The sequence below is a fragment of the Miscanthus floridulus genome, chromosome 18, assembly GCF_019320115.1.
Source record: "Miscanthus floridulus cultivar M001 chromosome 18, ASM1932011v1, whole genome shotgun sequence".
Lineage (NCBI taxonomy): Eukaryota > Viridiplantae > Streptophyta > Magnoliopsida > Poales > Poaceae > Miscanthus > Miscanthus floridulus.
This window is the reverse complement of record NC_089597.1, coordinates 122,145,989-122,216,996: the sequence shown is the minus strand read 5'-3', so window position 1 is coordinate 122,216,996 and position 71,008 is coordinate 122,145,989. Positions and strand designations below refer to the sequence as shown.

Below are 71,008 nucleotides of genomic sequence, written 5' to 3'. Positions count from 1 at the left end.
TGACCCGAGCTTACTGGCTACCCTAGTTTCCCACCAGGTAGGCCGTGGCCGCCGACGACGCCGTGTTTCAAGCGTTTGAGACTTATGTTTCAAGTGATTCATCCGTGTGTTGCAAAAGTAAATCTGAGATGTTGTAAATGTTGCAATGACAATATACGCATGTTACGATCGTATGTTTCAAGTGTTTTATTTGTTTCAGACGTATGTTTCAAGCGTTTCATCTGGATGTTGCAAAAGTAGATCTTGGTGTTGCACATGTTGCAATGGTTACACACACATGTTTCAAGTATATCATGTGTCTTCAAACGTATGTTGTAAATGTCTCAACTGGGTTTCAAAGTAGATATGGTGTTGCACATGTTGCAATGCGCAACGGTGGCTGGCCACCACCTTCTTGTCTGCAAACTCCCTGACTAGTGCCACGGCCCTGTCTAGGTCACCAGTAGCTCCAGAGCCCGACCTCCTGGGACGACGCAGTTGAGGGGGATGGCTGCAGGTGTGGGAAGCGGAGGGAATGCGGGTGTCTTAATGGGAGGCGCGGAAGGGGCCGGCGGGGCATCCAAACGTAAGGCGTGGAGGGGCGCGGATTCCTGCATGTGCACGTGAAATGACCAGTAGACGTACCATAATCTATATCTCTTATAAAGATAAACCCCACTAGCAATTTATCTTGTCATGCAAAGTGTCCACATCAGTATCCAATAGAACATCTCACTAGCATATTCAAACTATCTTGCCATGCAAAGTGTCCACATCAGCATCCACTAACACATCCAACCAACACATGACATTATGTCTTCATTCAGGCTATTCAACCTTAGCAAACCACATCATTTACTAATATATATTTAGTTGTCCACATCAGAATGCTAAAAATCATCCATTAACATGTATTATGATATTCATTTAATCATATTAGTAAATATAAGTAGTATAATTTCACCCGCGATTCCCACGTCAAGGCACGGGGCATTCTTCTGGTTTATATAACGTTTGATAAGCTGGAACGATTGTAAGAGTTTTGTAATCACTAGCCTTAGAAAGGAGACGGATCGTTCATACCGTTGCTCTTGGATGTTGCAGGCTTGCAGCGTCGTGAAGGTGAACTCCTGGAGATGGAGCCCAGCAGGCCCACGCCCAATCTGCGCGCGATCGACTCCGTCGGATGCAAACGATGGGCCTGGCCCACGTTGTACCGCTCCTGCCCCCGAAACGGCCGATGGCCCCGCACACAGCCCAGGAGAGGATTTTGCATCCCTAAGCCCGCCGGCTCCGGCGAGGACAAACCGCCCGTTTCGAAACCAACCAACCTGCCGCGCCCGCGAGGCCGCGACGCTAGTCCGTCTCCATGTCCATGGCGCCGCACCTCGCCTCACGCCCGCGCCGTGGCGCGGCACGCCCATGATGCCGTCGCGCTGCCGGCATGGTTCACCTCGCCCGGCGCCACGGCCACTCGCCGGCGCGGCTCTCGGCCCCACAACCGCGCCCGCCGACGGACCTGCCGCTCCCGCTCCTCCCGCCGCCGTCGCTGGCCTCGCTGCTGCTCGCCGCCGTCGCGTCCTCGCCGTCCCTCCCGCACCTCCGCCACCTCCACGGCCTCCTCGTCCGCCTCCAGCCCTACCTCCCGCCGCCGTCCACCCCGTTCCTCCTCTCCCGCCTGCTCCGCCGCCTCGCCGCTCTCCCGCTCCCACCCACGCCCACGCAGCTCCGCTACGCGGTCGCCGTGTTCTCCTCCCTCTCGCCGCCGGACCCGTTCCTCGCGGCCGCGCTGCTCCGCTTCGTGCACCTCACGCAGCCGCCCCTCGAAACCTTCCGCGTCTTCTCCCGCCTCCGCCGCGCGCACGGCCGCGACCTCCCGTTCCTCCCGTTCGCCTTCTCCCCGCTGGCAAAGTCCGCCGCGGCCGCGCGCTCGCTGCCCGCCGCGGCCGGTGCGCACGCGGTATCGCTCCTGCTCGGAGGGTTCGATAAGCACCGGTTTGTTGGGAACTCGCTGATCGGTGCCTATGTCGCCTGCGGCGACGTTGGTGCCGCGCGTAAGGTGTTTGATGAAATGATGGTGAAGGATGTCATTTCGTGGACGAGCATTGTGGCGGCGTATTCTAGGATCCAGGATATGGGTTCGGCTGAGGAGGTGTTTGCGCTCTGCCCGGTTAAGGATATGGTGGCGTGGACGGCAATGGTGACGGGGTATGCACAGAATGCCATGCCAGTGAAGGCGCTAGAGGCATTTGAGCAGATGGCGGTGGCCGGCATGCCCATTGATGAAGTTTCACTCACCGGTGCTATCTCAGCCTGTGCTCAGCTCGGTGCGGTGAGGCGAGCCGCCTGGGTTCAGGAAATCGCAGAACGGAATGGTCTTGGGAGGAACGTGGTTGTCGGGTCAGGGTTGGTGGACATGTATGCCAAGTGTGGTCTCATCGACGAGGCACGCAGGGTTTTTGAAGGGATGCAAGAGAAGAATGTGTATACCTATAGCTCAATGATTGTTGGCCTAGCATCACACGGGAGGGCCAATGATGCAATTGCTTTGTTCAAGGACATGGTTAGGAGGGCAGATGTGGAACCCAACCATGTTACTTTCATTGGAGTATTGACAGCTTGCAGCCATGCGGGGATGGTAAAAGAAGGGCGCTACTACTTTGCGCAGATGAAGGACATGTATGGGATATTGCCTTCTGCAGACCACTACGCTTGTATGGTTGATTTGCTTGGTCGGGCTGGGTTGGTGATTGAAGCCCTTGACCTTGTGAAATCAATGACTGTGGAGCCTCATGGTGGTGTCTGGGGGGCACTGTTAGGGGCTTGCCGAATCCATGGAAATACTGAAGTCGCTAAGGTTGCAGCTGAACATCTTTTTAAGCTTGAGCCAGAGGGCATAGGGAACTACGTGTTGTTATCAAATACACTTGCATCAGCCGGAGAATGGGATGAAGTCTCAAAGGTTAGGAAGCTGATGAGAATTCGGGGGCTGAAAAAGGATCCTGCAGTGAGCTGGTTTGAAGGCCGTGATGGTTTTGTGCATCAGTTCTTTGCTGGTGATAATACACACCCATGGATGCTTGAAATAAAGAAAAGATTATTGGAGCTACGGGCAGAACTGAAGCTTGCAGGTTATGTGCCAATCCTTAGTTCAGTTGTTTATAATGTAAGCGAGGAAGAGAAAGAAAGGTTGTTAATGGGTCATAGTGAGAAGCTTGCTCTGTCATTTGGATTGCTCACACTTGAGCCTAGATCCTCAATTAGGATAGTAAAGAATCTAAGGATATGTGAGGACTGCCATTTGTTTATAAGATTGGTGTCAAAAGTTGAGCCCATCGAGATTATAGTCAGGGACAATATGAGATTTCATCACTTCAGAGATGGAGAATGCTCATGCGGTGGATTCTGGTGAATGCAGTATATGTATTATTTTATTGAGAAAAAATAAACATGTGAGAATAAACCTCCATCAATTAATAGTACCTTGTCCAACTTATTTATCTGACATGTTTTTGAATATAGGAAGGTCAACTCTGAACAGCAGAGCAAAGCTTGGAAAGCCGCTTATGAATTAAAAAAAACAGTTAAATAATGACAATCTTTGTTTGCAATGAAGAGCTGCGCAGGGCAGATCTAGTTGGCAATGCATGGGTAATGAGGAAGTGGATGTTTGATTGTAAAAATGGACATGCTGATTTTGAAAAATGATACTTAAAAGCATGGAGTTCACACAATACAAATGCAAATAGTAAAGCATCAATCATGGCGGGTCACTCAAAACTACTAAGTATATTATTGAATGTAACTATAATATTATTATTGCTGTAGGAGAACTGAAAGGGAATTTTCTTTTGGTTCTTTCAAATTCAATACTTACCTAATGTTTTTATCGCTTTTGTTCTGAAACTCAAAATTATGCACAAGACAAGCAAGAACTGAATTGTCACCAATCCTTTGCTTGGCATTACATTAGTGCAGTCCTACTGTCCGAGTCATAGCAAGTATTGGTACCTGTGAGAGACTACATTTTTGGCATACAGATCATTAGTGACTAAAGCAATGTTTTCAAGTCGTCCAGTCGAACCTAATCGCCATAGGACCGACCAGAAGACTAATCGCGATTAGTCGTCGACCAGAACGATTAGTCGAACCTAGTCGACCCCTGGTCGTCCTATATATCAGGATATATATACCTACTATATATATACCTATATATACTATATAGTATACACAATAAAGCAAGCATCAAGAGCATCTCTGTCTCCTACTGAGTTTAGGTGGTGACTTACTTGTGGGAGCAGCTCATCACGAAGAACGCCGACTGGAGGCGCACGGGGAAGACTGGAGGCGCGTGGAGCAGCAGCCGTCACGGACAGGAGAGGAGAAGAGAGAAAGAGCAGAGCAGCAGCAGCCAGGAGAGGAGAGGAGAGGAGAGCAGCAGCAGCCAGGAGAGGAGAAGAGAGCAGCAGCAGCCAGGAGAGGAGAGGAGAGCAGCAGCAGCCAGGAGAGGAGAGGAAAGCAACAGCAGCCAGGAGAAGAGAGAAAGAGCAGAGCAGCAGCAGCCAGGAGAGGAGAGGAGAGCAGCAGCAGCCAGGAGAGGAGAAGAGAGCAGCAGCAGAGCAGCAGCAGCCAGGAGAGGAGAGGAGAGCAGCAGCAGCCGTCACGCACAGGAGAGGAAAAGAGAGAAAGAGCAGAGGAGCAGCCTCCTGTATATATATTACAAACCCTAGTGGGCCAAATTAGCAGCCCAACTACTCACCTGGAAGCCCAGTCAGGCAAGCCCAAAGAAGGCAGTGTCCAGCCTGGTCGTGCAGCCCCCTGGTCGGACGACTAATCGTGATTAGTCGTCGACTAGTCGGACGACCAGGATTCTAATCGAGCTAATCGAGTCGAAGTCTCTAATCGAGGTCATGGTACCGACCAGACCGACTAATCGCGATTAATCGGACGACTTGTAAACATTGGACTAAAGAATTCTGATCAAAATCTGATGGAAGCATTTCTGGGCCTTGGTTTTTTGGTCGAGGTGCCATGGGAGTTATAAGTGCATTTTTCTTCAGATATGTATTTCCACAAATCCACATGCCATTTTTAATGGAGGCTTCAGCTTTCTCAGCATATGAAACTATGGTGTGCTGTCTTTTGCTTCTCGTGCCATCAAACTAAATGATCAGATGTTTACTAGCTTGCTCTCATCGATGCTGACCAGAAGGGTTTCTTTTCCTGCTTCCCGAGAATAGCTAGTGCGGTCTTTTTGGTGAATGTGAACTGGGGCCAATGCTTAGTTTGAGGTCAAGATCACTCTCTACAGCGGCATTCCAACTTTCATCTTCAGGTGATTTATGGTTCTCCCTGTGAAATCTTTCTTTGACTGTTGAGTTTTCTTCACTAAAGAGTCTGAGGCAGTTTACTGGCTTGCATTCATGAAGACTCAAATCTTCAGGTACTTGCTGGGGAGTTGAGTGTTGTGCATTACCAAGGCGAGTAGATTGATTTGTCCCTGAGGTAGAAGGACTACTCTTGAGATTCGACCTTGATCCCTGCACCATTTCATGAGTTTCTTCTGTTCTCGGTTGATAACTATGGTTATCGCATTCAGCCATCAATGATTTTTGTACATGATACAAACGATGCAGCTCATGCACCTGATGCAAAGAAGCAGTATCAGAGGCAAAAGTTCTTGTTGCATGAATGACAAGACAACTTAGGTCTGACTAACAACTGGTTGTCAACTTATCACTAGAAAGATGAAGGTTTAATGCAGCATAAGCAGTAGTATGCACTACAATATATTACAAAACTGGAGCAGTATGTTAACTTCTCGTCTATGTGTGCAAATATACCTCAGAAAATCTAAAGGCTCAGGAGTCAAGACCTATTAGGGTGCCTGATCTCCTTGCTTTCTTATGTTCTATATATTTGGTGAATCCTTAAGGATAACTAGAGTACAAGGCTACATACTACATACCTGCTGTCTGAAGACCTTATCATGCTCCATGATTGTTCTCCGAATTGAGTCCTTGTCCATTGGCTCTTCCAAGGTGCATAAAAGCTTTTGCTCACCAGCTTTCAGCAATAATTTGGTTATTTTCTGGATATTATCTCTACCTTTTATATATCTCGAGATGATTATTCCCTTTATCTCCAACAGGGTGGAGAGGATTCTGTGAATATGAAGCAAATCAATAGCCATACCTGAAACAGCCAGTTTGAAAGATCAGTACCATGTGTAGTACGCATCAGTTAGAGCCTGATAGATATGCCATAAAAATTATAACTGTAGCTTGAGTCAATTGCACTATGCTTACAAGTGAATGATGGATACTGAGATAACACTGAGCCAAGAATCAAACAAAGAGAAACTGAAGATTTACTCACCTGTATCCCTGATTCTCATGGTCCAGCTGCTTATCTCGCATTTTTCCTCTTCTTTGGTCACAGATCATAGCCACTGGCAATCTCCATATGTTAGCAGGGACACAGAATGGGAGGTGACTTGCTCAACTCTATCCTCAGCACCCATTACTCATTTCAGAGCCTAACTGCGGGAGAGTTCACTTTGTGGGTAGCTTCCACGCTCTCTCTCTCCTTGTGCTTATGAAGCAAACAACGTCCTTTTGTACTAGAAACAAGAGATGCCAACCAAAAGTGAAGAAAAGCTAGTAATGCAATGGCTGACAGGCTGTGTGAAGCTGAAGGGTAAGCAGGATATAAGGGCGGCAGTGCAAAAGGATGAGAAGCTGGAGATCGTTAGTTAGCAGGAGGTATGCTGCGTCGCTATTTGTTTATCAAACTAGAGGAAAGATCAGGAAAGTGCAGCCAGCAGCCAATTGGAGAGCCAAATCTGGTTGGTTTAATGAAACAACAGGCCAACCTAAAAACATGTGAAGCAGATATGCCACGCAGGTTTTGCCGGGATTAAAGATATCAGGATTTTTGGACTTGGGCAACCTCTCTCTATCCATCTGATAGATAAGCTAGGCCATACATATCTTCACATGCTTGTAGTTTGCAGTGGAGATCTGAAGATACCAGGGGCCCACAGCCATGAGTTATCCTAGGCTGTCCATCATCGTTGCAATCCCAACTCTGGGATCTGCCCACAGCCTCAGAAAAGTAAATTGCCGTTTAAGCTTCCATGTGCGTTGCAAATCCTTTACTTTGTGTGTCTGTGTGTTTTTTTAACCTGGACAGGTTGTTGCTCTACTGCCCCCCACTGCATGTTTCGTCACTGTCCCTGCCTTCCCAGTATTCTTGGACGACTGGATCTCAAAACCAAGATCTTGTTGATTCGTCCATCCCACCGACACAGGTACTAAACTAATACCTCTTCCTGATCTGAATCACACTTGAGTTGTTCAGTTGACTTGCTACACACCAGGCTGTTGATCCGTTCATGATTCGATGCAGTAGCCAGTACCTATGAAACTCCTGATGTGCATGATATTCTAAACGTTAATCGGGTTTGACTTTTTTTTTTGAGTTCCTGGATGCCCTTGATCAATCTTTCCCTGCCTTGTCAGGCAGCCTTGCCACATGAATGTTATCTAGAGCTTAACACGATTTTCTGTTGTGTGTGGTACACAAATAGGACAGTAGGAGTACAACATAGGATAAGGTTATGCCGCCCATCACCTGGCTTTCCAGGATTCCTTTGTCAACAACTAAAGATTTAATGCCGGGACCAATGATAGGCCTATATATGGTGCTTGCTATCTATCCCAACTCCAATACGCATTCACTTCTAGGGGGTTTCCTAGCTTCCCCGCAAAAGAAGGGATTTTGAAATCACAGTCCCTGTTCCCTGAAAAGGATAAGCACTTAGATAGCATCTTTAAACCCTTGACGTTCATTTTTTTCAATTTGGAAAAGCAAAAGTTCTATTTAGGTCGAGTCACAACTAAACACTAGTATACCTCATTGGTTAAAGTAGCATGTAGGCTTAGCGACCCCTCACCAGTGTGACATCAGTGCTGGTGCTCTTCCTCGTATTGATCCCTATATTTATCCGTTTGTTGAGTTCAAAGAATATATGATATCCGAAAACTAAATATCTTGTTTCGAAAGTTGGAAAGGAACTTTGCAGCGCCATGACCGTCCATGTACCACGCGAAAGCAAAAACCAGCAGCATGAGCTCATATACGCGGATAAGCTTGACAGGGATCAGATGGTTCATAGACATCAGACAGAACCAACTAGCTGCTCATAAAAGTTAGAAACGAATCATGTTTAAATTTCTTTGGCACTGTTTAGAAATCCTGTTACACATGGCAAAGATTTGCATGAATCTCAGAGCTAACCTGTATATTATGAAAGGAAAACAGAAATTGCAGGTACACATGGAAATGAGCATGTGCAGATGCCAAATCGCAGACTCTGATGCTACCGCATGGCAAAGATTTGCATGCATGTCAGAGCTAACCTGTATATTCTGAAAGAAAAACAGAAATTGCAGATACACATGGAAACGAGCATGTGCAGATGCCAAATCGCAGACTCTGATGCTACCGCTCTGAGATGGAATCAAACGCAGGCAGAGATCCCAAATGAGGAGGACCAGCCAGCAGCAGCAGCAGGAGCCAAATAATGTAAGCAACTATCAGTCACAGCAGCGCTCCCCTCCAAAGGCCGACAGGCTACCGGCCGTTAATCCTTTATTCCTTTTCATTGGCGTCGTGATCTGCACAGGTGATGTAGCCATGTATGCCTCTGCTCTTGGGCTAGAGCAAGAGCGCCATCAAACTGGCTGGCTCTGGGCTGTGGCTCGGCTCACATGGACCACACACCCACGCCGTGGCATGCAGTCCACGCTTGGTGAAAACATCTTTGGATGCACGTACCCATCAGCTGCTAGCCATGGCCATGGGATACTTGCAATTTGCAAACTCCGCTCTGGTTCCGGTCAGATCTATATATCTACTTGCAGATGCAGATCAGGCTAATTGTTCAGTGGAGTGCAGTTTTCGTGCGCTTTCTCGGTTCAAGTCTTTATCTTTTTGTTTATCTCATCAAGTGGATGGATTGCGAGTAGTGGTATGCATAGTAAGCGATTCCATTGCTGCATTGCGTCCCTTTGGGTGGCGTTTCTGTGGCTAGGATCAGTTGGGGGAGATATGTGCGCCCACATCGCTGATTTGGACAGACTTCTGACCTGAAAACCTGAAATGGACTCGCATTTTCACCCAGGTTCTGTTCTATCCATGTTGGTAGCGAAGACTTTTCTGCTTCCTTCCATATATGGTGCTGTGCTGTGGAAAAATAAATCCTACGCGGACATGTATTCCGAGGCAGGAAAAAAAATTTGAAGGTCCGTGCAGTACATGTGCCATTTTATTATTTTTTTCACCCAAGGAATTCCATATAGATTCATTGTACTTGCTAAAATTCATGTCCCTGAGTTTTAGTTTTCTTTAAAATTGCAGCTTTAGTTCGTTGTAATTTTGTAGGCATAATTTACAATTTTTTGTTTCGGAGAATAGAAAAAAACATCAGACAAAACCACAAATCTAACAAAATTTTATTTGTGTTGACAAAGACAATTAAAAATTTGCATTTGGTACTATAGTGAGACACGGGATGGAAGGGCAAAATGCTGAATAGAGCTGGCACTCTGGCAGGCATACTTTGGTCACCACAGTACTATCCTCAATGCCGACCTACCACCTCACCATGTCCCCCCTAGCGGTTTGGGCAAGAAAAAAGATAGACAAAATCCAAAGATCATTTCTTTGGAAGGGAGATGAGAATGCTAATGGAGGCCACTGCCTAGTAAATTGGCCGACCGTCTGCATGCCTAAGGACTTGGGGGGAATGGGGGTGCCGGACTTGGAGAGATTTGGGAGGGGTTGCGCCTCCGATGGCTGTGGCAGGAATGGACGGATGACTCCAAAACGTGGGTGGGAACGGAAGTACCATGTAAGGATATAGATCACCTCCTGTTCAATGCCTCCACCATGGTCACAATTGGCAATGGACACAAAGCCCTGTTCTGGCATCACGCTGGCTAGAAGGGGAAGCTCCCAGATATCTGGCTCCTAACCTGTTCAAGCTGGCACGCAGAAAAATAGGACGATCAGCCAAGAATTACACAATGGGAGTTGGATCAGATCGCTGCGGATGCGTATCACAACAACTGCACAAATCAGGGAGTTCATCGATCTGTGGATCAGATTACTAGATGTGCAGCTGCAGGAGGGCGTGCAGGACTCAATCACTTGAAAGTGGAGGGCTAGCGAAAATTACTCCACTCGTTCGGCTTATAGGATATAATTTCGATGTCCACATCCGAAATTTTAAGCAAATGCAAAGTCCACGCCAGGATCCTCATGCATGATAAAATCGTAACAGCAGATAATCCTCAGACGAGAGGATGGCCGCAACTGGAGCACTATGTCATGTGTAATGGACCCCTGGAGACAGGGGTGCATCTCTCCTTGCTGTGCCCTTTTGCTAGAGCAGTTTAGAACCAAGTTCTGTCCTGGGAAAATTTCAATGTGCAGCTACCGCATGCCGTATATGCTTTGCCAATTGGTGGGAGAAGGCGGCAAGCAAGGTGCCAAAACAGGACCGAAGGCGGTCCAATGGAATCCTCATTTACATTGTATAGAACTTGTGGAAGGAGAGGAATAGGAGGATCTTCGACAAAGCCCATAAAATGGTCCAGCAGGTGGCCTCCTTGAAAAAAGAGGATATAATGCAACGTTGCAGGACTGTGTCCTTTTATGGGTAAATCCACTTAAGGGTCGGGTATGTCTTTAATTTCCGGTCTTACGACCATAGTGTTGGCACCAAGGGTGCCTCCTGTACATAAAACTCTTACCCCTTACTTAATTGAGCAGCAGAGCTCCTGCCTTTTATTAAAAAAAAACTATAGTGAGACAAGGACAGAAACAAATATGTTATGACACAAAGATAAATAATAAATTATAAAAATAACAATTTAGTTGTACTAGTTGGTGGTAAAGAGTGTTGTCTGAAATCATCTTTAGTCATCTTAAATATTAGAGAAGGTATTTATATATACTACTTGGCGGCTGACGCACTAATTATATATGGTCTAGCCCTTGAATGCACGAGATAATGATGTCTCGGAATAATTTCCTCATGTTGCTGTCATGTCATGTTGGTTGGTGCTCGTCACAAAATGCTGTTTTCTGGCTTCCTGTTATGCATCAGTTGTGATTGTGTCGTATGCCCATACTGATTGTAGTTTGCATGGATGGGGACCTACTTCTCTTTAATAAATCAGTCTATGCCCATACTGGTTTAACACGTTCCGACGTAATCATCATCATCATTCAACCATCAAAATCTGCACATAGCACAGTCTACAGTTCAAGCCAATTGTCGGGGAGTTCAGCTGGCCTTTGGAGCCCAGAAAGGGCCAGTTGAATCGTTGAAAAACAGCCCAAAAAACCCTGTCTTTCTTTTGGTCAGGTTCGATCGTTAAGAGTGGACTGGGCTGGCAGTAATATTGGGCCCTAGTTGCTTTCTATAAAAGCAAGAGAAGATTAACCTCCGTCAAAAAAAGAAAGTAATAGTAGGCCATGGGCTCTGGACCGTAGATCTGCATGCTCAAAAGTTTCACCCCAACCAGGCCTCGGCGACGACGGCGAACCACAACATCCAGCCATCCAGGAAACGAATGAATCAGCATCGGATAACCAACTCCCCTCATCTCTTAAGCTCAAAAAAAAAAAAAAAAATCCCCTCATCTCTTGGCTGCCGAAAAAAGATCGGCAGAGACTGCAGCTCCCCCTCGCAGCGTTTTTTTTAAATTTTAACACTTTTTGAAAACTAATTTTAAATCTAACATGGTCGATTTTGTTTAACTAACACTTTTGGTCGCGCCTATTGCCCCGGTGCGATCAAATGCCTGTGCCGCGCCATGCATGGTGGCGCGACAGAGGGCTGACGTGGCGGCGACCGGAATCGCTGACCGCTGATGGGGCAGGGCCTGCCGCGCCACCGATCTTGGCGGCACTGCCGCGCCCTGATCCGTGGCACGACAGAGCCAAATAAAACCCCAGTCGCGTCCCGCGTCCGCCAGTGGCCGAGCAGCCACCGTTGCCCGAGCAACGCAGTTGAAAGGTCCTTGTGTGGTTTTGGTAATTGAGTGACAACCCTAGGTGGACTAATTGCGTTTATGTGAGATACACAGGCGATTAGTCCACAAGTACATGTGTGTGAGCAATAGATGTCGTGAAGGTGAAAATGGTTTGAAGATGTTGCAAAGCTCACACATGTGATGATGAAGGAGCTTTTGCACATGAGACATGACATTGAGTCATGTGATCAAGATGAAGAAGATCAAGACAAGACTTGGCTTGATGAACCGGTTGCAAGAGTGAAGGACAAGTCGGAGGCTTTGGAGCGATGGGCCGCGTGGCGGTGAAGCTTGAGCAAGACTTGGCGCCAATGGACGGAGGCAACGGTGAAAAGCAAGATCGATGAACCAATATGATCACGTGATGATATGAAGTGGATCATATCATTGTTAATCGTGTTGGTGCATGTGTTGCATCGACATTAGAGGAGATGGAATAAAATGCGCAAGGCAAAGGTATAACCTAGGGTATTTCATTTCACCGGTCATAGGTGTGTAGAGAAGTTCATGACCAGGTTTAGGATAGATGGCCATACTATCAAGAAGGGCAAACTTGTTTGTATATCGGTCATCTAGTGCCATTCGAGTGATCTAACTTTGCATCGTCGCTAGGATTGAGTGGCGTGGAAAGTTGAGTGGCTAATCCTTTGGAAAATAATTATGAAAATGCTAACACATATACACATGATGGTGTACACTTGGTGGTGTTGGCACATTTACAAAGGAGAAGAAGTTGGAGTTGATGTGGATCAACGTGGTGAAGGAACGGAGGCAAGGGTTTGAAACTCCACCGGTGCTCTATTCAGAGAAGATAGGGTCTCACAGAGTGGACCGGACTCTGGTCACGTGGTGACCGGACGCTAGGGTCCTACGTCCGGTCAGTGGTGGCCGAGAGCGTGCAGGCGTTGGTCTTCGACCAGACGCTGGCGCTGGAAGTGACCGGATGCTAGCAGGGTGCGTCCAGTCAGGCTAACGTACAGTGACGTTTGCGACACAGAAAAGTTGGAGAAGGACCGGACGCTGACGCTACGTCCGATCATGATCGACCGAACACGTCCGGTCGCGACTGGTACCTTACTAGAAACGACCGGACGCTGGGGTTACTATGTCCGGTCAGTTTGAGCAGCTACGTCCGATCATCACTTGACCATTGAGATCAAGTGACTAAGGTTGAATGGAGGTGACACGTGGTGAGCATCCATTGATCGGACGCTGAGGTTCTGCGTCCGGTCGATACGACCGGAGCGTTCGGTCATCCTGAGTTTTGCCTAGTGAAGGGGTAATGGCTAGTTTAGCCCGTGGGGCTATAAATAGAAGCGGTCTCGGCCTTGGGCCGGTAGCTGAGCACACTAGAACCTTGGTGGCTTGTGTAGTAGTGCTTGGGAGCCCTCCATCTCACATATGCTTGATAGTGATCATCCAATTGTGTGAGAGCGATTCTAGTACGATTGCATCATGAGGTTGCATCGAGTGGCACTAGGTGATCGAGTTACAAGCCGGTGGTGCTTGTTACTCTTGGAGGTTGCCACCTCCTATATGGCTTAGTGGTGGTCTCCGTTGAAGCCCACAATAAGCTTGTGCGGTGCTCCGGAGAAGAGCTTTGTGAGGGACATTGTGGTCGCCCCGCGGGAGCCACAAAGAGCAACTCTAGTTGAGCGTGTCATTGAGCTATCCTCACTTTTGGGGTAGGTTCTTGCAGTGCCCGACATGCGGGCTTGGCGGGTGATGCCAATTAGCCGCCGAACCACCAAGTGAGCGGTCAAGACAACAGGGACTAGCGTGTTGGCAAACACGTGAATCTCGGGAGAAAAATCACCGTGTCAACCTTGTTCTTTTCCGTTGGTTTGCATCCTCGTTACACAAGCTTGTAATTACTTTTATATACATTGTGTTTGTGTAGTTGCTCTTGTAATTAGTTAGCTTGTGTAGCTCATTAGTTACCTTCTTGCTTGTGTAGCATAGAAGTAGCTCCCTTGCGTGGCTAATTTAGTTTGTGTAATCTTGTTAATCACATTGCTTAGTTTGTGTAGCTAAGTATTTACACTCTCTAATTTGACATTGGTTGCCTTATTATTGAGCATTGCTAGTGAGCTTAGTTAGCTTTGTGCTTTTGTTTACTAGTTTGTGTAGGAGCTCCCTTGTTGCTTAAAGTACTAGTGGTATAGGTTTGTGTGACCTTGCTTTTAGAATTGGTTAGGTGAGCTCTAGCTAGCCTAGCACCTTTGTTGCTTAATTATTATCTTTGGAAGGTGTTAGAGAACATAGATAGAGGGGTGTAGTCTTGACTAGATCAATAGTTTTAATTCCACACTTATTTCAGTTAGCCAACGTGATTAATTTTAGAAAGGATTATTCACCCCCCTCTAGTCCACCATCTCGACCTTACAGCAGCAAGGCCGCCTAGCCGCCACGCCCATGTCCGACCGCGCCAGCCCGTCGCCGAGCCCGCTGGCCTCCGCGGCCACGTTCGCCCACGCCAGCCAGCTAGCCGCATCCGCCCATGCTAGCCAGCCCGCCGCCGAGCACGGTACGACCACCACGCCCGGACGCCGGCACGCTACCCCCCTCCGGCCAGGCACGGCGGCTGCCCGTCGAGGCCTGCGCCCACGCCTCCCGGCCCGGTCTAGTGCGCTGCAGCGAGGTACTCCCCTAATATAATTAGTATAGTTAATAAAGTTAGTAAAATTATTAAAGTATAGTTAGTATAGTTAGTTAGTTTAGTTAGTATAGGTAATATAGTAAGTTAGTATAGGTAGTAAAGTTAGGTAGTTTAGTTAGTACAGTTATTGAGTCTAGTTATACATTGGATTTAGTCTAATTAATTGTTGTAGTTAGCCTTATATAGATGTTAATATTAGATTAGTTAGTATAGTTATAGTTAAAATATGTATTAATATTACTATGGACATTACGTACGATGATTTCAACGACTTGATGAAGTTTCTTGAAATGCTTTTGTAGATGGATTGTTGTGTTAGAGTTTTGTATGAAGGAAGTGTTAGGAGAGAAGATGGTATGTTTGAGTATATGGAAGAAGAATTGGAATGGTTTAATGAACCTCCTAGCTTCAATGACCTTTGTGTTTGTTTGAATGCAAAGTTTGGCGGTGATTTCACACTGAAGGGGAGGTTTGATACTAGGAAGACAAGGGCACACTATGTCCTCATGCCCTTGCGTGACCCTGCTCACTGGTCCTACTACACTAGGGTTCTCTAAGATTCCAATGTGCCCATGGCTGGGGTGGTGGTGGAGAATGGGTACAAGATGCAGGGTGTTTAGGACGGCCCGTCCATTGATGGTTTTGGAGGCAATGACCAAGAATTAGGGGTCGAAGGGGAAGCAACTCAGGATAACATGGATTTGGACGGTCAGTTGATGCAGGAGCAGTTTCATAGGTTGTATAAGCAATGACTTCGATGTGAATGATTTCAAACAGAAAGAGGAGGAGCAGGAGGAGGAGGACAGTGAAAGCATCTAGGCTCCTAGTTGGGTTTCAGTGATTAATGACAATACATGATTATTGTGATAACGTGTGTTTTGCAGAGGTAATTAAGTTAGGTCACAATAATGGAGATTGATTGGGCAATCATGGTGGTCATGCCCCTATGATGGAAATCGTTTTGATTTTCAAAGGATGGACGATAAGGTTAAGGATGGACTAGTTCTAAGTGTCGTTTGGTGTTGAAGAGACACTTAGAGTAGTTTAGGACTTTGTTTTTCCTTTGACCATACTATTAAGGGGGGTATGGATGGGTAGCTTGACCTAGGTGAGTCTAGTGAGTTAGGTGTGATGCACACTTGCTAAACCTAGCACTAGGTAGCTCCTAAATAGCCCTTAGATCCATTGGAGCAAACTTCATTCATGTATGATCGAGAGTTGGAAGTGAATAGAGGGTCAAATACTGACCGGACGCTGGCTTCAGTGTGACCGGATGCTGGCACAGAGTCCGGTCAGTTCATTTGATCAAGGTGAAGTCGTCTGGAAGTGATCAGACGCTGAGGGCCAGTGTCCGGTCGACTCCAGCAAGGTTCCAGAGAGGTAAAATCACGACCGGACGCGTCCGGTCACCCTGCAAAGGCACATAACGATTTGTTTTTCAGCCCATGTTATAAATACTTCCTCCATTTGTGTGTGGGGGTACTTTTGCTCATTCCAACAGCTGAGAAACACCTTTGAGAGTGCCAAGAAGAGCAAGGTCCTAGTGAGGTGATTGAGATTTGAGAATCCCAAAGTGAGCCCTCATTAGTGAGATCAAGAGTAACAAAGTGTGCATCCACCCTTCTCATTAGGCTTGTCGTAGTCAAATGAGAGTTTGTGCTTATTACTCTTGGTGATCGCCATCACCTAGATGGCTTGGTGGTGATTGGGAGCTTGGTGATCATCTGACGGTGCTTGTGGATGACCCAACTCAAGTTGTGAGCGGTTGTGGGTAATTCACCACAACGGAGAGTCAAAAAATCAACCCGTAGAGAGCACTTGATCCTTACGCGGATCAAGGGAGAGGTACACCCTTGCACGGGTGCTCCAACGAGGACTAGTGGGGAGTGGCGATTCTCCGATACATCGACAAAACATCGCTGCGTTCCTCCTTCTCTCTTTACTTTGAGCAATTCAATTCTTATCATTTACATTCTTAGAATTGCCATGCTAGAGTAGGATTGAAACTTAGGTTGCAAGACACTTTATGCGATAGATCAATAGAAACACTTTCTAAGCATAAGTGGTGAAAGGATCAAGATGCCCAAGAGGGGGGGTGAATTGGGCTAATTCTAAACTTTCTTGCAATAATTAAATCCTACGGTTAGCCCAATTAACCCCTTGTGCCTAGAAAAAGTGTTTCTATTAATCTAACGCACAAAGGACTTACAACCTATGTTCTAAACTTACTCTAACATGACAATTCTATGAATATAAAAACAAGTATTGAATTGCTCAGAGTAAATGCTCAAAGTAAATAGAGAGAGAGGAACGCGACGATGTTTTGTCGAGGTATCGGAGAGTCGCCACTCCCCACTAGTCCTTATTGGAGCACCCACGCAAGGGTGTAGCTCCCCCTTGATCCGCGCAAGGATCAAGTGCTTTCTACGAGTTGATTCTTCGACACTCCGTCGTGACGAATCACCCAAAACCGCTCACAACTTGAGTTGGGCCACCCACAAGCTCTGCCGGGTGATCACTAAGCTCCCAATCACCACCAAGCCATCTAGGTGATGGCGATCACCAAGAGTAACAAGCACAAACTCTCACTTGACCACTCGAAGCCTAATGAGAACGGGGGATGCACACTTTGCTACTCTTGATTCACTAATGAGGCTACTCTCTTGGATTCTCAAATCTCAATCACCTCACTAGGATCTTGCTCTTCTTGGCACTCACAAACATGTTTCTTAGCTGTTGGAATGAGCAAAAGTGACTCCACATAGGAGTGGAGCTTCTATTTATAAGGTAGCCTAAAAAATAAACCGTTATGTGCCTCTGCGGGGTGACCGGATGCTCCGGTCATGTTGACTAGACGCTCTGGTCAGTTCAACCCGCACACCAGTGATTAAGTGTTGACCGAACACTGACAGGGTCTGGTCACCACTGACCAGATGCGTCTAGTCGCATTAAACCTTCACTAGAACCTTACTGTACTCGACCGGACACTGAACCCCCAGGGTCCAGTCAGTACTGACCGGATGTGTCCGGTCGCAGATATTCTCTTCTGGAACCTTACTGGAGTCAACCGGACGCTAGACCATAGCGTTCAGTCACTTGACCACTCCAGTGTCCAGTCACGCCAGACACAATCTCTTTGGCCAAATGAACTGACCGGACCCTACGGCCAGCGTTCGGTCACACTGGAGCCAGCGTCCGGTCAGTATTTGACCCTCCATTCACTTCCAACTCTTGATCATATGTGAATAAAGTTTGCTCCATTGGATCTTAGGCATATGTAGGAGCTACCTAGTACTAGTTTTAACAAGTGTGCACTACACCTAACTCCCTAGACTCATCTAGGTCAAGCTACCCATCCGTACCCCTCTTAATAGTATGGCCAAAGGAAAAACAAAGTCCTAAACTACTCTAAGTGTCACTCCAACTCCAATCGACACTTAGAACTAGTCATCCTTAACCTTGTCGTCCATCATTTGAAAACCAAAATGATTTCCATCGTAGGGGCATGACCACCTAGATTGCCCAAATGATCCCCATTACCATGACCTAACTTAATTGCCTCTGCAAAACACACGTTAGTCATAGTAATCTTGTATTGTCATTAATCACCAAAACCCAACTAGGGGCCTAGATGCTTTCAATCTCCCCCTTTTTGGTGATTGATAATAATACCACCTCGAGTATGTGAAAGAGTGAGGTTTTTGACATGCTTGATTCATATAAGCTTTTGTTAATAGGAACAAAATCGTTAGGCAAGCTTATATGACCCAAGCCAACACGATGTACTCAAAAGATATGTAATAAGCATGAGTACAGGTAATAAAGCTCATTTGCATCGGAGTATAAACGCGGAAGCAAAAGCAAATGAGCATAACACAAGTGATATGACATATCAATGAATACAAAGTAGATAGCACACATGTCATATATCACAATCACGTAGATATCACTATCACATAGATATAATAGTATGCATGAAAGTAAATACACGAATGCATAATAGTAATAGTGTATCACACAAATAAAACTCCAAATATATATAATAGACTAATAGCTAACTAGGCTCCCCCTAAAAGACGCTCCCCCTGAGTCTTCATACTCGAACCCTCTCCCCCTTTGGCGTCAAACACCAAAACCTAAGGGTCGGTCGGCGGGGCTATAGCGGACGAGCCGAGCGCTGAGGTACGTGGAGCAAGCTGAAACTGGGCGCCATCATCATCTGACCCTGAGCTCTAGACTGACTGACCCTCTATGGCTGGAAGTGTCACTAAAGCGGTCTAGGTCTGAGCTGGGGTAGGTGCTGCCTGTGCTGCTGCTAGTATATCTGTCGTAGGATCTGAAGATGCGATAGACAAAGGGAGCCTCTGAGTAGTCATGGCGATGGGAGCTGCTGTAGAAGGACCAGCAGCATGCATATGTGGCAGTGTAGGCATCCCTATCAACTCGCTGAAAGATGCTCCAAGACTCTTAGAGACTGACGTGTCAGATACAAATAGCGAGGGTGACTGATCTAGTGTGAAGCCCGTATAATATGGTGTGAACTACGGGGCTACCACTAGTGAGGATAACCACTGGGACACCTGTACTGTGGGAGAAGCAAATAGAGCTAGAGGCTATCCCTGACTCTAAAGCCCACTGGGCTATACTGCTGGAGTCATCGTAGTGGTGGTAGGCTGAGCAAGCTAGGGTGAAGGCTGTGACTGTGGAGCCCCAAGTGCTATTACTACATGCTGCATAAATCCCATAAGCTGCTGCTGCATGAGTAACTGCTGCTAATGCATCTGCTGCTACTACTGGAGGACCTACTGCTGTCGCTAGAACTTGTCCCGATGAGCCTAAAACTATGCAAAGTTGGCAGCAATCTCCTGAGCCTATCGTGCCTGATCCTACTACATCCACTCAAGAATAGCAATCAAAGCGGGGTCTGTCTGCGGTGCAGGTGGAGCTAAGCTAGAACTGCCGGCCTCTGCATCGTGTCTGCATGGAGGCATATGAGGAATATGTAGGTAGTCATCATCCGAACTATCACTAGACTTGCTCCTCTCCTCCTGAGCCTCAAGCAGATCCTCCTCAGTAGCGGCTATGCCTCTGATAATCTCGTCTTGCTGAGCTGTGGACTCTAGTACATCTGGACGATGGTGAGGCTGAGTGGGTGCCTGTGGTGTGCTATGCCTGATCCTCTATGCCATGTTATAAGCTAGAAACTCTGTGGTGCCATCTCTGTACTCTGCAACCATCTTAGGTGTCCAAACATGCACAACCTTGAGCATAAGAAATGTGATCCAATGTACATATGGAAGCTGCCTACAACCCTTGAAGCCCTCAGCTATCGTGTCCTCCATCTTAGACAGAAGAAGATCCCAAATATCAAACATTATCTACTGCATCAGGGCATTGAGAAGCCAAAGCTGGAGGCGAGTCAAGCCCTCTCTGTATCCCATCCTAGGAAGTAGTGTCCTCTTGATGATAGCCTCTAGAACTCTAGCTGTAGGAGTAAGGTCACTAGGGTTCCTCCTCGACCCCTCACCAAAGGGCTCCTTGAAGCAATGGTGCACAAGATCTGTAGGGGGCACCAAACCACCATGAGGACGCCTGGGAGGCTCTTGTTGTCCATAACATACCTCATGTAACCTAATAGGCTGCTCCTATAGCCTCAATATCTCCCTAGCCCTCTGACTCATCATCCTGTAGTCTCTGCCTTTGAATGCAAAGTGTATAAAGTTATGCTGCGGGTCAATGTAGAGCGAAGCATAGAACTGCCGAACCCAAGATGGTACATACAATCCTATCTGGCCAATTAGATCTGTCAGCCCTAGCAGATATACAAGGTAGGGGCAAATGTGCTCTCTAGCTACTGCGACTATAGCCTCTATACTGTAGACTCTTTGAGATCTAAAGACTGCTCCACTGTTTAGGTAGGCATTATAGAAATCCTCCTGCAGTGGCGTGTAGAAACCCTTTGCTGCTCTCTCGTCTCTCCTAGGTGGAAACCACACATCAAACTCCACGAAGCGAAGCTACTGAACCTGCTTGGCCATGGCGGCCCTCAAGTCAAGGTGGATCACTGGAGGCAGACCCTGTGGATAAGGTGGTGGACGTGATCCCCTCCGCTGTGTCGGTGGCCTCGATGACACTAGAACTCGAGTATGACCAGAGTGGTGTAGCAGCGGCTGGGGTGCCTACTCAGTCTCCTTGGCCTCCTCAGCTTGCTGGCCCTCCTCACCCTCCTGAGGCTACTGTCCCTCCTATGTCTCCTGAGCTAGCTGAGGCACTGCTGGCGGTGACTCCTGCTATGACTCCCCCTGAGGCTAAGGATCCACAATGGGAAGATGTTGTCCTATCATCATGATAGTCCTAGATGGACTACCATGAAGACGCTCAATCTCCTTAAGTCTGCCCTGCGCGTCTGGTGCCAGATGATCTGCAATGACAACTCCACTACGGGCACCTCCTCTCTTGGCATGCTCTATGGCCTCAGCAACTATTGCTGCTCTCGCTGTCTCTGCATCAGGGTACTTGCGCTTCTTTGATACAACCTGCTTCATCGCCTTGCCTTTAGGTCCTACAGGTTGGTGAGGCGGGGGCCTCCGATCATCATCTCCTAGACCACCACCAATGTTCTTGGTGCGAGCTATCTGATCTAACTAGAACCACTACCACTAACAAGATCAACTGTCCACTGACACTTTTGAGGCTTGGCCTCAATCCGTACTCGCGAGCTTGGCTCCGAGTTGACTGTCAACTGCCACTGACACCTCAACGGCACCGACTCACTGCATGATGGAATAGAAGGATATACAAGTAAATACAATATATCTAATAGATGCGAAACCCTATGAGAACAAGCAATATAGGTACAAAATTGAATCGACTGGCTTGCTACCTGACGAACCGATGATCCAAAGAAAAGGAGAGAAGCGACACGTGGGGGAACACCAGGACCGCTAGGGTTAGGGTTTGTGATGAATTGATAGCCCTGGGTGCAACTAAAGTCAAAGCTCTAAAGCAAATTGGGTTAGGTCATGATGGCATTGGAGTAAGGGCTTACCGGCGTGGAGCAATGGATGAGAGCTAGCAGCGAATCTTGGCAGCGAGGGCTAATGGTGGAGCTAGGACACCAGAGCTTGGCATGGCTGGAGCTAGTACTGGGGTGCTTGCCGAAGAGCAGCGGGCACGACGGTGACTCTAGATAGGGCGCTGTGTGGGAGCACGACATGGCAACATGAGAATTAGTGGTGCAAGGGCATGCTAGCACGAGTGATTACGGCGGTGATGCTTGGGCGTGGCGGTGCGAGGAGCTCGGCGTGGGCTAGCAGCGGCGTGCGTGCTGGCGGCTAGAGACGGCGGCTGTGGTGACTCACGGTAGCTAGGGCATGGCGGATGCGAGACAAAAAGATAGCGCATGGTTAAATAGGGTGCCCCCAAGTCAAAAAAGGAAACAAAGATAAGAGTCCTAATGCCGCACAAAATCTACTGACCGGACGCTACCACCCAGCGTCCGGTCGATTCTAGAGAGGTCCAATTCCTCTAGAATCATGACCAGACACGTCCGGTGGTCCATGATCGGACGTAGCCAGAGTCCAGTCAACTTAGCCTTCATCTCCTTCACACGACTGGACGCTAAGACGCCTTCTGATCGGATGCTAAAAGACAGAGTCCGGTCACTCCTTCGCAGCGAGTTCACCTCCTGTGAACTGACTGGGCGCTGGACAGTAGAGTCTGGTGTAGTGTCCGGTCACTCTTTTCTAGTAAATCTTCAATGTTCCTCTACGCTGCCTGTTCCCAATTAAGTCCCAATTTGAATAAGATCCAAATAAACACTAATTGGGACTGATGTGAGTGACCTCTCTCAAACCCTCAAGTTTTTCAAAGTATTTTGCCTTAGGCAATAATTCTTTTTGTGAAAATAGGCAACAAAAGGGCAACTAGAACAAAACGACAAAACAACATTCATGCACATGCAATACTTGTAAGTAAATCTAGTTGCTTGTCAAGTTTGATCCAAGGTTAAGCTTCTTCACACGCTTTTTGGCGGTTATCTTAACCATGTTAGATAAGCCCTATATGCATTACCAAAGATTAAACATATTGTATATTACAATGAATACAAGGGACAACACAAGCTCATCTTTTAGTGAAGTTACTAAAATCCAGTACATTGAGCTCATTCCGCAATCTACAAAATGTAGCCTCATCTAGCGGTTTAGTGAAGATATCCGCTAATTGATCTTCGGTTCTTACACCTTCTAGTGATATATCATTTTTAGCAACATGATCTCTTAGAAAGTGATGGCAGATATCTATGTGCTTGGTGCGAGAGTGTTGAACTGAATTATTTGTAAGTTTTACCGCACTTTCATTGTCGCACAAAAGAGGTACCTTTTCTAGAACTACACCATAGTCTAGCAAAGTTTGTTTCATGTATAATATTTGTGCACAACAAGCACCCGTGGCAATGTATTCCGCTTCGGCGGTGGACAAAGCCACACTATTTTGCTTCTTGGAGGACCAAGACACAAGTGATCTACCAAGCAAATGGCACCCTCCAGATGTGCTTTTTCTATCAACTTTGCAACCAGCATAATCCAAATCGGAATAGCCAACTAATTCAAATATAGCTCCTTTGGGATACCAAAGGCCAATGCTTGGTGTGTGCTTAAGATACCTAAGGATTCTTTTTACGGTAATTAAATATGTTTCCTTAGGATTAGCTTGAAATCTAGCACACATACACACACTAAACATGATGTTGGGCCTAGATGCGGTTAAATATGACAAGCAACCAATCATGGAATGGTAGAGAGTTTAATCAACCGGGTTACCTCCCTCATCTAGGTCGAGATGTCCATTGGTAGGCATTGGTGTCTTGATTGGCTTACATTCATCCATCTTGAATCTCTTGAGAAGATCTTTTGTGTATTTCTCTTGAGAGATGAAGATGCCTTCTTTCATTTGCTTGACTTGAAAACCAAGAAAGAATGTAAACTCACCAATCATGGACATCTCGAACTCCTTCGACATCAATTCACCAAATTCTTTGCATGAGTCTTCATTTGATGATCCAAAGATGATATCATCAACATATACTTGACAAATGAAGATATGCCCATCAAGCTTCTTGGTGAATAGTGTGGCGTCGACCTTCCCAATGGTGAAGCTCTTCTCAATGAGAAAGTCCCAAAGGTGCTCATACCAAGCTCTTGGGGCTTGCTTAAGCCCATATAGTGCCTTAGACAACCTATAAATATGATTAGGATATCTAGGGTCTTCAAACCCAGGAGGTTGATCAACATAGACTAGTTCATTAATAAAGCTATTTAAAATGCACTTTTCACATCCATTTGATATAGTTTCATTTCATGATGTGATGCATATGCAAGTAGGATACGGATGGCTTCTAATCTTGCAATCAGTACAAAGGTCTCTCCAAAATCTAAACCTTCAACTTGGGAGAACCCCTTTGCAACTAGTCTTGCCTTATTCCTCACAACGACACCTTAATCATCTTGCTTGTTACGGAACACCCACTTTATTCCAATGACTCTTGCACCTTTTGGTAGCTCTTTAAGAGTCCAAACTTCATTGCGAGTGAAGTTGTTCAACTCTTCATGCATGGCATTGATCCAATCCTTATCTTTAAGAGCTTCTTCTACCTTGGTAGGCTCATAGCAAGAGACAAAAGAGTGATGAGCAATAAATGAAGCAAGTTTTTGAGATCGAGTCATTACACCCTTCGATAGACTCCCTATGATAAGATCTTGTGGATGATCTTGTAGGAGAGGTGTATTTCTTCTATTGACCACTTGAGGAGGAGGTTGTGGAGCATCAACATCTTGTGCTTGTACCACCATTTGCTCATGAGAGATATAAGTATCTTCATTTTCTACTCTCCCATCTTTTTCACCATCTTGTGGCACACTTGATAAAGAAGGTTGATCAATGACTTGTACATCATCTTCATCATCTTTTGGCTTGATGTCTCCCACTGGAATATTCTTCATAGCCTCCCTCAATGGTTCATCACCTACATCATCAAGATTCTCATGTGCTCCTTGGAAGCCGTTAGATTCATCAAATTCCACATCATATGTTTCTTCAACCAAGCCAGTGGCATGATTAAATACTCTATATGCTTTGGACTTTGATGAGTAACCAACAAGAAAACCAATATCACAACATCTTTGGAACTTCCCTAGGTGTTGCTGCTTCTTGTAGATGTAGCATTTGCAGCCAAACACCCTAAAGAAGGAGATGTCCGGCTTCTTCCTATTGAGCAACTCATAAGGTGTCTTGCTAAGGAACTTTTGAAGTAATAGGTGATTTGATGCATAGCATGCGGTGTTGATTGCTTCCGCACATAGAGCTTCGGGGGTGTTGTAGTCATCTAGCATTGTCCTTGCAAGAGTGATCAAAGTCCGGTTCTTTCTCTCAACTATACCATTTTGTTGAGGAGTATAAGTTGCGGAGACTTCATGTTTGATTCCAACTTCATCACAATAAGCTTCAATGTTTGTGTTGTCAAATTCTTTTCCATTGTCACTTCTTATCTTCTTGAGCTTCACTTCAAATTCATTTTGAGCTCTCTTAGCAAACTTCTTGAAGTAAGATGCAACTTTGGATTTATCATGAAGGAAAAATACCCATGTATACCTTGAATAGTCATCAACAATCACAAGACAATAGAGATTCCCTCCCAAACTCTTGTATGTTGTTGGTCCAAATAAATCCATGTGTAGGAGTTCTAGCACTCTTGTGGTTGACATAAAAGCTTTTGTTGGATGGGTATTTACAACTTGCTTGCCGGCTTGATATGCACTACAAAGCTTATCGTTTTCAAACTTCACATCCTTCAATCCTCTCACCAAGTCATTCTTCATAAGCTTCTTGAGTGAGCTCATCCCAACATGAGCAAGTCTTCTATGCCATAGCTACCCAAGTGTTGTTTTGGTAAATAGGCAAGTTTTCAAATTTGCATCTTCGGAGGTGAAGTCCACTAGATATAAGTTGTTGTATCTAAATCCATTGAATATCACTTGATTATCATCTATCTTGGATACAACAACCTCCTTCTTGGTGAACAAGCATTGGAAGCCAAGATCACACAACTGTCCAACGGATAGCAAGTTGAAACTCAATGAAGCAACATAAAGCACATTAGAGATGGAATGATCATTTGATATTGCCACTTTAACCAATCCTTTAACCTTGCCCTTTGAATTATCTCCAAATGTTATTTTCTCTTGTTCATCTACCTCTTCATCTAGTGAGGTAAATATACGAGGATCACCAGTCATATGTTCAGTGCAACCACTATCAATAACCCAATGACTTCCACCGGTCTTATAGTTCACCTACACACAAGAGATTCAAGCTTTAGGAACCCAAACTTGTTGAGGGCCCTTCACCTTCTCAATAAGTAACTTAGCCACCCAAATCTTCTTAGGCCTATTCTTGTTAGGGGTCCTAAGAATATGACTTTCATCTTTCCACTAGAATCCTTTCTAAGCATGCAGTGAGCATTGAAGGCAAAGGGTCTAGCATGCTTGGGCAAGGGTTGTGGCGGTGGAGTTTGGCACTAATGAGCAAAGTGGCCTTCTTGTCCACACTCAAAACATCTCTTTGGCTTTGGCTTTGGCTTTGATTGTTGTTGTTGAACTTGAGCCTTCTTCTTCTCTACACTTGCCACATATCCAATGCCACTTCTATCCATCTTCATGATGGTGTTCATGAGTAGCTCACTTTGGAGGTGCTTGCCTCTAGCAAACTTGCTTGACCCAATCTTGAGATGCTCTTTCTTCAACTTGAGCTTCTTATTTTCTTCCTTTAGAGCATCATCTTTCTTCTCTTCCTTAAGCTTCTTGTTTTCTTCTTTGAGCTTCTCATTCTCAAGGATCAACTCTTCATGATGATCATGAGTTTCTAGCATAATGATGTTGTGGCTTTTGATCTCTTCAAGATCTTTCTTGAGCTTCTCATTATCACTCTTGAGCTTGATATACTCATCATAGTCATTACACTCAACCACTTGCTTGCCTTTGCCACTAGATCCTTGCTCAATGCTCTCATCAATTAAATCATCACATGATGTAGCTATATCAATCTTAACAACATGGTTAGTAGCATCATGTGGCTCATTTGGTAAAAATTCTTAAGCAATAACAAGAGTATCATGATTAATCTTAAGAGTAGTGTATTCATCTTTTAGCTTGTTGTGGCTAGTGATGAGCTCATTGTGCACCCACTCAAGTTTATCATGTTTATCTTTAAGCTCTTTCTTAGAAGATTTGAGCTCCTTGAGTTTGGATGATATAGTATCATTTGTTTCTTTAAGCTCAACATTAGCCTTTTCCAATGTATCACATTTAGCTAAGAGTGAATCATTTTTAGCATCAAGCTTTTCATTTTTAGCTCTACTCTTTCTAATGATCTTAGTGTATTTTCTTAGTATTTTGACAAGATCATCATATGAAGGTGAATCATCATCATCGCTATCGCTATCATCATCACTAGCTTGCTCATCATCACTACTATCATCATTATTAGTTACCTTGCGTTCACCCTTGGCCATAAGACATAGGTGTGTAGAGGATGATGATGATGGTGGCGATGAAGATGAAAGATCAATAGTGTCAACAAAATATGGTCGGCAGTCTACCTAGGGGTATGCCCAAGGTAGTAGATTATCGGCAGACAGATGCGCAAGCTACAAACAAGATGGTGACACAAGACAGACATGAGGTTTTATCTAGGTTCGGCCACCGCGAAGGCATAATACCTACGTCCTGCGTCTGATTATATTGCTATATGTCAATGAGAGATGTTTTTTAGAGGGGTCCCCTGCCCGCCTTATATAGTCCGGGGGGCAGGGTTACAGATCTAGAAACTAATCCTAACCAGTTACAATTGCCATAGGTGGCTAGATAAGGATTCCTATTCTAACCGGCCAGGATCTTGCTTGATCTCCAAATCTGCCTTGATTCCTTATGCGGGACTTCGAACAGATTGGCCAGGCCACGTGTCGTCTTCTAGTGGGCCAGACCCCCTGGTCCGGGCTGGCCCAAGCCTAGCCGTAAGGGTATAGGGGTTAATACCCCCACAGATAGTCCCCAAGCACCATGTATTATGCTGCGACACGCCATTCGATCTCCTTCGGCTAATGCGATCCATCTTCATGTCATCTCCAACTGGTTGAAACATTGACCAAGCGAATGTGCCAGTATTCTGGTTAGAACAGAGAGCAGTAGACCACGATTATAGCCAAAGATTCCGGTTGTCTGAAGAATGCACGATGCTCTAAAGAAAAAAGAAAAAGATTTCTTTCCTGATCAAGTGTGCCCACTTGTATTTTTGAAAAGAAATGTAAGTGACCCTTGTACAATAGTAGCTATGGCCAACAGTCAGAGCGTAGGGGTTGATAAAATAAGCACATTCACCGCAAAGTGAAGTGTGCCCACTTAGTCCCCGAGCCTGGTAGTAGGTGATGTAGGCACGTGGTGCCAGGGTCTAAAAAGAATTCCCACTGAAGTTGAGAATCCAATCATCATACAAGCAATACGAGATGCACCGGCAGGTGTATCATACCGATGTAGTCCCCGAGCTTGCTGGAAGGTGAGGTATCAACCTTGTAGCAAGGTCTAAATAAATGCCTCTCAACTGTATGTGAGTACAAATCACATGTAGTCATGGAGAGCGGTCTCCGAGCAATGTTCGGAGAGTGGTCGGGGCAGTCCCCGAGCATGAGAGTGGTCGGAACAGTCCCCGAGCACGATGGTGGTCTGGACAGTCCCCGTGCACGATGGTGGCCTGGACAGTCCCCGAGCATGATGGTGGTCTGGACAGTCCCTGAGCACAACGGTGGTCTGGATAGTCCCTGAGCACAAGGATAGTCGCGACAGTCCCCGAGCACGAGAAGTGTGGCAAAAAACCATATGCCACTTGTACTATTATTTTTTTGTATTTATTTATTTACTTGCTCTATCAAGTCCAATCTGACACGTCTGGTCAAAAAAGTAGATGGGTATAGCACGTCGTACTACCTTTTTGTCTTTTCAAGCAAACAGTTGCGTGGCACCTGTAAGTAGGTGCGTCAGTGTGGGCCCTCTCACATTGGCAACAAAGAGGCGCATATATTGACATAGATCTCGAGGCTGTGAAAACAACCGTCTACGGCGTGTGCGCATGCCTCCCAAGAATCTCGGGCAGACAAAATGGCATAACTCTTGGGTTAAATATAGTATAGGATAGGTAAGTTACTTTTTACTGAACCCCATTGCCATTCGCAGCCACAACCATCTTCTTCCTCTCGCCAACCCTAATACCTCCGAAATCACCACCAATCAATCCTCCGTGATTTCCTCGTTCATCAGCAAGGCTAGATTCATGGCAAAAAGTGACGCGTAGAAGAAAGCAGGAGTCATGGCGAAGGAGTGGTGGAAATTGAGAAGCAACGAGCAAACCATTGAAGACCTCGTCACCATGGGGGTACTCCACAACAAGGAGCTCGTAGGATGGCATGCCCCGGAGGATGAGGGGTACCCCGATCCACAACCAGGTGAGATCGTGGTGTTCGATGACTTCTTTAAGTGGGGATTTGGGGTTCCAGTACATCCTTTTCTTCAGGGGCTCTGTCTTTACTATGAGATTGGGATTTGCAATCTACATCCCAACTCGATCCTCCTTGTCACCACTTTCATACATCTTTGCGAAGCATATGGCGGCTTCTAGCCCCATTTCAATTTTTTCCGCCATCTTTTCTGTCTGCGAAAGAAAGGAAGTGGCGGTTCGAAGATAGCCGGGGGTGTGTACCTCAACCTTCATGACGGCATGAAAGCCTAGTACCTACACTGCCCATGGAACACGTCGCTAGACGACTGGTACAAGAAATGGTTCTACATCCATGAAGAACCAGACATGATTACACTGTGCGACATGGGGTACATTTTGGAGAAGATGACAAGCTGGTCAGAGAAGCCTGAGCACCTGGAACAAATTCCAGAAATATTTGGAATGATCCCATGGAAAAAATTGGATGGTCCGAGCGTGGTTGGGAACTTCATCAGCCTACGGATCCAGCCCTGCCAGAGGAGAGTACATCTTGGCTATGAATATCAAGGTAGCGCGAACTCGATGAGGATGAGGTAGGTGGCGCTTGACAAAATCGAAGTCAAAGCTAGAATCAGAGAGCTATTTAACTTAGCTAATCCAAATTATGCCAGATTGAATGACATCGAGCACGCTTTCAAGCTTGCCCGACCTCCCCTAAAGGTAATTGTCTTGCCCTGTACCTATAGTTTTATATTGTGGTAGGATAAGTGGAAACTTACTGTGTTCACCCATTTTTGTTACCTAGGTTAATGATCAGGATAGAGCGATAGTGTTTGTGTCGCCACCCCCTGGAGTGGAGTGGCCACAAGGAGCTAGTCCCACCACCCAGACCAGCATCGAGATCAAAGACGAGGACTTCGACTGGGTGGTGCTCGGAGTTGGAGAGGAGGCAGCGGCCCTAGCCGCTGGTAAGCAGCTAGCTGCCTCCAAACAGCCGAAGAAGAGATCAACAACCACCCTACTCACCGAGGGGGGCGCTAAGTATTAATGAGCCCGAGGAGGGCCCGAAGGAGAAACCAGCCAGCAAGCGTCGACAGGCGATTTTTGCCTGGTCGGACGATGACGTAGAGGAGGGAGAGGATGCAGACACCTTTTGACTTGTCCCTCAAAAGAGGAGGAAACAACTGGAGTCGATGGAGCAAGGTGTCTCCTCCGCGCCTATGGGACCCACATTGCCGACGGCGGTGAAGGATGTAGCCAGGTCGACCTTGGGAGTACCTGAGCAAGGAATGCGACCGGCGATGGGAGCGACAACTCGACCGAGCATGCCACCGGCCCCTACAGCGCAAAGGACAAGCGGCAGAGGGGTTGAGCACCAAGGCCCAGCGACAGTGCTAGATGTAGAGGGAGACCAGGAGTCACCCACACAACACATGGAGCAAGCACGGCCGAAGAGACACGCCTTCGCCACATCATTCCACGCTTCCAACATGTAAGTATTTGTAACCTTAATGTAAGCTAGCAATTTGCATTGAATATGATTGCCTTCTAAACTTATCTCGGATGTACTAGCTCGGCGTCCACTGAAAGTCCGAACCAGCTAGCCGGAAGCGGTGTGGCGCCGCCAATAAGTGCAGAGCAGACTGCCCAGCGGCCGACCATCGAGGAACCCATAGCAGAAGATTCATCGGGGCCTCAGCAAACAAACAGTCAGACAACAGTCCCTGAGCAGGGGGTCGAGGGAAGAGCCGAGTTGAGCACGAGTGCTTCGAGCACTAAACCTGCTGAGGGCAACACCTCAGTGTCAAGGGTAATGGAATAGACTGAGGAGCAGTGGCCGGAGGTGAGAGCACAGACCACGTTTGTTGATGCTGCAGCCCGTGGGAAGGCCATGATGATCGCAGAAGCTGCTAACGCCAGACCAGCACTGAGACCCAAAGAAGAGCCCGAAGAGGACAAAGTGGAGGAGGTCCTAGGCCGTCCATAGGACAAGCGACAACATGTGTATGTGTCGCGTTGGCGGAACAACCAATGGGTTGTCCATGAGGAAATCCCAGAGGTCGAAGAAACCAAGAAAGTTGAACGGGCGGTGAAACGGTTGGTGATGGAAGTGTAGGTAAGCTTTGCTTCACCCCCTGATCTTGCTGTCTAGTCACAGCTGTCTTACTTAGCAATCTACACACAAGACTTAATGAAGACCGCAAGGTACCACAAGAAATGCTTCGACCAGATCAAGGGGATCGCTGCTAGCAACAAGGAGCTGACGTCGGAGGTGGAACACTTGCGCCAGCGACTTGAAGCCGCCAACCATGAAAAGACGGTGCAAGAGTCCCAGAACCAGAACCTGGTCGTCTAGCTCAGTAATAAAGAGTGGAAAAGACAAGTAAGTAGCCACTTTATCACAACGACTACTGACAAGTGCTGTTGCGTTGTTGGTAGTAACAGCTATAGTGCAGGCTTATAAGCTGAAGTGGTCCGTCTCCAAGAGGAGAATAGTCATGCGGTCGTGGAGTGTGATCGCCTGAAAGAGGACAATAGAAAACTGGCGCAAGACCAGTCATAGCTCCAGGACCACACGGCCAAGATGATAGAGGAGCTGAAAGGTAAGTTTTCCAAACCCCTTTGCTCATTTTTGTTGCCTACCATAGTTTGGCATAATATAGCATCTTAACAGCATGTATGGTTTGGAGTTATAAAAATAGTTGCGAAGAAGCATCTGGAGGCCATGATAAAAGACCGTGACGGCTGGAAGGCGCAGTGCCAAGAGATCACCAAGGATCGTGACACCTAGAAAAACCGGTGCCAGGAGGTGGCAATGGGCATTTTGCTGGTCCTTAACCTCATTGATCCGGCGCTAGTAGAGGACATGCCAAGGACGCCACAGCTGGGATTGATCAAGAGATGTCGAAAGGCATGGGGATGGTTCTAGGAGTTCATGAAGGAGGCGAGTGAGTACACATGCACACATGTGCTAAGCATGGTACGTGCTCACTACCCCTTGATCGATCTCAAGCGCCTATAGGCTAGATACCCGAAGGAGGTAGATCTAGACAAGGCTGAGGAGCTACAGATGACCTAGCTGGACTTGTCGGCGAAAATAATTGGCGACATTGACCTATGTGGAGGCACGACACCACCTGTACAGGGAACACCATCAACAAGTCAGCTAGAAGCGCCATCATTTTTAAGCCAACTGGCGAAGCCTGCGGTCTCGACCAGCCAGGCATCGACAGGGCCATCTTCTTTAGCTCGATCAATGCCAGAGTCCCTGAGACCCTTGCACGATGTTAGGCCCAGCGAGCAGCAGGTGCAACGTGCCCTGACCAGCCAATAGTATAGGCTATAGCTGTGGAAGAAGATGTAGTTGTGTTATTGTAAACTTGGACCTTTTCAGGCAAGCTTGTAATAACGTAACTGTATATCAGCATAAGCTTGTTTGTTTTGTAGAAAATGTATTTAAGCTGAGATATCGTGTTGGTGTAACTAAGTGAGAACATGTTAGCGTTCTGTTTAGTTGTACTAGTTTAGTCAACACATCATCCTGAAAGGTTTGTATAGCCCTGGTTTGTCTTGTGGTTGGAGTGTGAGGTGCGTAGCTTGTGCACATATAGACACACACAAGTCAAACTAGAGAGAACCTGCTGATCACCCGTAGCGTAGAGAGCGGATCCCATGCACGTGTTGGGAGGAACCGGAGACAGGGCCTGCTCTAAAAACCTGAGAAGGAATGGTGGTCAGTTTTAACTGGTTGAGTTAGAATAACAATAGACTTCGAAGTGACACATTAGAGTGGTCAGAGAAATCATAATAGCTTTATTGAATTAAATCGAAAGTACAAGAGGAGTACATATCTTAGTAGTTAAGCATAGAAACACCTAAGCTTGTCGATGTGCCATGAATTGGGTACGTCTGTACCGTCTAGGTGAGCTAACCTTTAAGATGTTGGTCGTGTAACCTCCTTGATCATGAAGGGCCCTTCCTATGGGGTTGCAAGTTTGTGGACGCCAACCTGATTCGTCTTCCACTTCAGGACCAGGTCCCCAACCACAAAGAACCACTCCTTGACGTTCTTGTTGTAGTACCTGCGCAAAACAACAAGGTATTTGGCTGTACGTATGCAAGAATCGAGCCGCTTCTCTTATGCACTATTTACTTCTAGCTCCCGTACTTCATTGGCCTTATCTTCATCGAAGTTCTCTACCCATGCTGATCTGAAGGCTATATCTACTAGGAGCACTACCTTAGTGCCATAAACCATAAAGTATGGTGATACGCCAGTATTGCGACTGGGCTAGGTTCTGAGACCCCAGACCATGGCTGGTAACTCTTTAAGCCATCTTCCGGGAGCTTTGTCATTTTCTCTGTACATCCTCTTCTTAAGTTCGTCCAAGATCATACCATTTGCCCACTCAACCTGTCCATTAGCTTTAGGGTGCGCCACCGAGACGTATTTTACTACTATGCTCCTTTCATCGCAGAAGTCCCAAAAAGCGTTCCCGGTGAACTGAGTACCTAGATCAGTGATGATGCTGTTGGATATGCCGAAGCGGTGGATGACCTGGTCGATGAAAGTGACAGCCTTTTCTGAAGATTCCTAGACCAGGGGCATGTACTCTATCCACTTGGAAAATTTATCGATCAGCACAAAGACGCATGTAAATTTCCCAGGGGCCGGTTTAAAAGGCCTGATCATATCTAGTCCCAGCATGCGAAGGGCCAAGAGGCTAGTATTGTCTGAATCTCATGTGCTGGTACATGGATTCTCTTGGCAAAGAACTAACAGCCTTCACAATGGTGGACTAGCTTCTCTGCATCGGCTACGGCTGACGGCCAATAGAACCCTGCTCGAAAAACCTTGCCAACCAGCGTTCTCGAGGCCGTGTGGTTGCCGTAGGAGCCAGAGTGGATTTGGTCTAGGAGATGTTCACCATCCTCCTAGGTTATACACTTCATCAAGATTTCCTCCTTTGCGTTCTTGCACCACAATTTGCCATCGACGAGCAGATACTGCTTACTATGATGCATCAGGCGTTCGTTTTCTGTCCGATTGGTGTAACCGCTACCATCTGTTAGGTACTTGATGAAAGGTACTCTCCAGTCAGGCTCCTTAGTGGTCGGAGGTGGTTCGGTGGTGTTTAACGTTGGAACCGTAGCCACCAATAGCTGGTCTAGAGGCTTGTCGACCGCGGGATCTTCTTCTTTGATGGAAGGCATGAGCAGGTCTTGAACAAATACGCCATGTGGGACTTTGGCTTAGGATGATCCTAACTTTGACAGCGCATCTGCTGCTTGATTTTTGTCCCAAACCATATGTGTGTACTCGATGCCGTAGAACTTGCCTTCCAGCTTTCTGATCAATTTGTAGTATGCGTCTATCTTTTCACTGGTCGTATCCTAGTCCTTGTTGAGTTGGTTGATGACCAGAGCCGAGTCTCCATAGACATAGAGACGTTTGACATAGAGCTTGACCGCAATGCACAGACCATGTAGGCATGCTTCATACTCGGCGATGTTATTAGACACCGGGAAATAAATCCTGAGGACGTATCGGAGCTGCTCCTTGGATGGCGATACGAAAAGGACTCCTGCTCCTGCACCATCGATGTTGAGAGAGCCATTGAAGTACATCTTCCAATACTCGGTGGGCCCCTAAGAGGCAGGTGTGCTTAAGTCTTTCCACTCGATGATGAAATTGACAAGTGCCTGAGACTTGAATGTAGTACAGCTTGCAAATTCCAAGGAGAAAGGACATAGCTCCATTGCCCATTTGACGATGCGCCCATTCGCATCCTTGTTGCGAATGATGTCTCCCAGAGGGTACTCGGTCATGACCACCACATGATATTCATCGAAGTAATGTTTCAACTTTTGAGATGTAATCAGTATGGCGTAGATCAGTTTCTGAATCTATGGGTACCTGGTCTTGGATTCATTGAGCACCTCACTGACAAAATAAATTGGTCGCTGTACCTTGTAGGCATGGTCAGGCTCATCGCGCTCGACCACCATGGCAGTGGAGACCACTCGATTAGTTGCCACAATGTAAAACAGGAGGGTTTCATCTTCTCTAGGAGCAGTGAGGACCGGAGGTGATGTAAGAAATTGTTTCAACTGTGTAAAGGCAGCGTCTGCTTCCTTCGACCACTCAAACTTCTCGGATGCTTTGAGCAGCTTGAAAAACAGTAGTCCTTTTTCGCCTAATCTTGATATGAAATGACTGAGGGCAGCCATGTATCCGGTAAGCTTTTGAACATCCTTCACCTTTTTGGGCAGCTTCATGTCTAAGACAGCTTTTACCTTCTCTGGGTTAGGTCATATGCCGTCGTGACTGACGACGTTGCTGAGCAATATACCAGATGGAACACCAAAGATACACTTCTTTAGGTTTAATTTCCATTGGAATGTGTTGAGAGCTACAAAGGTACGTTTGAGGTTGTCAACAAGGATGTATGCTTCCTTGGTTTTAACAACTACATCGTCAACATAAGCCTCGATAAGATCGTCTTTTATCTCGTCTTTAAGGTAGGCCTATATGGCGCGTTGATAGGTAGCCCCAATGTTCTTGAGCCCGAATGACATGGTCATGTAGCAGTAGGCGCCGAAGGGCGTGATGAAGGATGTCTTGATCTGGTCGTCCTTTTTGAGAGCAATATGGTGATAACCAGAGTAGCAATCGAGAAAGGAAAGCAACTCGCAACTGGCAGTTGAATCTACGACCTTGTCTATGCGTGGTAAGCCAAAAGGGTCTTTAGGGCAGTGTTTGTTGAGATCAGTGTAATCAATGCACATTCTCCATTCATTATTCTTTTTGCATACAAGAACCGGGTTGGCTAACCACTTCGGATGATACACTTCTTTGATAAATCCGGCTACCAAAAGCCGTGTAACTTCTACCATAATAGCCTTCTTTTTGTCGCGAGTGAATCATCGTAGCTTCTGCTTGATAGGTTTGGCCTTGCCATTGACATTTAAGGAGTGCTCGATCAAGTTCCGAGGTACACCGGGCATGTCAACGGGTTTCCATGCGAACACACTCACGTTGCTCCTCAAGAACCTGACGAGCGCGTCTTCCTATTTAGGATCCAGGTTGGCCCCAATAAGGGCTGTTTTGCTGGGATCACCATCGACCAGCTAGATTGCTTTGTGCTCTTTGGACTTGATGTTCTTGCATGGGGCCTCGAGCTCTAGGATCTCCAAGTGGTCGGCTGGGGTCTTCTTAGCGTCGAGCATGGTCTCGGCCATGCGAATAGAGAGGTCGTGAGCCTCTACTATTTTGAAGCTGTCATCCTTACAGGTGTAAGCTGCGTATACATTGCCCCTGAGAGTTAGAACCCCCTTCTCAGTAGGCATCTTGAGCACCAAATACCTATAGTGAGGTATGGCCATGAACTTGGTGAGCACTAGTCTGCCAAGGATAGCATGGTAGGTGCCTTCGAAGTCAGCGACCATGAAGTTGACATAGTCGGTGTGGAAGTGGTCTAGGGTACCAAATTGCACACATAGCGTGATCTACCCGAGAGGTGTGGAGCTATGTCTGGGGAGAACACCCTAGAACTGTACCTCATATGGCTTGAGATCAGCTTGGGTTATCTTCAGCGCTGGCAAACTGTTCTTGAACAGTATATCGATGGAACTACCACCGTCAATCAGCAATCTGTCGAACTAAACCTTGTTGATACAAGGATCGAGAACTAGAGGAAAACGCCTTGGCTCAGGTATCATAGCCCATTGGTCCTTTTTGCTGAAGGAGATCTCATGGTGAGACCAAGGAGGGAGCCACGGATCGGCGATGAGGTTGTCGGTGTTGGCCACGTTCAAGCAAACGCGGGCGAGCAGCTTGTGTTCTTGTTTGGTCTCGATGGACACTTTGCCCCCAATGATGGTGTGGACGTGATCAGTTGGCTTGATGTACTTGTGACGGGGATCTATGTCTTCATCGTCATTGTCCTCGTTACGCTGCTCCCCTACATCGTTAGGCTTGTTGGATGTATCCAGAGCCTGTTGGCACATGTAGATAGATTTGAGAACATGACAATTCTCCATGGTATGGTTTGACTTGGGATGGAGCTGGCAGGGTCCTTTCAATGCTTTGGTATAGTCCTCTTCATAGTTGTGACGTCCACCACCTTTTTTAATGGTGTTGACCTCACCGTCGTCTTCCCGAGTACGCTTCCCCCTGTAATTGTCATGATGATTACGCCGCTGATTACGCTGGTCGTGGTGGTCACGGGAATCGTTGTGCTAGTTGCGGCGATCAAAATTGTCGTTCCGACCACGGTTGCCATGGTAGTCATCGCGGTGTGGAGGATGGTTGGAGCGTGGAACCCTTACTGCTTCTTCGATGATTATCTTTTTAGCATCATCGGCATCTGCATGTTTTTTAGCAGTGGCTAGGAGCGCTGTGACTGATTCAGGTCTCTTGCGAAGGAGCTTGTCCCTTAGGGTATCATGGAAGCGGAGACCAGTGATGAAAGCCTCGATTGCCTCGTTGTCAGAGATTGATGGGACCTTGATGTGCATCTCCAAGAAGCGTCGGACATACTCACATAGTGGCTTATCTTTGCGATCTCGAATCCGCTGCAGATCATATTTGTTGCTAGGTTGCTCGCAAGTAGCAATGAAGTTGTCGATGAATGCTTGCTTGAGCTCTTGCCAAGAATCAAAGTAGTTCACCGGCAAGCTGACCAGCCATTGGTGGCCTGCATGGCCGACGACGACTGGGAAGTAATTAGACATGATGTGCTTGTCAGCCATGGCTGATCTGCACACGGTTTCAGAGAGCATGACCCATAATTCGGGGTTCCTCTTGCCATCGTACTTCTGAAGTTTTTCGAGCTTGAAGTTCTTGGGCCATATAACTTGGCAAAGGTGTGGAGTAAACTGCTTTAAACCTAGAGGGTTGTGGGTAGTATCATATTCCATACAGTGATAGCTTTCATGGGATGCACAATCATTGGCTCTTTGGTTAATGCGATCGCGCAGATCTCATTCTCCAAGGTAATGGCAGAGATCGTTATTGCCATCATAGCGATCCCGGTTGCCACCCTGGTTAACCCTGCGACCGCAGTTATCACGACAACTGTCGCGGTTGTCTCAGCGGTTGTCATCCTAGTAGTCGCGGCAGTTGTCGTCCCGACCACCATCATGGCCACCGTTTCCACCTTGACGGTTGTCTAATGGGTCGTTGTTGTGTAAGCCACGTTAGTTGGGTGGCTGTGAGTGACTTGAGTACTGGTGGCTGTGGCTTGATTCAACTAAGATGGATGGAGCCTGGGCTTGATTTATAATCTCTACGGTCTAGGCCATAGCTGCCGTCAGGTAAGCTTGTATATCATCATGAACTGCCTAGGTTTCTAGGGTATTGGGTAGTCATTACATTGTTGCCATAACAATAGCTACGTTGGCGCTTGGAGTCCTAAAGACCTGCTTGTCCCCCACCCTGTCAAAGGCATTGTTAAGGTCATGTGGCTGGACCCTTATGCGTCATGCCTCCTCTTCTGCCTCGGCTTCAATTTGTCGATGATTAAACCGGTCAATATTACGTGCTTCGCGTGCTAGCCTTTCTTGTTCTGTTTTGCCAACTGCCGGTGGTTCGTCATTACTGACAACATTGATCAAGTCTCCTTGCCTTGGTGGGAAGGATGAGAATCATGGGAACCCCGAGGCATGGTCTGGGATATCTAGATCGTATTCAACGCCTTCATTGTCATGATGCTGGAGCTCGGTGTGGATGGAGCCATTAGATGCGATGCCAGACGAGGAGCTTGAGCCACCCTCTTGAACTATGTGGACCAATCCTTCTCGATAATCCTCAATCCAGACCATGTTGATGAAGTTGCGCAGGCCGTAGGGCTGGGCCTGGTAGTTCTCCATTGAGGCTTTATACTCGGAGAGCTAGAGACCCATCGTAGGGGCTGGCCGGTGACGAACAGAGCGCTCTTCAGGAGTAGATGTGACCACAAGATTCGTACCGAGTCATGCAGGACGACTGGCCTGAGCTGGTCGGGTAGATCTGTTGTGGGTAGTGGTTACCTGCTCATTAGGTTGACTTTGAATCAAACTTACTAGAGCTAGGGTTTCAGCAAGTTTGGTGCTGACCCGATCGATGGAGTCGAGCAGGTCGGTGTTGTTGATCTGCCTCCCTTTGTAGCGAGGAAGCGGACGATGGATTGTCGGTGTTGCTGAAGGCGATGCTGGTGTGGCCAGAGCTAGATCCACCATGGTCAGAGCCATAGCCGATGTAGGTGAAGCAGTGGTTGATGCAGATTGAATCTGCGCCTCCTCCGTGGTCATGGCGATGAAGTCATCGGAGCCAGTGGTCCAGGTGATTTGGCCGATGGTGAACGTGAGGCCGTTTGGCGTAGCCATGGAACCGGGGATGATGACCATCTTGTTTGCCTGGAGAGTAGTACGCACACCCCCTACCTGGCGTGCCACTGTCAACGAAATATGGTCGATAGTCTACCTAGGGGTATGCCTAAGGTAGTAGATTATCGACAGATAGATGCACAAGCTACAAACAAGATGGTGACGCAAGACAGACACGAGGTTTTATCCAGGTTCGGCCGCCATGAAGGCGTAATACCTACGTCCTACATCTGATTGTATTGCTGTATGTCAATGAGAGATGTTTTTAGAGGGGTCCTCTGCCCGCCTTATATAGTCCGAGGGATAGGGTTACAGATCTGGAAACTAATCCTAACCAGTTACAATTGTCATAGGTGGTCGGATAAGGATTCCTATTCTAACCGACCAGGATCTTGCTTGATCTCCAAATCTGCCTTGATTCCTTGCGCGGGACTCCGAATAGATTGGCCAGGCCATGCGTCATCTTCTAGTGGGCCAGACCCCCTGGTCCGGGCCGGCCCAAGCCTAGTCGTAAGGGTATAGGGGTTAATACCCCCACAAATAGCAATAGCGGCCACCTTCTCATTGTCACTATCATCATCGGATGATCCACTAGATGAATCAATGTCCGTGAGCCAATCACCGACAATGTAGGCCTTTCCACTCTTCTTCTTCTTGTGGAAGTCTCTCTTCTTACCATCTCTCTTCTTGTATGGCTTGTTCTTCTTCTTTTCATCTTCTTCTTCATTACTTGAGTCATCTTTCTTGCCCTTGAACTTGTTCTTGAACTTGTCTTTCTTGGGCTTAGTGCATTGGTGTGCTAGATGACCAAGTTCACCACAATTGAAGCAATCCATTTCAGAGATTGGCTTTCTTCTTGAGCTTGTGAAGAACTTCGTCTTCTTGTCGTCAAACTTGATGCTGCACTTGTTTAGCTTCTTTAGCATCTTGGCAGCTTTCTTCACCATGAGAGCAAGATTTTCATCTTCATCTTCTACATCACTTGAGCTCTCATACTCAAGTCTTGCTTTGCCCTTATCTTGGCTAGCTTTGAATGCTAAGTCCTTCTCTTTCTTCTTGGTAGAGGATGAGCCATCTTGTGGCATGATGTGCATGTACATCTCATGAGCATTGATCTTTCCTAATATTTGTGTCGGTGTAGCAGCGGAAAGATCACCTTAATGTAGCACGGTCACAATATGCCCATATTTGTCAATGGAGAGGACACTCAAGATCTTTCTCACAACATCGGATGGTGACATTTGAGTAAGTCCAAGCCCATTGACTTCCTCTACAAGAACATTTAAATGTGAATACATCTCATTTGCATATTCTTTGGGAAGTATCTCAAAAGAATTTAGCTTTTTAATTACAAGATGATAGCGTTCCTCATGCTCACTCTTGGTTCCCTCATGGAGCGCACAAACGTCCGACCATAGTGCATGGGCGTCTTTGTGGTTCCTTATGCGGTTGAACACATCTTTGCCAAGGCCTCTAAAGATGGTGTTTCGAGCCTTTGCATTCCACTTTTCATAATTAACCTCATCGCCTTGTAAGTTAGTAGCATTTTGAGGTTTTGGGAAGCCTTGTGAGGTGGCTCTAAGTGTACCAACATCTAGAACTTCTAAGTATGCCTCCATGCGGATTTTCTAATGTGGAAAGTCATCTCCCTCAAAGATAGGAGGAGGTCCATCCCCATGAGACATCTTACTCAAAGCAATTAAGCTAAAAAATGTGAGCACGAGGCTCTGATACCAATTGAAAGAATCAAGATGCCCAAGAGGGGGGGTGAATTGGGCTAATTCTAAATTTTCTTGCAATAATTAAATCATACGGTTAACCCAATTAACCCCTTGTGCCTAGAAAAGTGTTTCTATTAATCTAACACACAAAGGACTTGCAACCTATGTTCCAAACTTACTCTAACATGGCAATTCTATGAATGTAAAAACAAGTATTGAATTGCTCAAAGTAAATGCTCAAAGTAAATAGAGAGAGAGGAAAGCGGTGATGTTTTGCCGAGGTATCGGAGAGTCGCCACTCCCCACTAGTCCTCATTGGAGCACCAGCGCAAGGGTGTAGCTCCCCCTTGATCCGCGCAAGGATCAAGTGCTCTCTACGGGTTGATTCTTCAACACTCCGTCGCGGCGAATCACCCAAAACCGCTCACAACTTGAGTTAGGCCACCCACAAGCTCTGTCGGGTGATCACCAAGCTCCCAATCACCACCAAGCCATCTAGGTGATGGTGATCACCAAGAGTAACAAGCATGAACTCTCACTTGACCACTCAAAGCCTAATGAGAACGGTGAATGCACACTTTGCTACTCTTGATTCACTAATGAGGCTACTCTCTTGGATTCTCAAATATCAATCACCTCACTAGGACCTTGCTCTTCTTGGCACTCACAAACGTGTTTCTTAGCTGTTGGAATGAGCAAAAGTGACTCCACACACGAGTGGAGCTTCTATTTATAAGGCAGCCTAAAAACGAACTGTTTTGTGCCTCTGCGGGGTGACCGGATGCTCCGGTCGACCGAACGCTCTGGTTAGTTCAACCCGTACACCAGTGATTAAGTGTTGACCGGACGATGATAGGGTCCGGTCACCACTGACCGGACGTGTCTGATCGTATTAAACCCTCACTGGAACCTTACTGTACTCGACCGGACGCTGAACCCCTAGGGTCCGGTCAGTGCTGACCGAACGCGTCCGGTCACAGATATTCTTTTCTGGAACCTTACTGGAGTTGACCGGACGCTGGACCATAGTGTCCAGTCACTTGACCACTCCAGCGTTCGGTCGCACCAGACGCAATCTTCTTAGTCAAATGAACTGACTGGACCCTGCGGCCAGCGTCCGGTCACACCAGAGCCAGCGTCCAGTCAGCATTTGACTCTCCATTCACTTCCAACTCTTGATCATATGTGAATGAAGTTTGCTCTATTGGATCTTAGGCATATGTAGGAGCTACCTAGTGCTAGTTTTAACAAGTGTGCACCACACTTAACTCACTAGACTCATCTAGGTCAAGCTACCCGTCCATACCCCCCTTAATAGTACGGCCAAAGGAAAAATAAAGTCCTAAACTACTCTAAGTTTAACTCCAACTCCAATCGACACTTAGAACTAGTCATCCTTAACCTTGTCGTCCATCCTTTGAAAACTGAAACAATTTCCATCGTAGGGGCATGACCACCTGGATTGCCCAAATGATCCCCATTACCATGACCTAACTTAATTGCCTCTACAAAACACATGTTAGTCATAGTAATCTTGTATTGTCATTAATCACCGAAACCCAACTAGGGGCCTAGATGCTTTCAAGTGGTTAATTGGGCTAATCATAGGATTTAATTATTGTAAAGAAATTTAGAATTAGCTCAATTCACCCCTCCTCTTGGACATCTTGATCCTTTCAGACAGGATCGGTGATGTAGTTAGCAGTGATTCAGACGATTCTGATGATGACCAAGGAGGTACAGATGCTGTGCCAACACTGGCTGATGCCATGCCAGTACTGGTTCATACTATGCCATTACCAGTACCAAATGAGGTTTTGCATGGTGTCTAGGCTTAGGGTAGACTAGTCACAGATTTTGCTGCAGATGATACCCCCCCTATGATTTGTGGGCCAGAATTAGCAAAGCGCAGTAGTATGTTCCACCACCACCTTACATAGTGACTAAGATTGATCAACTAAGGTCCAAGAATGTACCTTTCAGGGGCGTTCCGAACTATAGGGATGTCAGCATAATGGATATGGCAGTTTATGACACCGGTCTCTAGATGTGTAGGAATTCTTTGTACAACCATGAGAAAGAGACCTTTAGGAAGGGGATGATATTCAACACAATGTCAGAGATGAAACTCTTCCTTTAGGACTATGCTATGTACCACCATAGGCCGTACACCATCACTCATTCAGACCAGGAGTTGAGGTACCACGTGATATGCAAAAACGGTTGTATGTGGAGGTTAAATGCACGAAAGAGATATAGTGATGGTAAGTGGAGGATAACTAAAGTTGTCAAACCCCACACTTGTCTAGACAATAGGGGGAAGGAAAATCATCAGTAGCTCACTGCACGTTACCTTGCCCATCGTATATTGGGGCTCGTTGATGACAATAACAATATCTCGGTGTCTTCTTTACAACAGTCCATATCTAGATTTGTTAAGTACGATGTGACGTACGGAAAGGCTTGGCATGCTAAGTAAATTGCTCTGGCGATTCGATGGGGTACTTTGGGAGGAAGCGTACAATAGGGTGCCCTGCATCTTATATGCAATGCATTACTACAACCCTAGCTTGAAATGGTTTGTGGACACAAGAGGGATGTTTTTTTCAGGACCCATTGAGGCATGTCCTATATCGTGTGTTCTGGTCGTTCGCGCAAACAGAACATGCATTCCAGTTTTGTCGGCCAGTCGTACTCGTTGATGGCACTTTTATGATAGGAAAGTACAGGGGCACCTTGATGATGGCTGCAGCTGTTGATCCTGAGGACCAGATAGTACCCATGGCTTTTACTTTGGTAGAGGGAGAGAACAATGAATCGTGGTTATGGTTCATGTGGCTTCTACGTGTGCAAGAGTCATAAACGAGGCGTTCGAGAGGCGTTCGAGGGATCCTTACATTGTTGGGACTTAGTTCATTATGTCGAACTTATGTCAAATGAATATTGTCGTCGGCAACTTAGAGTCATAAACCAATGAAAATGTTATGTGGCAACTTGTCGTCCATTTATTTGCATCATGTTTGTTTCAACTTGCGCAAGTCATGGTAGCACTTGTAGTTTTGTACAGCACCGACAACAACTCAATTGAAGCTGGATGTTGTCTGTCCACGTCACTACCGAGCCGTGGTCTATGGCGCGTCCGAGTACCAATCTTCAACCACGACCCTGTTGCTGTGGCTTGGCTCACCTGCATTGTCCTGATATACCTTTCGCCTATAGTAAGCGGCCTACGCTTCATCTACGGCCTCTGTGGCTTGAGTGAAGAACGTGTCGTCATCCTCCTCCATCTACAAGCCCGCCTCTGCTAGAGTGATGAGCTCGCTCAGTCTGCCAGTGTTGTCCTCAGCCTCCTCTGCCTGCAAGCCCACCTCTGCTAGAGCGATGAGCTCGCCGAGTCTGGTAGTGTCGTCCTCATCCTCGTCTCCCTCATCAGACAACACAATCAGTGATTTAACGGTGCGACCAACTTGCTTTCTGTGCTCATCTAACTTCTTTTCCTCGTACCTTCAACGAGCCACCTCTACAACATGGTCCTCGTTGTATTCAATCCCTTCATGTAAAAAATACAATCAGTTAGCAACGCGACTATATTACATTTAAAATCAGGCAACGAAAAAAGGCTTCCAAGCACTCACTGGCACATAATGAAACAACATGCTTATTCAAGACCTGTATCTGTACTCTTGTCTCCTCCCTTGCATCCTTCCTTGTCCTCTCCTCCTCTAATGTCATCCGTTTCTCCAATCCTCATTTGACAAGCCCAACGTCGACCGGGTTACAAATACCATACTGTATAGCAAACTCACGCATATTGTCTTTGTGATGTTTAACAAAAAAGGTTGACGTAGTCAGGTCCATATCCCCTCTTTCGTGCAATTACTTGCTTTCCCTTCAGTTCATCCAAGAAATTAGCTTGACCATCATAACATTCCCACCTGTATTTTCTAGTGCTCTGTTCAAACGATAAATTATATCATATATGTCTTATCAAAAGAAACAAAATACGATTTTATGGTTACCTAAAAAATAACCAACCTCATCATAGTCAATCATATGGCCGTAATAATGGCCTATTCCAAGCTCTGAAGGGACTAGATCGTAGTTGGATTTAACACCACATTCGTACTTGACTGGCGGTGCTTTGTAAATTAATCTTTCTTTCATCTTTTGCTTTGCTTTTGGAGGTTTTTTGACCATTTATTCTTAGGACCATACAATCACTCCTTGAAACGACACTTCGCCATTGAATACACCTAAATAACGTGACATTAGTACATGACAGATATAGCTCAATATTTCAACACATACACTTTACACTTACTTCATGCTTGTTTGGACACACAAACTCCAATGTATTGTCAGGATTTATCACGGCTTGGTCTCCACAATGGCACAGAGGAGGTTCCTCGAGTCGTCTAACTGTGGCTAAGTGCTTCTCCTTAGCCATCATTGGAGAGGGGTTAGGGAGAGGTGGAACCCACTGCTCAAAGTGCTCTCGTGAATGTCGTCCTCTCCACCAATCGTCGAAAATGAGGTACCTGAGGTAAAACTTGTCTGCACCGTCGATCCACTGAAAGAAAAAGCACCTCATGGGCCTACACAATAAAATTCCAACAAAATATATAGATGGGTAGTAATACAAATGAAGAAAAAAACATACGAAAATAATTACTTACATTAAAATGACTGAATGTGTAGAAGCAACGAGCCGCTGTGTCCGGATGTCTCGATTGAAACACGTCGGCTGGACGACCACATTCACAGTTAGGGACATGGAGTTCAGGAGGGACGGGGGCATCTTTGCTAGACTCGTCGGGGTACAATTCTCTAGAACGACCCCGTTTTCGCCATAACTGCTCTCGAAACATGTCTTTCATCTAATAAAACGGTTCAAACTAAATATCAATCAAAACAACACAAATTAATGTAAAATATAATTATTTGCAATGCAACTAAAATAATATAACCGACAATTGTAGCAACAAAAAAATACATGGTAAACATACATCTAACTAAATAATTAACCTTAACATTGGCGAAATCAAACAAATATCTCCTTCAAACCGTAGACCATAGTTCCCAAACATTATGTTCCTCCTAACCTTAACTCTCATTCATAATATCCTATCCACCATTCAAACGAAAATAAAATGTGCGTCATTACCTTGAACAAAGATGATAAAATGTGCGTCATTACCTTGAATGAGGATGAGGAGGGAGGGAGGCGGCAATAGAGGGCCGGGCGGCAATAGAGGGCCGGGCGGTCGACGTTCGCGACGCGACGGCCGACGTGCTCGGTGGCGGGCTGGCGCGGGGGTTTTATTCGGCTCTGTCGCGCCACGGATCAGGGTGCGACAGTGCCGCGCCAAGATCGGTGGCGCGACAGAGCCCTGCCACGTCACCGGTCGCGATTTTGGTGGCCGCCACGTCAGCCCGCTGCCGTGCCACCATGCATGGCGCGGCACATGCATTTGGCCGCGCCAGGACAATAAGCGCGGCCAAAAGTGTTAGTTAAAAAACCCGACAATATTAGATTTAAAATTAGTTTACAAAAATTGTTAAAATTAAAAAAAAAATCCTCGCAGCCACCCTCCGCGGCAAGGTAACCTCACCTCGTCACCTCAGCCGTTCTTCCTCTTGGCTGCCTCCGCCACTGCCCGTGCCCGTGATTCTCTCCCCAGAGTTCCCCAAGCTCCCTCGCCCATGGCCGGCTCAGCTTCAGCCACACGTCGCTGCAGACGACGCCCGACCACCTACGACACCGAGCAGGTCTGTTCGTCACAGTTTTTTCCTCTCTTTTTTCTTCTGCAAAATCATAGCCACAGCATGCAACAAGTGCAAGTCTGAACGATCACTGTATGCGTTCAAATGATGCTCACGTACAGCGATCAAAAGCCTGTTCGCTTGCTCGTAAACGATCGTAAATTTTCAGCCAGGAACAGTGTTTTTCTCTCATACCAAACCAACCAACAGTAAATAATTCACGATACGATACGGCCTCCCGAACAGGCTTCAAATAACTTCTGAATCAGCACCGAGAGGGCCACCAAATGTGCTTTATGACCACCCACACACAAATACCAATTTCCTTGGGGAAAAATTTCAAATATAGGTACATTATGTACAGAGTTATCTGAATTTTCATATGATTTGACTCAAAGTTATCAAACCCCAGTTCAATCAAATACACGAAAAGGGCAAAATTATCTCTACTCCGAAATGCAGCATCGATTCACATATCCAGACTGAGCCATGGGTGGAATTTGAGGAAATAAATGCTTGTTTCTGTCAAAGATGCCCATTAACATCAACTCACACTAAAAGTAACTCATACATATGATGGCTACTTCTTCATTATTAATGCAACAAACAAGCATCCAACAAATACCCTCATTCACTATAGATTTTTCCAGTCACTGATCCAAAAATGTTGCTCCAAAAGAACTAGGTCCTCAAAAAGAAATACACAGAACAGTGAAACTATTTCCCCAATACCACTGGGGAACTATGGCTGATTCCTAGCACACCATAATTATAAATATGAAAGGTGAAGAGTTATGATGAGCCCGATAGTGGTAATCCTTTTGCAGCAAGCAACAAACATATTCTCATATGCTCTTCACAATACTCTATGGTTTGAAGTTGCATGATAATATGAAGGTACAAGATTAATATTTTATTTATAGGAGGACAAGATCTGGCACCTGAGGAACGCCGAATTCATCTTTCTAGGATTTGGTACTATCCAGATGCGGGCTGGCCAGTTGGACCAAATCCGAGGAGAAACAATTTTCTCGCTAGTTTTATTACCCAAGTGAAAAACTCCCATTTTACGGCCTTTATTGTTAAATCCATGACATGTACTCATCATCATCAGTAAAGTAGACATGATTCCCCTTCAACTGCGGATATATTCTTTGGCACATAGACAAATTGATTGGTTAAGCCCAAGAGATAGTATGTTGTCACCCAAGCAACTTATCTCCACAAGCTTCATTGCTGTCAAGTTCACTCTATATACTTTGAACACAGTGGTATAGTGTCTATATGGCACAGTGTCTACCTCAGATTCTGATTCATCTTCTGATACTGAGAAATATTCATCATCATCTGGTGGGTCTAAATCAGGTTCAGAAACATCTTCGACCTCCTGATCAGAATATTCACTCACCTTCCAAATTTGCAGCAGATCTCCACATGGAGCTTGAGCAATGTACACTTTAGGAGGGAGGCAGCCCTTAAGCCCCTCCATGACAGCTCGTGGTTTTACTGCAGGATCATATAGATTGTATGCATGGATTCCTCCATCAACTAACAATGCATACAATAGCTCATCCTTGAAAGCACAATCTGTATAGCAAGAATGATATGGCAACCAAGCCCAGTGTTCATCCCCGCCTCTCGCAAATGAAATCTGCCAGTATGGGTGATGGATGAGCACTACAATGTAGTTTCCTGTGGACGGATCAGAGGACAAAAATGCCTTGTGAAATATATAGTCCCGCAGCTTGTCAAGGCGCAAGACTGATGGTGGGTCGAGTTCACCGTGGGTCCCAGTGTACCTTGAGTACTTGTGCATGTGAATAGCACCGTTGCTGTCATAGATGGGCTTCACCTGCTCAATGGTCGTGACGGAAGGGAGGGCAATCTGGTCACGTGTGATGGGGTTGACAAGGTGAAGCTCAGACCTCTCGTCGGCGGTGACAACCCAACCGTAGGCAGAGCCAATCAGGTACCTGCTACGGATAGGAGGGTCTGGGAGAGTAAATGTGTATGACTTGTTCTCCACGAGGCTGTAGAAACCTGCAGCGCTTGCACCCGAAGACTTAGGTGTTGTTTGGCTGTACCTTCTCAATTTTAGTCGATGTTTCATCGAATATTTAGACACATGTACGAAATATTAAATATAGACTAATTACGAAACTAATTACATAGTCTGTGACTAATTTGCGAGACGAATCTTTTAAGCTTAATTAGTCCATGATTTGATAATGTGGAGCTACAGTAAACATATGATAATGACGGATTAATTAGGCTTAAAAATTCGTCTCGTGAAGTACTGACAGATTATGTAATTTATTTTTTTTATTAGTATCCGAACACCTCATACAATATCCTCGATATACCTCCTAAATTTTAATCACTGGATCAAACACCACTTTATTGATGTATACGAGGCTTGATGTTTGTGGCTGAATACTAGCCCCAAGTTTCCGAAGGCAATTGTAGGTATGGAGACAGAGCCTGCACGGACAAGGTCAGGAACCTCAAGAGTTGAAAATATCTTCATCAAGACGTCCTCCGACAGCCCCCCTGACATGACACCAAAAATGTTGGAGTCTGATGTAGCTCCTTTTACAACTGATGAAATACTTGGATGACGAGGTGCGGTGAACCCTCGTCCACTTGTGTGTGGTGAATAAGGCTCTACGAAAAAATTCGAAGCTCGCTAGCTCGCTGGACTTGTGGTTAATTCGACTTGGCTCGGCTCATTATTATAACGAGCCAAGCCGAGTTAAGGTTTTAGCTCGTTAGCTATAATGAGCCAACTCGAGCTAGCTCGCGAGCCGCTCGCGAGCTAAACGAGCCAAGCTTTTAGGAAAAAAAATATCAAAACTTATATTAGTTTTTGTATTACTTCATGTCTTGCACTTTACAATTGACTGGTAACTGGTCTAGACCCTATAAATTGACTGGTAACTGGTCTAGATGCATTTCTTTTATATTATTAATATTCTTAAACTTTAGATAAATATAAATATTATATTTTGTGTATTTTTATACCTGGCTCACGAGCTTAACGAACCAGCTCGAGCTTTTAACGAGTCGAGCCGAGCTAGCTCGTTATCTTAACGAGCCAAGCCAAGCCAGCTTATTATTCAGCCTAAGTGGTGAACCCTTGTCCAACTATATATATATATATATATATATATATATATATATATATATATATATATATATATATATATATATATATATATATATATATATATATATATATATATATATATATATATATATATAGTTGGACAAGGGTTCACCACTTAGGCTGAATAATAACTTTGGACAGTCTGGATCCGAGAACTGTGGAAATATCAAAATGGGCAGTATACAACTTCTGCTAGAGGATCCCAGTTACTCAGCCGTAGGGATGGCAACGGGCGTGACCCGTTTACCCGCGGGTAAAAACCCTATTAGGGTATGGGTTTGGGAGATTTTGCCCCCCACGGGTATATTACTGGGTGATTACCTCACCCATCGGGTGAAGCGGGTATGGGTGCGTTCTTGTATACCCCAAACCCGTTACCTGATGGGTCCCCCATTTGAGTATGACACATAGGTCCATCCAGTCATTAAACAGTATATAGAGAAGAAAACCCTAGCGTTCCAATTAATCCTCCTCATTCAGCAACGCCACAACCCAGGCGTCTCCATGTCTGTTCGCATCCGCTTCCTGCGCCGCATACTTACATGATCATTCTGAATTTTTGATGATGTTAGCTTTGTGAATTGTGATCTTGTGTTATTATTAAATGAGGATGGGTCACCCGATGGGTACCCGTTACCCACGCGGGTGATGGGTCTGGATAAATTTGAGACCCGTCACAGGTGACGGGTACGGGTGACGGGGTGTTTGAACCCTGGTGGGGGCGGGTGTGTTCTTCCGCCCCCCACCGGGTTTCTCACCCGTTGCCATCCCTACTCAGCCGCTTCGGATCAGAAATTGTCCAAAGATATGGGTTGCATACGTCTTCTGCTTGAGGATCCTATTTATTCAGCCACTTGGGATCCAAAACTGTCCAAAGATCCAATTTTTGACGCTATATATAAAATACAAGACCGGCGGCAGTGGTGAAACACCGATAATATACAATTTTTGCTAGAGGATCCCTGTGGATTTCGTCGTTTGGCATCCGATTCTGTTGCACCACTGGCAAAAATACCGCGTAACATTGACATCAGAGCTCGGCATAAACCATATCCAAGGACCTGAGTGAAACAAGCATGTCAACAATTAATCAGGAAACGGAAAGCGCTAGACCACCAGGGTGGTACGCACCTTACTCAGTTACCCCTGCCGTGGCCAGAAGTTCCCCGCCGCGTCCTCCGGCGAATTGCGAGAGGGGTCCAGCGTCCGTTCGGATAGTCACGCCCGATCTTGGGGATCGGGTAACAAGCGGTCGCTGGGGTTGGCGCCCCAAGAGCAACACATGTGATGGTAGAGGGTAACAGGGGAATCGGATTAGTCGGCGACGGCGGCGGTGAGAGGAGGCGGCGGCGACGGCGGCGGCGACTTTACATGCGATGGTACTGCAGACTATGGTGACAAGGCGGTCCTGTTCGCTTGAACTTTTATTAGCCATTGTATACCGTTTTTCTCTGACAAGTACTTTTTTTTTAGTGAAGCGAACAGGACTCTGGTTGACAGTTCGAGGGCGTAAAATATTTTAAAAATAAATTATGCAAATATTTTTTATTAGAAAAATAATAAAATTCCTAAAATCTAATTTAAACTTAAAAATTATAGAAAATTTATATTAGATCAGAAAATATGAAACTAGCTTCATATTATCCCTAAAATCATGTTTTTCTTTTGGTGCCTTTTTGAGCAATACTAGTTTTCAGGTGAGAATTTTTTTATTTTAACCTTTTCTTTAAAACAAATTTTAAAATTAAAATCGTTGTTTTCTTTTCAAATCTAACCGGTTTGGGCCAAAACACGTTGCCGCGCTATATGCATCGGGCGACGCGATTTGCCGAGATGGACAACGATTTTCATGTGGAAAACCTTACCGCGCCACTTCCGTTGGCGTGGCAACACTGTAGCGCCACGCCAACCAGACTGGTGCAGCAAGGCGCAACCTTAGAAAAATTGAATATTTTTCATACGATCTCGGATGAAGATGATTTATATATAAAAATTACAGCCCTCAACGAGATCTACAATTTTCTAGTTTTGAGTTTTGTAATTTGAAGTTGTTAAGATACTCAAAAAATTAAATAAAATTTCAGCAGTAAATTAATCGTGTACAAACTTTTGTCGCCTTGGAAAAAATCATATCTTTCTTATATGGTGTTAAATGGAGATACTTTCTTATGAAAGTTGTAGCTATTAATAGGATATACAACTTTATAGTATAGAGTTTTTTTTTAATTTGAGTTCATTAAGATGATCTAAAAAAATAATATAATATTTCAGCAACTTATTAATCGCGTGCAAGCTCTTGTCGCCTTACAAAAATCATATCTTTTGTACGACGCCAAATGAAGATACTTTTTATGCAAAAGTTGTAAGCTTAATGAGATCTACAGCTTTATAATTTTAGCTTTTTCATTTGAGATCTACAACTTTATTGTTTATCATCTTAATGAAAAAACTTTAAAGTTTTTTTTTTCGCAGTGAAACTAAGATCTTAATTTCCTCATGTTCTATAAAGCCGATATATTTATAATATACATACCTGGCGGCTGGCGCATCAATTTTATATGGTCTAGCCCTCGTCGAATGCACGAGATAATGATGTCTTGGAATAATTTCCTCATGTCGCTGTCATGTCATGTTGGTTGGTGCTCGGAACAAAATGTTGGTCCCATTCGCTTCGCTGAAAAAATAAGCTAAAATACTGTTCCGACTGATTTGTTTTGAGAGAAAAACACGGTTCCAACCGAAAAACAAGCTGAAAAGTACGGAAATAAGCGAACAGTGCCGTTGTCTCCTGCAATGCATCGGTTGTAGATCGTGTCGTGTGCTCATGCTGATTGTAGTTTACATGGATGGGACCTACTTCTCTTTAATAAATCAGTCTATGCCCATACTGGTTTAACGCGATCCTACGTAATCATCCTCATCCTCATTCAACAATCGAAATCTGCACATAGCAGATAGCACAATCCACAGTCCAAGCCAGTCACCAAAAAAAAAAAGCACAGTCCATGCCAATTGTCGGCGAGTTCAGCTGGCCTTTGGAGCCCAGAAGGGGCCAGTTGAATCGTTAAAAACAGCCCAAAAACACTGTCTTTTTTTTAGTCAGGTTGCAATCGTTAAGAATGGGCTGGGCTGGCAGTAATAGTGGGCCCTAGTTGCTTTCTATAAAAGCAAAGTTTTCACCTCCGTCAAAAAAGAAAGTAATAGTGGGCCATGGGCTCTGGACCGTGGATCTGCATGCTCAAAAGTTTCAGCCCAACAAGGCCTCGGCGACGGCGAACCACATCCATCCAGGAAACGAATGAATCAGCAACGGACAACCAACTCCCCTCATCTCTTGGCTGCCGAAAAAAGATCGGCAGAGATTCAGATGAGGCTCTGTCTCCGGCAAGCAGCGGCCGCGGCCACCAGCTCCCCCCTCGCCGCCACCCTCCGCGGCAAGGTCACCTCACCTCGATCGCCGACCTCCCCCGTTCTTCCTTTTGGCTGCCTCCACCACTGACCTGCCCGTGGTTCTCTCCACAGATTTCTCCAAGCTCCCTCGCCCATGGCCGGCTCAGCTTCAGCCACACGTCGCTGCAGACGACGCCCGGCCACCGCGGACTCCGATCAGGTTTGTTCGTCACAGTTTTTTTTTCTTTTTTCTTCTGCAAAATCATAGTCACAGGCTCACAGCATGCAACAAGTGCAAGTCTGAACGATCACTGTATGCTTGCGTGTAACCTGCTGCAGGGTGGGCGGTGCGCGTGCTTCCGCTGACGGAGGAGAACGTGGAGAAGGTGCTGGACGAGGTGCGGCCGAGCCTGATGGCGGACGGCGGCAACGTGGCGCTGCACGAGATCGACGGCCTCGTCGTCGTGCTCAAGCTGCAGGGGGCGTGCGGCTCCTGCCCCAGCTCCACCATGACGCTCAAGATGGGCATCGAGACGCGCCTCCGCGACAAGATCCCCGACATCCTCGAGGTCGAGCAGATCGTCGACACCGAGACCGGCCTCGACCTCACCGCCGACAGCGTCGAGAAGGTCAGCAGCTCTCTTCTCGGTCAGACGCAAGCCTGCAAATTAAAAGACTGTGCTCTGCTGCAACAGATGATCGTGATCAAACTGTGATTCTGATTTCTGAGGACTGTTTGTTCATGCAGGTGCTTGATGAGATCAGACCGTACCTCTCCGGCACTGGAGGTGGAAGCCTCGAGCTTCTCCACATTGATGGATATGCCGTCAAGATCCGGATCACCGGACCTGCAGCTGGTGTAATGACAGTACGAGTAGCTGTGACACAAAAACTGAGGGAAAAGATACCTTCCATCTTGGCTGTTCAGCTCACAGAATAGAAACGCGAGAGTCGTTTGACGTGACAAAATGCGGCATTCTGGTGAATGTTCAGTCTTCAGTCTTATATTTCTGTAGTTATTACAATGAATTACAGAACCGAATACACAATTGTCATGCAATAATTCTTTGACGTGACAAAGAAAAGTATCTTTTAGTTGGACAGAGCAAAGCTTACAACGCTTTCAAGTATATAAAAGATATTATTCAACAAACATAATCTCCCACAGTTATTAAATCAATGAGACAATGACTAATCATCAGTTACAATTTACAATGGATCACATCAATGTATCAATTTCAAATTTGAAGTGGCTTGTCTAGACAGGCAAAGCTTTTTCCGCACAACTGAAAATAGGAGCTCCTTCACTTCCTCACAAAACTGACAGCTTCAGTCAGCTACCCATTCATTCCTTGTTCTTTAGGGTTCTATAAAGCTCTTTAGGGTTCTATAAAGCTCGGCCATTGCTACATTTCACCCTTGACATCAGAAGCCATCATTTACTCAGGAAAAGCAACCACAAGATTGCTCAAACAGCTTCTTCAGTCTGATGACCGTACAATTTTATCACCTTCATCATTTGGCTGACCTTCTCGACCTTCCCAAGTTCACATTTGGCTGATCTTCTCAACCTTCCCAAGTTCCCACATCAACCTTATATATAAACCCTTCTAGAACCCTAAATCCTTGCCTCTGCAAGTACTTGAATTCTTTTATGCTTTAATCAAGTGGCTTTCTGATGAGATTTCCTATTTCAGCCTCATAGTTCTGATTTCTATGTGCAACGTGACTATTATAATTGTTATGTACAAGAATTCTCTGACTCGACAAAACAGAAGTCATGAGTTTGTCAAAAAAAAAAAAAAATCACAACCTTAACTCTGAAAGATAATCAAATAAACTTCCAAGTTCCAACTGTTGTTAATTCAGTGTATAATCATTACATTTTGCACCGGATAATATCAATCGCCTCTTCTTGCCAAAGGCCAAACTCTTTCCACAGAACTGAAACTTCAGTTTCTAGAGCTAAACATACTTCCAGGCTTCCAGCAATAAACCCTTCGCTGGGTCCAAAACTCTTAACAGTTAGAAGCTTCTCCATATCTGGTACATTGGGACTCTCAAATTGCCAGCTTCTAGATACACATTTATTCCCTGGTATCCACAGATGTAAAAAGCTTGGCCACTGCAACATTTCACCCTTGATATAACAGTTAACACAATCCAAGCAGCGCATTGAGCTCGGCGGCGCCGAAGGCCCCTGCCAGCGCGCGCCCAGACGCGGGCGGCGGAGTCGAAGCAGGAGACGGCGGCGTCGAAGGACGCGCCGGGGGCGGACGCGGAGAGCGCGGTCGAGAGGAGGACGGCAAGCGCGGGCGTGGTGAGGAGGTGCGGGTGCGTGGACGGGAGGGACTCGAGCAGCGGGAACGAGAGGTGGGCGTGGCGGCGGGAGCGCGCGAGGAGGCGGAGCAAGGCCGGGAGGGAGCTCTCCGGCACCGAGAAGTGGCGGAGCGCAAGGAGGCGGCGGTACAGGGAGAGCGCCGGGAGCGGCGGCGAGTGCGAGAGGAGGAGGTGGGAGAGGAGCGGCGTGAGGAGGGCCGGGCAGGCCGGGAGGAGCGCGAGTAGGAGCGGAGGGGTGTCCGGCGCATGGGCGAGGAGGAGACGCGCGAGGTGGGGGACGGTCGGGGTGAGGAGTGGCGCGGCGAGGCGGCGGGGCGTGGTGTGGCCGGTGCAGAGAGGGACGGGAGAGCTCGAGGTGGGTGGGCTGATGACGTTGAGGTTGGGCTAGCCTGAGCCCAGACAGAAGTGTTCGTGGGCCGGGTCGTGGAACCAATTGTGGGAGGGTACCTGTGAATCTGTCTCACTGTCTACCAGCGGCATGACTTCCATTTATTTTTCACCTTTTCAGCACTTTCGAACAAAGCATAAATTCTTTAAGCTTTTCAAAAGTTACTGTGTTTTGTAGGAAAAATTATGTTTGGGCTATTTTTATTGTATTATGTTTCCATGTTTTTATTCTGAAATGAGAACCGGTGTTCAAGCAGTGAAACCTCACAGTGAAAGAGAGAGAGAGGAAGTAAAAAAGACTGAGAACGTGTTTGGAACACATGAAGGTAAAACATAAGAATGAAAAAAAAAATTATAGGAAGAAAGGACAAAATTTAAAAACTATAGAATTCCAAAACAAAGGAAAATTAAAACTTAGGGTGTATGGATTGCATGAAAAGTTTTTGGTTTTGTCTAGAGTCAAGAAATGAAAAGACATATATGAATGGAAAAATATATATATGAATAGGATAGGATTGGTACGACATAAAATGGAGCAAATAGGAAAAACATGATATCTAAAATAAAGAGAAATTATTTTAAGCCTTGTTTGGATGTTATCGTATTCACATCAATCCATATGTGTTTGAGTGGATTGGAGTGTAACTTAAACTAAATTTCACCCAATCCACCCAACATACGTGAATTGAGGTGAATATGATAACATGCAAACAAGCCCTTAGAGCAGGCCCAATGCAGGCATATCATATCATATGCTTCAGCTTAAAGTAACATGCCATGTTGACATAGAACACATGAGGCTAACTTAATCCCATCCCAGAGCAACATTTAAATGAAAAAGCAACTTTAACTTTGTCAGAACCTTTTTAGTCTTTCTCACTCACCTTCTGCAAAAACATGTCACAAGCTAATAGGCACTAAAACACGGCACAAGCTAACAAGCACTTGGCATGGTCTCCTCGTCTAGTCTCAACTTATTTCAGCTTATTCTCTCTTACAGAACACTATTGAATCAACCGAAATCAGCCGTCCAGATTTTCCAAACTGGATCAGCCAAACACCCCGACTATCTTCACAACGCTTACCCAGCGATGGCTCCAGCTTTTGTCAGATTGGGCACCTAGTTCTTCTGCAGGAAACTACCACTACTGGATTCAGGTTCTTTGCCAAGTGCCCAAATTGCACTCGGCAAAGAACACATGGCAAAAAATTGATCGGCAAAGCCCTCTTTGCCGAGTGTCTTTTATCGGACCCTCGGCAAAGGCTTTGCCGAGAGCCCCAGGGGCACTCGGCAAAGAAAAGCGACCATCACGGCGCCGGCCCCGTTGACGGTCTCTTTGCCGAGTGCCAACCCTGCAGGCACTCGGTAAAGATTTTTTTTTTAATTTTTTTTTGCCGAGTGCCCCTAGCCGCCGCTCGACAAAGTTTGAATTTGCCGAGTGCCCTCTGGCTGGCACTCGGCAAAGTTTGAATTTTTTTTTTAAAAAAAATCTTTGCCGAGTGTCCTCTGTCTGGCACTCGGCAAAGTTTGTATTTTTTTAAAAAATCTTTGCCAAGTGCGGCAAAGCTGGAAAAATGGTTTTCCGAGCGCCCATTTTTCCAGCTTTGCCGAGTGCTGTGACCATGACACTCGGCAACGGGGTCCTTTGCCGGGTGCAACACTCGACAAAGTGACTCAAAACAGCAATTTTTGATTTTTTTTTTTACATTCCATCATGACAAATAAATTCATACAAACATATATCACATATATATCTCATTCATCACATATATATATATATCTCATCCATCACATATATATTCCAAATAAAAAAAATGGTACACGTAACATTCAGTGCCATAGTCAAGGCTGAAAAGCAAAGTCATCACAAAATTGAAAATACACTTCTAAAGTGTGCTTCAGCCTATATATTCAGCATAAGCAAAGGCTGGGCCACATCCACCCTAAGCACCCATCTATTCTACTCATTTGCTGCACCCATCTATCTCTATTCATTAGCTCCTCACCAGTACAGCAATACATTATCAATTGTAAAGGGGAAAAGACAGGAAAAGTACAATCACATATGACTTTCTTTACTAGGAGAAACACCTCACATCACTATCAATCAAACTCTGATGAGAAATTTGGACTCCGTAGACCATCATTGTTAGTCCTAAATGACCATTCTAGGATCCAATCAAATGTACAACAATACCAGCAGGAACATTCCAACCAATCACCTTGGTTTTGGTAAGAGCTATTCACAAACTTACATCTTGAAATACACCCTTTGTCCCATTCTTCATAATCAGCTTCAGCCATGTCACCAGACACTTCTCCTTTGCTGTCCTCACTTTCGCTATCAGAAACACCCTAAATAAATAAGATCATAGAATAAGTCAAACAGATAGAAGATAAGAATAACATCAACTAGTACAGAAGTACAGGTTTTAACCAAGGTTCCAAAAGGTGCTAGGCAGTGGCCACAGCCTAGTACCTAGAGCGCCTAAGTGTAGATTAAACGTGATTAAGTGTTTCTGCTTTTTTATAATTTATTAGATTATTTGATGCTGGGAGCAAGATCAGGAGGCACCAGCACAGATGAAGAAAAAGCAGAGTATTAACAGAGACAACTTCAGGGCAAACAAGGCACAAGGCAGCACAAACAAGGCACATTTATCAAGTTATTAGCATTTGAGAACAGAGTATCAGAAGAAAATTACGACAACAGGGAAGTAATGAGTTTTGCAAATAGCAAGTTCAAGAGAAAACAATAGAAATGTATCTCACAGAGACAGCTCGAGCGCTGCAGGACATGCACGACACACAAACACACTGCAAAGACGTGCTCCATCCACCAGTTTCCACACGAGGGGGCACATGAACTGTAATCACTGACTCCCCAAGGCTCAACAGCCCCACCACGCTTAGCTGACGCACACGCGCACCCGTACACGGTTGATGGGAAGCTGAGAACTAACAGGATGAGGGAGAAGGGAACTGGGACGAGGCTACATTGGTGGCAACACGAAGTGGTGAGGAGGCCTCGCCAGTCGCCACTGCTTTTCCTGTGTCTGCGCTCACGCGTAGGCGAAGAGCCTAGGCGTGTCCAGAGCTTATTGGCCACACAGTGCCTAATCGACCCAGCATGGCTCCAATTACCAGCTAATCGTGTCTAGGTGCACGTTTAGTACCTTTTTTTGGAACACTGATTTTTAATCATTTGGCATTTAACATATCAGGTTCATTTACATTACATAGGAACATAGGATGCCAGCAGTACAGCACAATGTAAAGCCAGTAAGGGCGTGTTTAGTTTCCAAAATTTTTTGGCTCCTACAGTAAAAGAGCATGTTTGGACACATGCATGGAGTACTAATTGTAGACGAAAAAAAAAACTAATTGCACAGTTCTCGGCAAAATCGTGAGACGAATCTTTTAAGCCTAATTAGTCCATGAAAAGCCTTAAGTGCTACAGTAACCCACATGTGCTAATGACCGATTAATTAGTATCATTAGATTCGTCTCGCAGTTTCCTGATGGGTTCTGTAATTTATTTTTTTATTAGTATCAAAAAAGCCCTCCCAACGTCCTTCCGACACATCCGATGTGACATCCAAAAATTTTCACCTCCCCAACTAAACACACCCTAATGTGTTGTAGTTGTATCATCATATCACATTCCATTCACATTAGCAACACAATGATGAGAAATTGAGCAAATATTGTGTTCGATACTAGCCATTTGACCCACAGTACCCCTTACAAGGGAGAAGGCAGCGCTCTATATAGTGTATACCAATGTCAACCCAGAACCCAGAAATACGGTGGCAACATGTTACCCCAAAATAAGCTATCATCAAATAAAAATGAAAAAAAAAACATCAGCAACAAATCATATGATCCAGCAGCAGCACAACCAATCCACTGTTGCAGCACTAGTCTAGGCTAAATGAGCAAAATAAATGACTGAAAACAAGGTAATGGAGCTGTGCTATCCATCCAAACATCAATACTTGTATTTAATCATCCAAAACCCTTGAAAGTTACCACCTATATAATTTGTAGCTTTCTACGTACAATGTGAACTCATGGAGAACTCAGTCAGTAATAAGGCGTTAAAAATACCTCGAGGTCAAACACAGGCTGCTCCACATCATCATCCTCCGACTCCCTTACTGAAACACAACGAAAAACCCAGCAAAAAGAAAGAGAATCAAAATGTCTTAGTAAGTTGCTCGCAGATGGACAAAGCAAATTGAAATCCCCAATAGCACCAAAACTAGAGCACTAACCATCATCGGCGTCGAAAGGGATCATGTCCCGCTGCTTGTGGACTGCGAAACAGAAATCAGAGACAAAACAACGACAAAGCACGCATCAGCCAACAGGAACAACCAAATGCATGCTCTTCAGAAACAAAGAAATGAGGCCTCACAGCTCAGAATCAGACATTGCCGCTAGCTCATCGGTCCGCTTGGACTTTGGAAGGCCCCGTGCCGGCGCACGCCCAGGAGTCTTCCTCTGCCTCTTCCCCATGCTAGGCTATTTCCTAATCCTAATAAAAAAACAGGTTCAATGCAAATGTCCAAAATATAGTTCATAGTGGTATATTGCTGATTACTGACACACACTGTTCAACTCTAAGATATATACATGAAACTAACGAATTAGGGAAATTACAAAATAACCACATTTTGCTTTAAATTCACAAATAAACTGTTTTGTTCTGCATTTTTGCAAACCAAAAGAAATCTATGGGAAAAAATATATGCACGCTACTAACTAAAAATCAATAGTATGCAATAATAATGCTATGAATCAGACATCACGGCTCACAAATTCACGTTCCTGAATCAGTGAATCCTCACCTTTGCTGTGCTGGCTGCAGTCCGCTGCCACTGCCCCTGCCCGCTGGCCGCCCGACGTCCTGGCTGCTGGCTGCCGCCGTCCGTCGGCCACTCCAGCCTCCCCCGGTCTGGTGACCTGGCCGCCGCCGGACGACTGCCCTCGCCCCTCGGGCTTCAGCCACAGCCGGACAACCACCTGCACCTAGGAGCTCGGCTAGTACTCCCGAGCCGCCCCGGAGCCCTGCCGCCCCGCCGCCGCCAGGAGCCTCACCAGTCGCCACCGGGTAGTAGGGTTTAGGGACGGATGGGGTTTGGGGGGCGCGGGCGTACGTGCGTGTGCGCGGTGTGTGTTTAAATCCCCTCTTTGCTGAGTGCCCCCTAGTTGGCAAAGAATTTTTTTATTTTTTGAATTCTTTGCTGAGTGCCACCTAGCCTGACACTCGACAAAGAGAGTTTTTTTTAAAAAAATTCTTTGCCGAGTGCCCCGATCTAGCACTCAGCAAAGTATTTTTAAATTTTTTAAAATTCGTTGCCGAGTGCCAGGACGGCTGACACTCGGCAAAGAGGGTTTTTTTTAATAAAAAAAAAATTGCCGAGTGCCAGCCGTCCTGACACTCGGCAAAGAGGCTCATTTGTCGAGCGCCAAACACAGACACTCGGCAAACCGTTTTTATTTTTTTTCTTTCTGCTCATAAACTTTTTCTGTAATCCTCATACAATACCTGGTACTTCATGTTCCAATGTGGCATATTTCTCAGACTTTTCGTATATTTCTTTAATTTATTTTATTTAATTGATTTTTCTTGAATAATTCAAATTATAACTGTTAGTCATTCGAATAATGAAAAAAATGAATGGAAAAATAATATTCATGTTATTTAGTATAATGTGATGCCGTATTCAGAAATAGACCACCAATTTCGAACATATTGTTCACAAAACATGACCATGAACTTACGGTCGAGTTGTTTTTAAATTCTATAAAAAACAAACGAAGACCAAAAATCTTGAAACTTGTTGAGATGCCATGATATCATATGTGGAGTCTATGATAAAAAATTAAGGAGGTTTTCGTGTAAGTTTGTCATGTACGATGCTTACCACCTGGTCGGCCTCTTCACAAAATCATGAAACTTCTTCGGAGATTCTTCGGTTTGCAAGCATCGTACGTGACAACTTGCGTGAAACCTTTTCAAATTTTTGTCACAGCCTCCACATACGATATCACGATATCTCAACAAGTTTCATGATTTTCGAACTTCGTTTGCTTTTTATAGAATTTAAAAACACTTCGCATGCAAGTTCGCGGTCATGTTTCGTGAACAAGATGTCCAAAATTTCGGGTTCGTTCCAAGATACGATCTCACACTACACTCACTAACATGACTATCATTTTTTGAATCATTAAATTCCATTATTCGTACCACGTGCAGTTCAAATTTATTTTTTTCAAAAAAATTGAAGTAAACAAAATAAAGTAACTAAATATATCAAAAAGCGACAAAAAATCCTAAAATTCTAATTAGGAGTTTCTGGTACTTTAAAAGGGCCGCACAAAAAATTTGGAGGCCAAAAACAAAAAAAAATAAAAAAAACTTTGCCGAGTGTCGGGGCATGACACTCGACAAAGAGGGTCTTTGCCGACTGCCAAGAATAAGACGCTCGACAAAGAGGTTTTTGAATTTTTTTAGAAATTTCCTCTTTGCCGAGTGGGCAAAGACATTTCAAAAAAAATTAAATCTCTGCCGAGTGCCGTGTCAGGGGCACTCAATAAAGTATTTTCCAAAAAAAACTTTGTCGAGTGCCAGATCTGGGGCACTCGACAAAGACATTTCAAAAAAAAAATTAAATCTTTACCGAGTGCCGTGTCAGGGGCACTCGGCAAAGTATTTTCCAAAAAAAAATAATACTTTGCCGAGTGCTAGATCTGGGGCACTCGAGAAAGACATTTCAAAAAAAAATTTAAATCTTTGTCGAGTGTCGTGTCAGGGGCACTCGATAAAGTATTTTCTAAAAAAAACTTTGCCGAGTGCCTAACAGCAGGCACTCGGCAAAGAAGGATGTGGCCTTACACCGTTACGCGGGGTAGCCTATGTCGAGTGCTGCGCTTTTACCGAGAGCCTGGAACTCGGCAAAAAAGTTCTTTGCCGAGTGCCCGGCACTCGGCAAAAAACTCTTTGCCGAGTGCGACACTCGATAAAGAAGGTCTTTGCCGAGTGCCCGATTTTTGACACTCGGCAAAGCAGTTTGCACTCGGCAAAGACTCTGTTTCACCACCAATGAAGGCTAACATTCTGAAAGGTCCTAATATGGCTAGAGGGGGGTGAATAGCCTATTTAAAAATCTACAAATCAACTAGAGCAATTTGATTAGTATGATAAATAGCGTAATGCAAACTTGCTCTAGCTCTACAAGGGTTGCAAGCCACCTATCTAATAATTCTAATTGCAATGAATACTTAGGCACATAAACTTGCTATGTAATTACTCACTAAGAGCTCTCAACCTTGCTACTCTAAAGAGCTCAACTAGATAAATGTAAATAATAAAACAAGCTCTCAATTCTAATTATACTAAAGAGCTTGTATCAACTAGTTTGCAAGAATGTAAATGAGTGAGTAGAGTGATTATACCGACGTGTAGGGAATGAACCAATCACAAGATTAATATATAGCCAATCACCGGGAGAATGCCAAAGAAGAGAGACAATCGATTTTCTCCCGAGGTTCACGTGCTTGCCAACACGCTACGTCCCCGTTGTGTCGACCAATACTTGGTGGTTCGGCGGCTAAGAGGTGTTTCAAAAACCTCGTCCACATGATTGGACACCGCAAGAACCGACCCACAAGTGAGGTAACTCAATGACATGAGCAATTTACTAGAGTTACCTTTCGGCGCTCCGCCGGGGAAGGTACAACTCCCCTCACAATCACCGAAGACGGCCACGAACAATCACCAACTCGTGCCGATCCTCCACTGCTGCTTCAACCGTCTAGGTGGTGGCAACCACCAAGAGTAACAAACGAAATCCGCAGCGCAACACGAATACCAAGTGCCTCTAGATGCAATCACTCAAGCAATGCACTTGGATTCTCTCCCAATCTTACAAAGATGATGAATCAATGATGGAGATGAGTAAGAGAACTTTGGCTAAGCTCACAAGGTTGCTATGTCAATGAAAATGTGCAAGAGTGCTCCCTTGAGCCGGCCATAGGGCTATAAATAGAGCCCCCATCAAATAGAGCCGTTATACTCCTTCACTGGGCAAAACGCGCTCTGACCGGACGCTCCGGTCATACTGACCGGACGCTGGCCCTCAGCGTTCGGTCGCCCGATGGACGCCACGCGTCACCAGCTTCAAACGCTGTTCGTTAGATTTCAACGGCTACGAAGCTGACCGGACGCTCCGGTAAAACTGACCGGACGCTGAAGCCCCAGCGTCCGGTCGTTTCCAGTAAGCTCCTCGAGGCATATTTTTTCGACCGGACGCGTCCGATCCACCTTGACCGGACACAGACCAGCGTCCGGTGCAATACCCTTGTCACTGTGTCGCCATGTCAGTTTGACCAGACGCAGAAACCAGCGTCCGGTGCATCTCAGGTCCAGCGTCCGGTCAGTTGACCGACGCCAGCAACTTCGTGATCAACTTATTTTCACTTCTAACTTCTTCACCCTTGCTCTAAAGAGCCAACCACAAGAATTTACATCCGGTGCAATAGAAAATAGGTATTTTATTTTCCCAAAAGCGCCGAATATAGATGTGCCAACACTACCAAGTGTATCACCTTATGCACAAGTGTTAGCATATTTTTACAAACATTTTCAAGGGTGTTAGCACTCCACTAGATCCTAAATGCATATGCAATGAGTTAGAGCATCTAGTGGCACTTTGATAACCGCATTCCGATACGAGTTTCACTCCTCTTAATAGTACGGCTATCTATCATAAATGTGATCACACTCACTAAGTGTCTTGATCACTAAAACAAAATGGCTCCTACATTTTATACCTTTGCCTTGAGCCTTTTGTTTTTCTCTTTCTTCTTTTTTAAGTTTAAGCATTTGACCATCACCATGCCATCACCATTGTCATGATCTTCGCCATTGCTTCATCACTTAGAGTAGTGCTACCTATCTCATAATCATCTTGATAAACTAGGTTAGCACTTAGTGTTTCATCAATTAACCAAAACCAAACTAGAGCTTTCACATTCTTAGTGATTCTAGTACAAATAAAGCCATTCATATAGACTAAAAAATGTTGAGACTACTATTCACATAATGTAGACTATGGCCCTGTTCGTTTCGCTAAAAAAACAAGCCGAAACACTGTTCCGGCTGATTTGTTGTGAGAGAAAAACACTGTTCCAGCTAAAAAATAAGCTAAAAAGTATAGATTATAAGACAAACGAACAGTGCCTATCACTACTTGTGGTTTATAAAGAAACTTTTTTCTTTCATCTTACCTCACCTTTATTTTCTCTTCCTCTTCTTTTTTAATATGTACCACCTTCTCTCCCTAAACATACGTAGCTTCTGCAAGTCACTATGATAAATATAGAGGGTACCTATTTTTTTATCCGATCCTATGTGACTCATGGGTTACCAGTAAAAAAACAGCGTTGTGGAAGACCTGACTATCTGCAGAGCCATCAATCCGTGTGAGCTGAAGGCAGCAGACGTGGAGCCTGAGGCTAATAGCCAGTGGCGCGTTGGGGCTGGCCTTAGGTGCAATGAAATAGCATGCAGCCAAGCCCAATACCTCTCAAACCATTTCTTCCATTTGTCAAATTCAATATGACGTGGACATGCATATTTCGTCATGAAAAGTGAAACTTGAATGTACGTACACGCTGAGTTGAGTAGATCCATATCGTCGCAGATCATTGAAGAAACAACGACCCGTATCGCAGCCCATGTGCACAATAGCCTGGCTATGGTTAAAGTCAAGAAGAGGTCTCCCCTGTACCGTGTTGCCTGCTCTAGTGCTCTCTCTATCGACGACCTAGGTGACTTGCTAGTAGCTCTCGAGCCTACTACAACTTGTACAACCTCACTTTTGCCAACATGCTTCCACTGACCACCATTTTACTAAAACACAATTTTAGAATATAGCTCTTTTCATTTAATGGAGCGGTCGAAAAGTATTTCTGTCTCCAAAAATACTAGTGATTTTTTGAGATAGCCAGTCTATTTATAGAGATAGTTCAAAAAAAAAAAAATAACAGCCTTTGTAAATAGATCTGCATACGTGGGTCTTTTAAGAAGAAGGCAACATCTAAGATATACCAATAACGAGTCTCTTAAATATGGGTCTCTATATATTAATCATCGATTTTCAAATACGAGTCTCTTAGTGCAGTTCCAATGAGATATTAATAATAGTTTCTATCCATCTTAATTAGGGTGACAGCTAAGTAAATTGTCGAGGTGGCGGTAGATTTAACGTGGAGAGAGATTGCAAATCGGAGAAACGGTTTCTCCACCAAGACTCGGCGTCGTCACGAGGATCAAGGCGTGAAGAAACGAGCGAAACACGGAAACAGTATTGGGAGGACTCCGATCCCCTTCCTTGCGGATCCTGTGCGCCGCCGCCGCCTCGCCAGCTCCCGCGCGCGCGTCCTTCCCGCCCGCGCTCGCTTCCTGCACAGGCCAGCTGCTCGACGCTAGCTGCTGTGCTGGGCGGCTACCATGGACTCTCCACCGCCACCCCTGCTCGCGAGTTCTCCACGCTCGGCGCTACCAGACCAACCTCTGCACGGCCAGACCATCCTCTGCACCAGCGCTCCAGCATGCTCGCAGCTCCTGCACGGCCAGGCCACGGGAGCGCCCATGGAGATGCATCCCCTGCGCCCGCGGCGGCGGCGTTCTGCCCGCCGTCGTAGTGTCGTACACCACGGAGTGGATCTTCAGGGACTTCGCTTCCCGCCGCGCCGCCTTGATCCGCGCCCTCACACCCTCGCCTCGTCATGTGGATCTTCAGGAACGCCTTCTGTAATCTTCGTAGTTACTAGTTACTTCGATTCGTTATGTTGGCTACCTGCTGTCTACCAATTTGTATTGCTTTTTGTTTTTTTTTTGGCTGATTCATTGCATCTTGTTAAACTATTTTTTTTGTTGATATGAAATTGTTCCTTTGTAGATGGTGGCTTCTGGATACCTGCGTGAACTGATGGCTTCTCTGGAAAGCTAGGCGTTACAAAGTGTTTGATGCAAACATACTGTCGACTATGCATATGATATGAGGCTATATTGTTGCTAGCCACAGTTGATCTGCTTCTTTTTTTTGCTGTATTTAAGTTATCCTTTGTATAGAAATTAATATGAAAACCATGGGTTGGGGAGGATAGTTTCTACTACATATTAATTGCTCATTTTCTCTCTTGAAAACTATGTCAAGAAACCATCCATTGGGACTACCCTTAGGAAGTCTACCTCTCTTAAAATGGCTATTAATGGAGGTGGGTCTCTTAGGTCTGTTGCCAAGTCAATAGAGGCGGAATCTTTAAGATGTCTACCTCTCTATAAATAGTTGCCACAAAAAAATTATCTTTTTACAATAAAGATCGATGAGATTATTTTTATACCAAAATTGTAGAGCTAGGGAGATCTACAATTTTGTAGTTTACAAGTTTTTTATTTGAAAGTATTTAGAGTATCAAACATTTCATTTTAAGTTTTATATTTTAAATAAAAAATTTAAGTATGTGGGTCCTTAGTAATTAAGAATGGTAGCCATTAGATGATTGGGAAATACAATATTATGTGTATAATATCCATGCTTCAACATAGCTCGTTGTATGCAACCTTAGTTTGGAATAGAGGAAATCAAGTACTTCGTGCACTGGCTAGCTGTTGACATGCCGCCATGCCGGCGTGCTACGTGTTTCTCAGGGAGCTAGCAATCATTTCAATAATAAATAAATAATTCGTCAACACGCAGTTCCATCCTTCGTCAACCTAGGGCAATAATTTTAGTATTATGTTGTGGACATGCACATATTCAGTCTGTTCGTTTCGGCTAGATTGGCTTATAAGCCATAGACTGAAAGTACAACTGACTGATTTGGTGTGAGAGAAAAATACAAAGCAAAGAGTGCAGGCGAGAGGTGAGTGAGAGAGCTAGCGTCGAGCTGCTGATGCACTGTAGTAGAGGCAGAGGAGTGGTGACCAACTTAACTGCAACTGTCCTGGTTCACATTCACACGTGAGGAATCCGTCCGCCAGCAAACAATGCGATATACTCCGTACCTACACATATCCTACTACAGGAGTAATTCATTCAGATTTCAGAGTGAGTGAGTGAGTGATGGATTGGGATGGGATGGCCATGGGACGTCTCCTACGGTGACCAACTAATCAATGGGGGTCCGGCCGGTCCCTGTCCATTGTCCCTGTGGCCTTCAGGCCTGTGGCTAGTAGCTGGACGGTCCAACGGCATGTACTCCTCATCAACCCCAGAGAGGGATAGATCGATGGATCGATGTTGCATTTGTGACTTTGTGAGAGAAAAAGAAAGAAACAAACAAAAGAAAAGAGAGAGCTTATAGCTAGCTTAAGAGACCGATAGATGTTGAGAGAGAGAGAGATAAGTATGATTCTGATGCTGAGCGAGAGAGAAATTCAAGAGGCCTGCAGAGCGACGCGTGTGGAATTCACAACCACCTGAGGAGGAGGGGCGGAGGAGAGCGCATGCCCCCTCTACAATGTATACGTGGCCTGGCTACCTACCAGCCAACTTCCAAACTGATGCTACCGGCCAGTAAATTTTTTAGCCGGCGGCTCTTGTGATTGACAAATTTATCATAGTCGAAGAAAATTAGTGAAGACTATCCTCTTAAGTCATAAGAGAATCGTAGGCACCTGTCGTGGATTTATGCCACATGTCCATGCATAATCATTGATGCATGGGCACACTATTAAATCCTATAGAATACCAAATATTGATCATATGTCTAAATTATTTTTGCATAGGTATGTTGTTAAATCCAAAAATAAATCTAGGATATCAAGTTGAGGACTTGCAGTAAACCTAGGTGGATAGTTTCCACCACAATAAACCTAACCAGCTAAGCTGCACTCGCTACCTAGTGGTCGAGCAGGTGTCCACGGCGATGTCGAAGCTGGCGCAGCGGCTGGCAGGGATCCTCGTCGCAGACTTGGGCGACAGCATCGGCGAGGACACGGCGGTGGTGTCGCGGTGCACGCGGAGCACCTGCTTCCTACGGCTGAACAGGTACCTGCCGTGCGCGGCACCCAGCGGCGCCTACGGGATGTGCCCGCACACGGACAGCGACTTCCTCACCATCCTGCACCAGGACGGCGTCGGCGGCCTCCAGCTCGTCAAGGCCGGCCGGTGGGTCGCCGTCAAGCCAAACCCCGGCGCGCTCATCGTCAACGTGGGCGACCTCCTGCAGGCGTGGAGCAACGACCGCTACCGGAGCGTCGAGCACTGGGTCATGGCCAGCGCCGCGCGGGAGCGGTTCTCCGTCGCCTTCTTCCTCTGCCCCAGCTACGACACGCTCATCCGGCCACGCTGCGGCGCCGGCGGACAACAGCATTGTGCTGTATATATATCCACATGTTCTTCCCTCTTGACTCAAAATTTAGCAGTAAATTCTTCCAACTACACCACCGCCACGGGCTGAAAGTACTGTTAGAATCATAAGTGTACCTCTCTGTGTGTAACCGTAGATGCGGTGAAGGCTCCTCGCCTTCTCAGTAGATGCACCGCAGCGGGGAGACGCCGGTGCCGCGGTGTAGAAGGCGTCCAGCGCGGTGGAGACGATCACCAGTGGCGCCGTGGAGACCCAGCAGAGGGAGCGACGGTGGTGGCGGGGCACATCCCGTCGCTGGCGGCACGTCTTTAGGATCGGATTAGGGTTTTCTCTGTAGGTGGGTAGCGGCTCCTGTGAACCTCGTTGTCCGAGCCTTGATCCCCACCTTCCTTTTATGTATGCTGTGCGACAGAGGCCCACCAACCGTATTAGGGTTGGGCTACCCCGATCAGGGAGCAGAGACAAGGGCCTAATAGGCCGTTGGGCCTATTGGTGGAGATCAACTTACATTCTCCCCCTTGATCTCATTTCATCTTTCACTTTCATATCATTTACTTTTGTTCATTTCATTACAGATTAGCGCATAGAGCATGTCTCATCATCACGGTCCATTGCCGATAGACTTAACAGCTATAATACACTACTCTGTTCTGAAATAGATACTTATCTTTGGGCCTTCTTTTGTCTAGGAATTTTAGGCTTTCCCTTAAACCCTTGCTAGCTACATGTTCTCTGAACACCATGTTCTCTGAACATGTTGGGTGGTAAGCCTTTTGTAAGCGGATCCGCGAGCATCTTTTCTGTACTTATATGCTCAAGACTTATGACTTGATCCCGGACTTTATCTATCACAACATAATACTCTATGTCAATGTGTTTGGCAGCACCACTTGACTTATGTTGTGAGCATACTGTACTGCCAGATTATAATCGCAGTATAACTTTAAGTGGTCTATAGATGTCATCAACCACTTTCAAACCGGGTATGAACTTCTTTAGTCAATTCATCGGCCCGTTGCCTCATAACACACTACAAACCGTCATACATTGTGGACGATGTAGTGACAGTTTGCTTTGAGCTTTTCCATGAAATAGCTCCCTATTTGCGAGATGATAGAAAATCCACGTCTGGATATGTATTCACTCTCGCATAATCAGAATCTGAATATCCCACTATGTGGAGTAAATCAGATC

The 71,008-nt window shown here is 45.7% G+C and overlaps 5 protein-coding genes and 1 pseudogene across 6 annotated transcripts; 3 read left to right on the top strand and 3 right to left on the bottom strand.

Annotated features, from left to right (window-relative positions):
• Nucleotides 1-595: 595 nt before the first annotated feature.
• Nucleotides 596-4,398, top strand: LOC136520069 (pentatricopeptide repeat-containing protein At5g44230-like). Its single transcript, XM_066513470.1, has one exon. It carries the CDS (start codon nucleotides 1,424-1,426, stop codon nucleotides 3,389-3,391), a length of 1,968 nt encoding a protein of 655 aa, XP_066369567.1. The 5' UTR covers nucleotides 596-1,423; the 3' UTR covers nucleotides 3,392-4,398.
• Nucleotides 4,399-4,467: 69 nt separating this feature from the next.
• Nucleotides 4,468-7,200, bottom strand: LOC136520083 (uncharacterized). The gene is made up of 3 exons (XM_066513481.1): nucleotides 6,358-7,200; nucleotides 5,948-6,174; nucleotides 4,468-5,624 (listed from the first exon to the last, which is right to left on the bottom strand). Exons 1-3 carry the CDS (start codon nucleotides 6,374-6,376, stop codon nucleotides 5,220-5,222), a joined length of 651 nt encoding a protein of 216 aa, XP_066369578.1. The 5' UTR covers nucleotides 6,377-7,200; the 3' UTR covers nucleotides 4,468-5,219.
• A 41,076-nt stretch (nucleotides 7,201-48,276) lies between these two features.
• On the bottom strand, nucleotides 48,277-49,698 carry LOC136524525 (F-box protein KIB3-like; annotated as a pseudogene).
• Nucleotides 49,699-53,590: 3,892 nt separating this feature from the next.
• Nucleotides 53,591-54,666, top strand: LOC136520080 (nifU-like protein 3, chloroplastic). Its single transcript, XM_066513479.1, has 4 exons — nucleotides 53,591-53,746; nucleotides 53,830-53,917; nucleotides 54,037-54,326; nucleotides 54,446-54,666. The coding sequence occupies exons 1-4, from the start codon at nucleotides 53,606-53,608 to the stop codon at nucleotides 54,635-54,637; spliced, it is 711 nt and encodes a 236-aa protein (XP_066369576.1). The 5' UTR covers nucleotides 53,591-53,605; the 3' UTR covers nucleotides 54,638-54,666.
• A 3,582-nt stretch (nucleotides 54,667-58,248) lies between these two features.
• LOC136520085 (uncharacterized) lies at nucleotides 58,249-61,570 on the bottom strand. 2 transcript variants are annotated; one of them, XM_066513484.1, is made up of 5 exons: nucleotides 61,279-61,570; nucleotides 60,846-60,965; nucleotides 60,703-60,744; nucleotides 60,536-60,585; nucleotides 58,249-58,780 (listed from the first exon to the last, which is right to left on the bottom strand). In XM_066513484.1, the coding sequence occupies exons 3-5, from the start codon at nucleotides 60,725-60,727 to the stop codon at nucleotides 58,529-58,531; spliced, it is 327 nt and encodes a 108-aa protein (XP_066369581.1). In that variant the 5' UTR covers nucleotides 60,728-60,744; nucleotides 60,846-60,965; nucleotides 61,279-61,570; the 3' UTR covers nucleotides 58,249-58,528. The 2 variants fall into 2 exon arrangements, with proteins under 2 accessions (XP_066369581.1, XP_066369582.1); XM_066513485.1 differs by having other exon boundaries at nucleotides 60,846-60,959.
• Nucleotides 61,571-68,080: 6,510 nt separating this feature from the next.
• On the top strand, nucleotides 68,081-69,904 carry LOC136524524 (gibberellin 2-beta-dioxygenase 5-like). Its single transcript, XM_066517869.1, has one exon. The coding sequence runs from the start codon at nucleotides 69,371-69,373 to the stop codon at nucleotides 69,902-69,904; it is 534 nt and encodes a 177-aa protein (XP_066373966.1). The 5' UTR covers nucleotides 68,081-69,370.
• Nucleotides 69,905-71,008: the final 1,104 nt, after the last annotated feature.

Bases quoted from the DNA above. Each gene is read 5' to 3' on its own strand.
- LOC136520069 (XM_066513470.1), top strand. From the start codon at position 1,424: ATGGTTCACCTCGCCCGGCGCCACGGCCACTCGCCGGCGCGGCTCTCG.
- LOC136520083 (XM_066513481.1), bottom strand. The intron at 5,625-5,947 runs GTATGTAGTATG...TCTTTGCATCAG, and splicing joins ATAAGGTCTTCAGACAGCAG to GTGCATGAGCTGCATCGTTT.
- LOC136520080 (XM_066513479.1), top strand. From the start codon at position 53,606: ATGAATCAGCAACGGACAACCAACTCCCCTCATCTCTTGGCTGCCGAA. The intron at 53,747-53,829 runs GTCACCTCACCT...TTCTCTCCACAG, and splicing joins CCGCCACCCTCCGCGGCAAG to ATTTCTCCAAGCTCCCTCGC. The intron at 54,327-54,445 runs GTCAGCAGCTCT...TTGTTCATGCAG, and splicing joins CCGCCGACAGCGTCGAGAAG to GTGCTTGATGAGATCAGACC.
- LOC136520085 (XM_066513484.1), bottom strand. From the start codon at position 60,727: ATGATCCCTTTCGACGCCGATGATG. The intron at 60,586-60,702 runs GTTAGTGCTCTA...GTTGTGTTTCAG, and splicing joins CCCTTTCGACGCCGATGATG to TAAGGGAGTCGGAGGATGAT. The intron at 58,781-60,535 runs GTATTTTTAACG...TTATTTATTTAG, and splicing joins AGCCTGTGTTTGACCTCGAG to GGTGTTTCTGATAGCGAAAG.
- LOC136524524 (XM_066517869.1), top strand. From the start codon at position 69,371: ATGTCGAAGCTGGCGCAGCGGCTGGCAGGGATCCTCGTCGCAGACTTG.